This window comes from Emys orbicularis, chromosome 25, assembly GCF_028017835.1.
Source record: "Emys orbicularis isolate rEmyOrb1 chromosome 25, rEmyOrb1.hap1, whole genome shotgun sequence".
Classification (NCBI taxonomy): domain Eukaryota; kingdom Metazoa; phylum Chordata; order Testudines; family Emydidae; genus Emys; species Emys orbicularis.
This window is the reverse complement of record NC_088707.1, coordinates 3,835,253-3,896,200: the sequence shown is the minus strand read 5'-3', so window position 1 is coordinate 3,896,200 and position 60,948 is coordinate 3,835,253. Positions and strand designations below refer to the sequence as shown.

The 60,948-nt window shown below is 45.9% G+C and overlaps 1 protein-coding gene across 2 annotated transcripts; it reads left to right on the top strand.

Annotated features, from left to right (window-relative positions):
* The first annotated feature begins 3,610 nt into the window (after nucleotides 1–3,610).
* CDK12 (cyclin dependent kinase 12) lies at nucleotides 3,611–37,241 on the top strand. Of its 2 annotated transcripts, none has more exons than XM_065422445.1 (14): nucleotides 3,611–4,674; nucleotides 10,957–11,844; nucleotides 16,430–16,606; nucleotides 19,008–19,147; nucleotides 20,925–21,095; nucleotides 22,613–22,802; nucleotides 24,114–24,170; nucleotides 24,754–24,855; nucleotides 27,116–27,193; nucleotides 27,684–27,800; nucleotides 28,528–28,659; nucleotides 31,168–31,382; nucleotides 32,904–33,353; nucleotides 36,041–37,241. In XM_065422445.1, the coding sequence occupies exons 1-14, from the start codon at nucleotides 3,611–3,613 to the stop codon at nucleotides 36,688–36,690; spliced, it is 4,431 nt and encodes a 1,476-aa protein (XP_065278517.1). In that variant the 3' UTR covers nucleotides 36,691–37,241. The 2 variants fall into 2 exon arrangements, with proteins under 2 accessions (XP_065278517.1, XP_065278516.1); XM_065422444.1 differs by having other exon boundaries at nucleotides 36,014–37,241.
* The last annotated feature ends 23,707 nt before the right edge of the window (nucleotides 37,242–60,948 follow it).

Genomic DNA, 60,948 nt, shown 5'->3' with positions numbered 1-60,948 from the left:
AAAGAGACAATACTTTGCCCCCTCCCCTCCAAACACTTTTCAAGATCCATGGGTCCTATACATGCCTCTCACATCGTTCAATGTATTTCATCCAGTGCACTAAATGCTCCAATAACAATTATGTGGGTGAAATGAGAAATGCTCTCAAATGAGTTCACTCAGAAAAAGGATGAGAGAAGAACACTAGATCAGCTGTAAGTAAATACTTTTCACAAAATGATCACTCCCTGTCTGACCTCTTAGTCCTCATCCTCAAAGGAAACCCGCACACCACCTCCAAAATGTAAGCCTGGGTAGTGGGTCACTTCACCTTGAATGGTTTCTTGCAACATGTGTTAACTCCTTATATCTATTTGTTCTACCTTGTATTTTACTATGACACTCTTGAGTATGTGCCCCAGACCTAAAGAAGAGTTGTGTACATTCAAAAACTCCTCTCTCATCAACAGAAGCTGGTCCAGTAAAAGATATTACCTCACCTGCTATGTATGTAATGTGCAATTTATCTGATCCATAACTTCCAACTACAGGAACTGGTAGACAAAAGTTTAGGCCTGACATTAATGGTTACAGTTCTAAACACATCTAAGGTGAGCTTTTAAACATATTATAGGTTTTACATCTTTCTCCCCAAAGGTTTTTAGGAGGCTATTTTAAGCACCTTTACAATTAAAAAAAAAATGCATGTAAAATAACACAAGTCTTCAAAATATATTAAGTATTTTTACATTCTTTTTATCAAGTGGCTATTTTTTCTCCCTTTCATTGAGTCAGGTCTTCTGCAGCTGAACATTGCTTGGCTTTTGCAACAGATGGCTTTCATGAGAAGGCCTCAAAGTACTTTACAGGCATGAAAGCTCACAACACCCAAGAATGAAGGGTCACTAGCCCCCTAAAGGGGAAACAATACAAGAGTATGTGGAAGAAAAAATCCAAAGCACGTGTCCTTCTTCTTGGAGCAGGATGCAATCCTTCAAGTGTCTAGGGTTTAGTAAAAAGCAACAGAGGGTCCTGTGGCACCTTTAAGACTAACAGAAGTATTGGGAGCATAAGCTTTCGTGGGTAAGAACCTCACTTCTTCAGATGCATAGTTTTTTGTAGGTAGTCACACTCCCCATCAGGCCCAAATGCATAGTTCTGGCTCATTGTAGAGTAAACAGAAAGATGCCCTTTTGTAGAATCCAAGGAGTATACCTGCTTCACTCCTACAGTATGGCAAACAAAGATCTCTTCTTATGAGAGTTTGCCTAAGCAGTTGATTTTATCAGCTCCACATAGGCAGAAGCACATCCCCTCTACACTGAAGAAATCCAGCCTACTTTCATACCTTCCTCTTTATGGCCCTGACTTCCTGTTAATAAGCCACAGCTGAAGACCCTCTTCTCCAAGAGTGGCAGCTCAGGCAATCTTTATGAATGGGGTAGGATTCTCTTTCCCCAAGGAAGACATTTATCCCTGTTCAATAGCCTATCGTGCAGGGTACATATGACTTATCACATACCCATGTGAGGTAGTGAATACAAATAAATTAATATTTAACAAAAAAGTAATGGAAAATTGCCCCGATAAAACTAGTAGATTTGCTAATGCAATATAAATGGGGGGAAATGCTACCTAGGACTATAATGGTTGTCACTTTTTTTTTACAGAACAATTACTCTGAAATTCATGACGTGTGGAGGTAAAACTCATATCCTTCTGCTCTAGAAAGCACTGCATTCTACCATGTGAACTAAAGGAGAATCTCCTTCAGCTGTTAGCAGTATAGGGCCTCTGATGCACAGGTCTGATTCCATCCAGTAGAGAACTGTGTTAAACACTTATATATGCTAGCTCATTACAATATTTTAATAAATCACAGAGCTCCCTGTGGAACCCAACACCCGTTATAGCAGATCAGATTGAAGAATAAAATCAGGGTGCAAGGAGGTCTGTCTACCAGGATTTTACTGAAGCCCTGATCCTGTAATGAGCTCCATGTAGTAGGCGTCCCAAAAAGGAAGTTAGAAGGTGACTTGATTGTGGTGTTGAAGTACCTATATGTAAAGATTTCTGATAGATTAAAAAAAAACTTTACTACCAGACTAAAGCATAACAAGATCCAATGGCTAGAAATGTAAGCTAGACAAATTCAAACTGGAAATTAGCTGCAGATTTGCTAACAATATGTGGGGCGGGAAGGTGGGGAGTATTAATCATTGGAACAGCTTGCTGAGAGGAGTGGTGGATTCTCTATCTCTTGAAGTCTTTACAACAAGATTGGATGTCTTTCTAAAAGATATAGTCTACTTCAATCAGAAGTTATTGGGCTTGATACAGGAATTACTGGGTGTAATTCTGTGGCCTGTGTTAAAAAGCAGACAAGGAAAGCAGACAAGATGATCACAATAGTCCTTTCTGGCCTTAAAAACTATGAAGTTAGTGGCGCTGTATGTGGGCATAAGGGGCTTTCTATACTGAGCTCATTGCAAAAGTGGGGCCTGGGGCGGCAAAAGCAGCTATAAACCACAAACTATTTGTATTTCTTTTGCCATCCTTTAACTTAAAAACAAAGCATAGGATGCCTGGGTTCTCTTTCCATGAATCTGGGCCTAGAGAAGCACCGACACCCCCACCTCTGCCTTGGGGCACTGCTGGGATCATGCTTGGTATGCATTTCATGCCACCCATTGCAAGACACTCAGGCTCCCTCTGGAGCTGGAGAGGGGGAGGGCATTCCACGATGCTTCTGAACACAAGTGTGTTTGGGGCAGGGCCTTAGCGATTTGTCGACACTCTGCATCTCAATAAAGTTTTGTTGGGGGGGAAATGAAAGGGGGGGGCTGTCCGCACAGTGCGCCTCTATAAAGATTTGTTGAAAAGAGAGGCCGCCTTGTGCTCGCTTGTTTCTCTGACCGCGTTACCAGGTTGTTCAATAAAGTTTTGTTGAAGAGCTCTCGCGAGGCTTGAGCGGGCCCGGCCGGAGTTTCTCGCGGTGTTTGGCCGAGCGGGGGGCCGGGGAGGCTTCGATCATCACGCGAGAGCAGGAGGCTCGCGAGAGTTGGCGGCTGCCCCCTTGGAAGCGGTGCCGTTTCGCTTTGGGAAGTGAGAGGGGAGGCGGCCCCGAGAGCGGGGCGGACAAAGGGGGCCGCGAGCCGGGCACCCGCCGCACCGCGGCCGAGGGGGCGGGAGCCGGGGACCCTCCGCGTAGGGAGCCACTCAGGGAGCCGGGCCTAGGGACCTGCTCAGAGGCCCAGGGGGCCCCTGCCCAGAGGACCCTCTGCCCAGGCCAGGGGGCCCGCTCCAGGGCCCAGCCACCCTCCTCCCAAGGCCCCCCTCCTTGGGGCTTTCCAGTCCCTGTAGCTTCCTGCCCAGGGGCCCTGTGAGGTCAAGTCCCCTCCCCCCACCACCCACCCCGGGGCCTGATCCAAAGAGCTGCACCCCATGAAGGAGGGAAAGAGCTAGAACGAGGGAGGAAAGGCAAAGGGGGAAAGTGGCTGTGAATGGTGGGAGGAGAAAGGAGAGCCACGGAAAGAGGAGAGAGGCCTATAGAGGGGGGGTGACTGGGGTTTAAACTTTGGGGGTTTTGGAGGATTCCCCCCTCCCCTCTTCCAAGCACAGTGGAGAAGGAATGCCAAATCCAGAGAGACATGGGGGCAAGAAGGATGGAGGAGGAGGGGGGTCCTTGCAGCTGCAGACATCCAGCAGTGGCAGTTCAAACAGCAAGGAGAGGCACCGGCTGGTCTCCAGACACAAGAGGCACAGGTCCAAGCACTCCAAAGATTCGCCGCTGGTGGCTCAAGAGACGGCGGCACCACTGGGCGCAATGATCAAGCCACTGGTGGAGTATGATGACATCAGCTCCGACTCGGACACCTTCTCAGATGATGTGGCCCTCAAGCTGGAAAGAAGGGAGAATGACGAGAGGAAAGGGAGTTCAGACAGGAGCGACAGGTTGCACAAGCACCGGCACCACCAGCACAAACGTGTTCGGGAGCTGATCAGGAGTAAGCAGGTGGAAAAGGAGAAGAAGCTGGAAAAGAATCAGGAGGTGTCCAGCAAGTCAGGGTCCACCAAGGACCGGGTGTCAGGGACTTCCAAGAGACTCAACGAGGAGAATGAGGAACACTTTAAGTCACAGCCATCAAGAAGCAGCAACAAAGAGTCCAGGTCGTCCAAAGCACACAAGGAGAAGTCCAGAAAAGAGCGGGAGCTGAAGTCTGGGCACAAAGACCGCAGTAAAAGCCACCGGAAAAGGGACACCCTGAAAAGCTACAAAGCAACTGACAGTCCAAAACGGAAATCCAGGAGTCCCCATAGGAAATGGGCTGACAGCCCCAAACAGGATGACAGCCCCTCAGGAGCATCCTACACCCAAGAATACGATCTCAGCCCTCCACGGTCGCATACATCCAGCAACTATGACTCCTACAAGAAGAGCCCCGGTGGCTCATCGCGCAGGCAGTCGGTCAGCCCACCCTACAAGGAACCTGTAGCGTACCAGTCCAACACTCGGTCTCCTAGTCCTTACAGTAGGAGACAGAGGTCCGTCAGCCCGTACAACAGGAGGCGCTCATCCAGTTATGAGAGGGGAAGTGGGTCGTACAGTGGGAGATCACCCAGCCCATACAGCCGAAGGCGCTCGAGCAGTCCTTTTGTTGCCAAGCGGTCAGTGAGCCGAAGTCCAGTAGCCAGGTGTGTGATCTCTATGTTGTCTTTTGTGTGTCGGGGGGGGGGGGGGGGGGGGGGAGATTGAATGGCTCTGGGGATGTGAGTGATTGACCCTCTAGATCATCTATTCAGATCTAGCCCAGGTAATTAGTGTTCACTTATTACTGCCAAGGGCTCCTCACTGGTCTGTGTGAGTTTGCTGGGGCTCGTTACAGTTCCCTTTGGATAGATGTCCGCATCTTAAAAAGCACCACCATTGTTGGCACTAATCAGCCTCAATGTTGGCAGCCTCAGCAAAGAGGCCAAGACTGAATGAGCCATTAGGATTGAGTTACACTTGCCTCTAGAGGTGGCCCCTGCAGAACACGAGTGAAGCATTGTGGGGAAGTTTGCACTAGTGAGTGTTCTGTGGAAAGTATTTCAATTTCTAGTGCTGAAAATCCAGCACCTTTCACTAGCACTAAATGTACTTTAAAAAGCTCTCACGTTCTGGAAACCTTGGTCAAAATTCTAAGAAAAAGATTTATCACAGTTTTCAGAAAAATTGTTTAATTCTGGGCATATCTCACTCTGAACCGATTAATTGTTTTCTTTCCTTTCATCATAATTAGTTGACCATATTTAAGTTGCTTCTTTCTAGTTTAAACTTGCTTTTCTCAGTCTGTGTTCTGCTCAGTTATGGATCATTTGCTTCCATTTGTTTTAAATAGCTCCTTGGCATTCTAGAAGGGCAATTAGGTAACTTCTTTATTTTGGAACAGATGTATTTTTTTCTCTTTTTGCACCAGTAACTTTGACACACAAACAAAACCCATTTTTGTTTGAAATTAGTAATAGTGCTGCATTTTATTTCGGATGTATAGTAATCAAGAGTATTTTGAGTACAGATTGATAGGTAGCCTAACACAGATTATTTTTCAATCTAAAGCTTGTGTCTCAGTGAACTTCCAGTTCACAGCATGTGTGTTATGGAGCTATGGTTATAACTTTATCATAATTCCGAGCTGAACTTGTATGAAGTAAGTCCTTATGGTCAAAACAACATGTACAATATTCGTTGTGTTGCTTCCCTGGATTCCATTGGGGGCTGTGAGCAAGGAGATTGGTCCTGTGCATCTTTATCTATGTGACTGGTATTTCTCATGTGGGTAGTCCATTGAACTCGTTGCTTGTGGAATTGAGCCCTAAAACCACATCCACGGCTCTCAACATTTAGGGAGTCGGCTTTCCAATGAAAATCAGGGCTGGTATGGGCTAAGAACATAGCTATTTGCTGTGAAGACAAAGGCAATCTCCAGTGTAAAATCCTACTGGCGATAAGGTATTGGTAATTTTTGCCTTGATTTAGCTCATTGAGGTCAACCCTATTCTCCCCCCATTTGGAATTTATTTGACTAGCTGCATGGAAACAAAAGCTACCTGTCCCTTATCTCCACTAGGATTTTATATCGAGATGGCTATCTCCATGTAAAAAAACAAACCAAAAACAAATATTTTTGGGGGAATGAAGACATTGCTTTCACAGACTGTGCGCTTTTACACCCCTGGAAAAGTTGATGGGGTGGCAGATGCCTCGTGTATCCTTTCTGGCTGTGCTCGTAGGCTCTGTTAAGGGTGTGTGTCTACTCTTCCTTAACCAGCAAGAGGGTTGCTATTGGATTGGAGGGTAGTAGAGGAAGTAGTGGGATCCTAAAGCGCTGTGTTTTCCCTCCATTCCCCCTCTCCCCCAACACACCCCAAAATAGCCATAGCTGATTTGGTCTGTATAATGCTAGTTACTCCTGTGAAGTGAACATCACTTTTTCCGAGCCTGGTTTTATGGAAGCCGCTTTGAATGTGCTTCCGTGAACTTGCATAGCCATGTGGGAAAGTTTTTGAGCACACCTTTCTGGTATGGCACTTAGCTAGTTAGCCAAACCAAAAAAAATTCCAAAGGTTACTGCTTGTTTACACTCTGTTTATTTTGAATTCTTTGAATCTAGGGTTAAATTGATAACCCACCACGGTCCCGCCCCTTTCTCCTAAAGCTGGTCTGCAGTTTTTGTATAGCATGCTTTTTTTAATCAAAGCTCAGTTTCACTGAGCAACACAAAGCAAGAAATAAGGAGTCAACTGAGTGTGCAAGAAGCCTTCGGAAAATGGCTACCCCAAAGAACAATATTACACTTAAATGAGCAAAGGGGAAATTTTCAGACCTTATTTTCTTTCTAACTGTTAAGCAAACTGAAAATCAGAACTCCTGTGTGTATGTTGGTTGTTGCTTCACTGAACATGCATTCCATGCAGTGAGGAAAGTTTAGTGTAAATTCCTCAGAGGGGGATGAAAGAGTCTTTCCTGTGGCACTGATGTTTTTTCATTGGCTGAGAGTGAAAAGAATCACTAGGAAGGATTTATGTCCCCATTCCCAAAATGTAGTCTGAGAAGGAAGATGGTGAACTAAATACAGGTATGTCCCTGATGCAGAAAGCACACTGCAGGTCACATTCCAAGTGGCCCCTCCAAACAAACTGCTTTTGGTTAAGGAGGAAATGTAGAGTCTTTGGTCGGGAGGGAAGGTAACAGATGGAATCACTTGTTTTCTATAGCAGTTGTCGTAACCATACCATTGCAGCTATAGCCAAGAGAAAGAATTCAGGTAACACCCCACTTGATGGATGTGGGCTTGCACACTATTATGAGGTTTTAGTTTCTGGGTTTGTATGTGCGCCATAGTCACTGGTGTGCAGCACAAAATCACATATTGTCAAATGTCCGTGAACTGGATTTAGAGGGTTTAATTTGAGGTAGTTTCTCTAGTGCAAGGGTGGGCAAACTACGGCCCACAGGCCGCATCTGGCCCACCAGTTGTTTTAATCTGGCCCTCGAACTCCCGCTGAGGAGCGGGGTCTGGAGCTTGCGACGCTCCAGCTGGGGAGCAGGGTCGGGGGCTGCTCTTCGCGGCTCCTGGAAGCAGCGGCATGTCCCCGCTCCGGCTTCTACGCGTAGGGGTGGCCAGGGGGCTCCGCTCCGCAAGCTGCCACCACCCCAAGCGCCGCCCCCGCAGCTCCCATTGGCCGGGAATTGTGGCCAATGGGAGCTGCAGTGCTGGCGCCTGCGGACAGGGCAGCGTGCAGCAGAGCCGCCCGGACGTGTTTCCTTGTAGGGAGCCGGATGGGGGACATGCTGCTGCTTCTGGGAGCCGCTTGAGGTAAGTGTCACCTGGAGCCTGCACCCCTGAGCCCCCTGCGCCCCTGTCCCAGCCCTGATCCCCCTCCCAGCCTCCAAACCTCTTGGTCCCAGCCCGGAGCACCCTCCTGCACCCCAAACCCCTCATCCCCCCCCGATCCTGCACCCCCAGCCAGAGCCCTCACCCCCTCCCACACCCCAACCCCAATTTCGTGAGCATTCATGGCCCACCATACAATTTCCATACCCATATGTGGCCCTCGGGCCAAAAAGTTTGCCCACCCCTGCTCTAGTAGTTAAAACAAGAAACCAGGAGTCAAGATGCCTAGGTCCTAGTCCCACCTTTGCCACTAACTTTCATTTCACCACTATGCTTGTGATTTCTCCACTGTATAATGGGGGAATAATGCCGAATAATCTCACCTGTGAGGTATACGTAATATTTTTAGATCGCTCTTAGAGCCTCAGGTGACAGGCATTCTGGAAGTATCTGATTGTGCTCTCTCTATCATGTCTTGTTCTGCATTCATCACTGGTTGAGGGCAAACTATTGCTAACAACTCTTAGCAACGTCGTTTCATAGTATAGATAGGGCTAGAGATTTCTATTAGTTCTTCCTCCAAGATATCTTTCTTTGGTACAGCTCTGATTGTAGCAGAGAAATGAATCTGTTGCCAGTGTGCTTTGGTTTTCTGTAGTGAGCCATTCCCATTCTCTCCCGTTGATACCTTTATCTTAATTCACGGGCCTGATGGCTAGCATTTTACATGTCCAGTTTCCTGCATTAGAAATACAGGAATTTTTTTACCCTTCCACTGTAGCTGGAAAGAAAAGCTTGAACATCTCTAAAGCTGGGAGGTTTTCCTCCCTTTTTAAGTACTATAAACTAGGTAATCTGCACTGCAGTGTTGGTTTCAAAGGTGATGTTTGAGGGCAAATCACTAACCTCTTGGTCAGAGATAAAGTTACTCAGTGATTACTCTAGACAGGGGAAACACCTTACAAAACTTCCTGTATATATTTGCTTCTCTTAAAACATATTTCAATGCAGTCAGCAGTGACAAAAACTAATAATTGCCTGTTGAGGGGGAGGTTTCCAGATCCATGTTATGAATCACTTGTAGCTGGGATTTAGTGCAGGATTCAGTGCTGTTTAGGTTTCAGAATTAAGTTAGCTCTGTTTGCAGCTACCCATGTCATACAAGTTCAGTTAGGAATGTTGTCCTCAGCAAAGTCTGCAAGTGTGACCTCTGAGTGCAGTGAAAGCATGCTGCTAGCTATTTCAGCTCCTGACAGTTTTGCAGCGGGATGTGGAAAGTGAACTACTAGCCAAATGGCAAATTCTGCCTGTGTGTGTGAGACAGTTAAACTGATTATCCAGAGTCCCCTGAAGACGACATACCAGCTCGAGGCATATTGCCAGATTCTGTTTCACACAACTTCCATGAACATTGAAGACAGAATCTGAAATAAGTCTTGACTTCTTTTTTATATTCTTACTGCTATTTTTGTTCTTTAAGACTAAAAGTAAGATCCACTTAGTCACATTGATATTTGGCCTCTACAGTCACAAATGGCTAGTGAAATGCTTTATAATAAGCCATTTCTATCCTTCAGCTTATTTTTAAAGCATTTATGTTGTCAGAATATTTGTTTAAAATTGCGATTCTCTTATCCTATGCAAATTATATTAATCTCTTACACTGCATTTCAATTATAGTTTACATGCTTTCTGAACTGTGTGGAAAAGGGAATTTCTTTTAACCATGATCTAAAATCATGCTATATTTTCTACTGTGGTCAGAGAACTCTAGGTTTGAATAGGTCATAGAATAAAAATCAGTTGTGAGCATGATTTCAACTAAGCATGGGTAGAGTCTTACTTCAAGATTCTTTTTTATTTTTTAGTAACATGTGGCTTCCAAATCATTAAAGTCCATCGTTTACACATTACTTATAAAATGCACTGTCCCATGCCTTGCAAAATCCCAGTCTCCCTTGAAGAGGAGAAAATATTCACTGACCTGTGAATTGAAAATACCAGTTTTCTGGGAGGGGGTGAGGGGGGTTATTTTTCAGTCTTTCCAATGAATCTTCATCCCTAATCTCCACTAGATTGACAGATATTGCAGATCTGTGCCTAATCCAAGTCCATCCTCTGTTCACCTTGTGTCCTTTTAAAGGAAGGCATTTTTCTCCTTATTTGTGGCTCACACTAGAGTGCAGATTTCCAAATGCATTTCATATCTCTGCTTATGTAATAAAATGTAGTCCCCTTATTGTAAATTCAGACTTAAAGTATCTCTGAACATGTCTAAATCAGGATGAAAGCCTCAAATTGTCTTTCTGACTTGCAGTGTGCAAATGCATTTATGGTAGTAGTAAAACCTCTACTTGGAGTGAAGATGTTCTGTGGGAAAAAGTGGCATTCACTAGGAGAATGCCTTATTGCAGTGATACTCAGACTGAGGCTCTCGAGCCGGAAGTAGCACTTGAATGTGTCTCTCGCGGCTCTTTGCAGCACATGATATTAAAACACTGTGTGAGTGAATATATAGTACTCTAGTAAATGAAACAATGAATTCACACTATTGTGTCTATTTTGGGTAATGTTGATCGCTAATTTGACTCCTTAGCCACTGAGGTCTGAGTATCACTGCCTTACTGTAACACCACTGATCAACGCCACAAGGTTGTGCAAAACATTCCCACAAGCAATACTCATGTCTTATCATTGTGTTTTCCCTCCTGCTCTACTGCCCTGAAAGATTCCTAAACTGTCAGCTCATCCTCTCAACTAAAATCCTCCAGTCAAGCACTGTGCATCTGTTATCTCTTCTTTAACTTGGGGTTTGTCTAACCCTCATCTTGCGGTTCTGTTATTTTAATTGTTGATTTGTAAGCAGCAGCATCTTTGACCTTGGAAGCTCCCTAGATGTTGGATTATTTTCGAGTGTCATCAAACTGGTGCCATTAATTTAAGTCTCCTCAGACAAGCCTTGGGTATGGTCAGAAATGTAGTTGACAATTTATGAATGCTCTTGTCTTTAAAGAGAGCTTTCCCTATTTATTAATTTCAGTAACTAACATAGTATGTGTCAGACTGCATCTCAGTTTTCTGCTTCCTGCTCTTTCCATAGGAAGTCTGTGAAGTCCCGAAGTCGAAGTCCTGTATATTCAAGACACTCATCATCATCTCACAGTAAAAAGCAGAGGTCCGGTTCACGTAGTCGCCATTCCAGTATATCGCCTGCTAGGCTACCATTGAACTCCAGCCTGGGAGCAGAGCTTAGCAGGAAAAAGAAAGAGCGAGCTGCAGCAGCGGCAGCAGCAGCAAAGGTGGATGGGAAGGAGGCAAAGAACTCACCTGTTTTTCTGTCTATAAAAGAGAACAGCTCATCTGAGGTTAAGGAGACTGGGACAGAGTCTAAAAAAGTACCCAAAATCATTAAATCTGAAAAATCAGCTTCCGATACGGAACTGCTTAATTTAATACACATGAATGCAGAGACTAAAACATCTCTGGAGCCAATAAAAACCAAGATAGACGAGAACTCTGAGAAGAAGCATGCAGCTCCAGTTAAAGACTCAAAAACGATGGGAACAAAAGACTCGAAGTCTGTAGTAGTGAAAGAGGAGATTGCAACTCCAAAAGAGACAGAGACAACAGAGAAGGAGAACCCACCCCCACTGCCCTCAATAAAATCACCTCCTCCACCTCTACCAACAACTACACCGCCGCCTCAGACTCCCCCGTTGCCTCCTTTGCCTCCATCACCAGCTGTTCCACCTCTACCGCTTTCCCAGCTGACTTCTGTTCAGGTCCCTACTTCAGTCCCAGCCTCTTTGCCATCTTCTTCCCACTCAAGAACATCTGCTTTGTCCACTCAGGCAAATTCTCAGCCCTCTGTCCAGGTCTCTACAAAACCACAAGTGTCTGTGACGGCTGCTATCCCACACCTGAAGACTTCAACGCTGCCTCCACTCCCGCTCCCACCTATTCTGCTCGGGGAAGATGACTTGGATAGGTAAGGTCATGTGGAAAACTCAGTTCTGCTTGGGTTGGAATACACTGTACTAACATAGTAACAGAGAAGAGATTTTATTTTTAGCTTGCCGACTCCTTCTTTACCCTGCATATGTTTCCTAGAAGATACCTAGTTTTGTACTTGATTCTATTGAAGCCTGTGCCATTCTACCGAAAACACCACTCATAACCAAATGCCCTGTCACGTCGTCATTCACGATGTTATCATCTTGTCAGTCTCTCCATCCAGAATACCTATTTTGAGGGGCTTATGATTCAGTGCTGAAACTAACGCAAAATCTCAGCGAGGAAGAGAAGTTTAGAGGCTTTTTTAAAACCAGTTTTAAAAAAAAAACATAATCAAGTCAGTCTTTATTACAAATCCATTAGGTCCCTATTCTGAAAGCTGCTCTGCATGGAAGTACCGCTGTTAATTTTAATGGGGCTTCACATGGGAGAAGGGATCCTGTTGCATGCAGCAGCTTGCAAGATAAGGTCCTGACTTACTATCAAAAAATGGAATGATCCAAAAAGCTGGTTTAAAGTAACAGAAAAGACAACACAAAGCAGTGTCACACTAACAGCATGTTGTTGGGACATGCAGGCCTTGTCTATCTGAAACAAATTGTATTGCTTTAACTTGCATTGGATTTTTAAATCAATTACTAATTGACTTAAGCTAAACTAAAAGTACTATAGAAGAGCTAGGTAGTATTTTATTTATTCATAATAAACTGAAATAAACCCAGTTTAAACTGAAATAAGAGTGTCGACGCAGGGGTTTGCATCAGACTAACTAAGCTGCTTTAAAATCGCACCTGGTGCAACTTTGTCCTGTAAACAAGGCCATAGACAGAAAAGAAAAGAATCTCAGAAGTTAAGTAGCAGATCTGGGAGGAGGGTTGTTGGGGATAAGGAAACCATGCATAGTTCAGTAGTTTTAATGGTTACATCTATATCTAATTCGCCTTGTGGTTTTACATGCAACATGTTCTTTATCTGTGCCCCATGCTGCATATCTAATTACATTGTTATATAATTTTAATGTGGAAGAGGGTAACCCTTTACCTGTCTATCTCTTAGGGCTTTTGTTTACCTAGGGATGCTCAGGAAGTTAATCCAAGTTAACTTTTAAAGCCGATTACTTAAACTAAATTAAACCCAGGTGTGGATACTCTTATTCAGAATAAAAGTGACCTTAATTTTTTGATTGTGTCACAGAGGGGTTTAATGCACTTTAGAAATAATTTAAGGTGTGAAATTAAAGTGGATTGGTTAATTAATTCTCTTGAGAGTTCACTTATAGAGGAGCCCTAAGCAGAACATCAAGACTGAGTCCTTTCCCAAGTGAGTTGTTGTGTTAACTGCTACACGAATAATTTCTAGATCTGATAGATTACTTAACTAATCCCCTAGATGACTCCAGACACACACTTTTTAAGATAATTTCCATCATCTATATAAACCAGGGCAAAAGAAATAGAATCAATTGAAAAAAGATTAAAAACTTTTTTGTCGTGGCACAATACTTCATTGAAGTTTTGTAATTTGTGAATGATTCCACATTAGGTCCTCCCACTATTTTTTACTTTACTAAATTGCTCACCAAAACCCTTACTCACTCTCCACTTCTCAGTAAAGAGGTACTGGGATATCTTAATATAAGACTTAATTACTCTTGCATAATGTAAAACAAAACATCTACCAGTATACTTTGAAGTATTATTATCACTTCTTACATGAACAAAGTTCATTATATGTTCTTTATTCACTTACTGTTCTCAATGGATCTTTCAGACATTAGTATTAGCGAGGTACTGCTGTAATTGTGATCATTACAATACGTTATAAAAGTTTGGACCTGTACATCCTTATGTTGTCTTTCACAAACAGCACTTGGTTTAGTGTTGTTCAGTGTGTCTGTTCAGCTTTTTAAGTAGCAGTGAGAGTGGAAAGAGTAGCCTTAGTGTGGAACCTAGACCGGTACTTGTATTGGAAAAGTACACACTAAACATAATGTTGTGGTTGCTAACGTGGTATAATAACCTATTGAATCAGCTCTGGTGTAGTTAAGACTGCCTTGTAAAGCATCATAAACTTTCCCACAAACTCTCACACCTCTTAGTGTGGCAGTGATGAAAATACTAATATTGTACATGTCCCCAGATGAGTGGCTGAGTAGACTCTTTCAGGGTTGACTTGCAGCTTTGTCAGTTTCTTAATTTTACCTCCACTGCCATTGTGCATTTTGAGAGATTTATAACATAGTTTCAGAATATATTTCCACCCAGAGATTGGCAAACAAGTTCTCAGCCAGTTCATTGAAAAAAGAGGAAGCAAACAAACAAAGCCACTTCATTAGGGTTAGCAGGTGTTAGTTGCAAATGACACATTGACCATGCACAGTACATTGTTTTCAATCACTTATTTGTTGCTTGTGAACCAAATTTCTTTAAGTAGATTTCTTTATTCTGTTTCCAACATGTGGAAAAAACACACGCCCTTCTTGATTTCTAAGACTGTGGCAAGCATGAAGTTTAGAATCCCATTTGAGTTGCCTAAGTACAAAATGGGAGATAATGACGATCCGCAAAATAGCTAAGAGATGTGCTAATTACAGTTTTTTAAAGCAACTACAATTGTTTTACTGTTATGGGATTTTATTTCCCTTGTTTTTTGTATTGATGGACTTCTGGTTTTTTGAAGCTTTGCAGCTCATCTTTAAGGTTTTCCACTCCATCTGTATGCAGCACTCTCTGGTTTAGGTAATGCAGAGGTGATGTTTGTTTAGATTTAGTGTTAAAAAAAGAATGCCTATGCAAATAGTCTATGTGCCGTGACCATAACTAAATTTAAAATAGCCACCTAGCAGCATTAATTCTGAGGTACAAATAAACTAACTCCAGCTAGTCAGTAGCCTTAAATACTCAAATGAAGCTTACAATTTACATCAATCAGCAGATAACAATGAAAACACTCCAGAAAAGCCTCTCCTCTCCAGATGCTACCTAGCAACACATCTTCATCCTTCCCCAAAAACCCTGTCAAACAAATACTTTTGCAGCTTGCTGAGAAGAGTCTCAAATTCAGGCTTTTTTGGATGAAGGTGTGTGGAGCATGTTAAAACACTGCATAATGTTACGGATCTAGAACAGATTCACTGCTAGCAAAAGTGGGTAAAGCGCCATGGCAGTCGGTGGAACAGGAACTGCTTATCCTGGTGGTGAATGGCATACACAGGCTGAAATAACTAGGCACTGAATCCAAATGAATAACGTTTAAATATTCCTCTAATAGCTTATTTAGAACATACGAAGCTGGTGAAATAATTTGACCGAGTCTGTCAGGCTCTAACACAAGAACTGACTTTCAGCCGTGGCACTTGAGTTAGGTACCTTCGTCCTGCATTTAGGGTATGTCTACACTGCAGCTGGGAACGTGCTTGAGCTAGTGCGCCAAAAATAGCAGGGTAGCCAGTGGTAGCACAGGCAGCAGCTTGTGCTGGCTGCCCAAGTACAAACCTGCTCACACCCCCAGGAGCGTTTACCGAGCGGCCACCTGGGCCACCCCTGTTTAGACTGCTATTTTTAGCCTGCCAGCTCGAGCCCATGTTTGAATCCCATTTTGGGGCTCCTCTTGTCAGCCTTAACGCTGATGTTCTTTGCTTTGTTAAGAGTGACCAATACAGGGGCGAGCCTGCTCTTCTAAGTCAACTGCAGTACTTTGGGTGATTTTTAAATGGGGGCAAGAGCAGGCCCATGGATCTTTCTCTCGTGTCTATTGTTATTTTCATGGCTTATAACGGCCATAGTGATACATATCAGTGACAGTTTTCCTCCAGTACTCTGAGTATCAGGGCTTTTCTGATTAGTTCACTAAACCTATGTGATGACCTCAGTAGAAGTAAAAAGACAAATTTTTGGGGTCTGTTCCTTTAAAGAGTATCTGAACTCTGTCATTCCAAAGGGGAAAGTACTGTACTTCAATCAAAACCTCCTTCCATGTCTTGTTCTGTGTTCATTTGTGGAATACACTGTGTTTCACCACAGGTTTCAGCTAGGTTGGGAAGTGGCTCGCGAGTAAGGTAACTTTCCTAATTTTCTGTTCCCGTCAGTTCAGTTGCATTGGCTGCTTTGTGCTGACGAGCAGAATTTTAGACCTGCTGATGCTGAGAAGCATCAACCTCCCCTAGCAGGTTGCCCTAAGAATGATCCAAGAAAGGCTGCTTGTCTATTTCTCAATAGACAGCTTTTCCCTTTCCTGGGGAGGGTGGAGTCTTGTACAGGGTAAGTATTATGAATAATTTGACTGTCATGAGAGACTTGTAGTTGCAAAGAGTTACGTGGTCTTTTGAGGCTGGACTGTGTCTTTAATTTAGTATTTTTCTACATTGACTTTGGCTTTGAAACAAGAAAGATGCTTAATTTTAACCCTGAGTGTCTAGAGCTAGGCTCCTAAATCCATACTTGGCCCCCTAATTTCAGGCACTCAAGTCTGAAACTTTTGGCCTATGATCCTCTTTATTTGAAATGGCATCTTAAGTCTGACCACATTGTATTAACTTGCTGTAACTTTCTGGGATTTAGTCCAAAGGAGATTCTTCCTCCAAAACTTGTGAAGAAAGAGAGAGAGCAGAGACCACGACACTTGCTCATGGACCTCCCGCTTCCTCCAGAGCTTCCTGGAGGGGATCCATCTCCCCCGGAGTCTCCAGAACCAAAGGCAGCCACACCACCTCAGCAACCATTCAAAAAGAGACCAAAGTAAGTGTTTGCACAGACTGCATGCTAGCATCTCTAAACTGTGTCTTCTTATGGTGGTGATCTTGTGTTTATATAGCACCTTTCATCCAAAAGGATCCCAAAGTGTTTTAGAATGTAGCTATAAATTGGACATGGAAACTGCCTTCCCTATCATGAAAATGCACCTACCTCTGAGGTTAAATCTGCAACTGTTTTAGCAGTTCTCAGCAACCTAGCAAGTCACTTCAGGGTGAAAAGAAAATTCCAAATTAATTTGATGAATCTGAAGAGAGAAATGTAAGTAGGCACAATCCAATTGCCCAATTGGAGTCTAGTCAGGACATTGCTGTTAATGCTACCCGCCCTGCTAAAAGTCCTAGTGCATTTTTAATGACGACACATATTCAGGATCTCCGTTTTATGTTTCTTCAAGGGGCGTGTTCTGTTTTACAGCCCAACTTACCTCTGTCCTGGACAACCCATCATTTTTTCTGGAAAGCATTTGATTTCAGACAGGCTTGAATCATGCTACTGTGCTTATAAAAAACCAACAACATTGTTTGAAAGAAATGAAGCCCCTGTTGTGCTGGCTTCCTTTTATTCACTGCACCCAACTCCTTTGGGTTTCCGGGTCACATTTGACAGGTTTAAGGCTCTGTCTGTCTGTCAGTTAAACGCGGGTGTTTGTCAATGCAGGAGAATGGGTTCCTTTCTCCATCCATTTGAATATTAACAAACTAGAAGGGCTACAGATGGGGGGAAAAGAGCAGGTGAAATGTAGCATGTTTGCATCACCCACCAAATGGAGCCTGTAATTCAGGCTTTATTTCGTCAAGGTTCTGACAGGTCCCATTGTTCTATAATCTATTACATGATCCTTCCTATGGTGTGAATTACTGGAGTGTTTCATGTACACCTTGAAAATTCCTATCAACTTTCATTTAACAGTTGCCTCAAAAACAGTATTGTGGCTGAATTGGGAAAGGACCTCTCATTCTGAAGCCAAAGAAACCTGGCTGGCAAACAACCTGATGTAGAATCTTTAGTTTTTCTAGGAAGCAGTTGTTAGGAAAGGGGCCACATCCCTTCACCCATGACATTGGTGAAGTATTGGTGATCTATTCTCCACTCAGTGGGCATACTTGACTTTCTTTAATGCTAATGAGAACTATGCGTTCATCAAGAGAATAAACTCTTGTGTACAATTAGGAGTGTCTTCTATGTTTTCTTTCCTTTCCCAAGGCATATTTGCTACATTATGTCTTAAATAATGATCAAATGTCCTATGTTCGTGCAAAAGTTTTCCAAATACTTACCAAATCTAAAATTATCAAAGAATTATGTAACAGTAATACCGATTGGCTTCTGTCCAGACCCTGCTCACGTTAAGAGCAATGTATAGCAGACTCCTGTGTATCATTCTCCGTTCATAAGACAGGACAGATCCATTTGTTTGAGGTACAGGCTAACTGGAGAATGGTGAGACATACTGAGAACTTTTTAGTAGTGTGTTTTGATACATCATAACCCTTGATCCCTATTTTAGATCATTATATGTGGGGAAATAAGGGATAACATTGAATGGAGTTCAGATTATGCTCTTTGGCCTTGTACAATTGTTAGGTCTGTGCTTTTAAGTGTAGGGACCTGATCTAGGATAACACTGCAGGATGATGGGCATAGAAAAAAGTCCCATTTGGCTGCTCTGCCTGTAAGAGGTATAGGACTATGTAGTGTGATTCACTAAAGGCTATTGGAGTAAAAATTTACAAAATAGCATTTAATGAGAGTTAGTCATAAAAGCGACCATGGAAACTAGCCTGTTACTGGCTTCATTTTAGGGCAGGTTGAAATAATGAGTACAGTGGTTGCCATTTTATATTAAGGAAGGCATTTGTTGCTTGGATAGTTACATTTATTGTGTGTTTTCCTGTTCTTAGTATGATGTGTAAATATTGTTGTGTGGGATGGTATAAATGTTTGTCTAGTGACGCCTGCTGTATCGAGTAAAGAAAATTGATCTCCATCTAGCGCAATGTTTCTCAACGACCAGTCCGTGGACCGGCACCGGTCCCTGAAATCTCCCTGACACAGTAAGCCAGTTCCTGGTATCAAAAAGGTTGAGAAACACTGATCTAGTGCACCGTATAAAATTCCTAACTCTGCAATCAGTTAGATTAAAGACCAGTCTCCCCAAGGAAGTGATGGAATCCCTTTGCTTGTTGATAATTACTATCTAGATTTAAGGTACACTGGAGTGTGAGGAACAATCCTGTGTTACAAGTTGGATAGGTAAGATGACAAAATTGCTCTCCAGTCTATTAATTTTTAGAATTTAAATTTAAAAAATTAATTTCCATTTAAAGCAGTTATGATCAAGTCCTATTGTTTGGGATTTTTAAACTAATCTTCCCTTTTTCAGAATCTGTTGTCCTCGTTACGGCGAGAGGAGACAGACAGAAAGCGACTGGGGGAAGCGCTGCGTGGATAAGTTTGATATCATTGGGATTATTGGAGAGGGAACATATGGGCAAGTGTACAAAGCCAAGGACAAGGATACAGGTAAAGGTTAGATAGAGCCTTAGTCTGAACAAGGCAATATTGAAAGAATTTCCCTAAGTGATTCTTGGGTGTCTTTTTAATTATTTTTGGTGCTATCACAGTGAGCCTGCTTAAAAGCTCATTCCAGTTTTAGTGCTGTTACCACTCAATGGGGAATACCACCATGACCAGTAATGGACTTTGGGACATGGACTTTCAGAGGAGACTCGGGGAGCGAGGCTTCCCAAACCCCATTGACCTTCATTGGAAGTTGGCACCTAACTGTTCTTTTGTTCCTGTGAAAATCTCCCCATGTGCACCCACAGTGTTACTCCGCCCTGTAAATGCACAAATTTGTTTCATTCCTGCTGTCCGTCAAGCCACAGATGAGATCATTTGCACCACAAAGACTCTAACGTAAAGTGACCAAAGCAAAGAAGTTCAACAAAACTGTGATCCTGTTCTTAACTCACCTTTCTCTGTCTAGTATTGCAGCATCTATTGCTCTCAGTGTCTCTGGTTTTGTGGGTATACTATGGGAGAGTTTGCTAATCCTGCACTTTATAATTTGCACATAGATGGTGTTCTCTCCCTGCTTAGCAAAGTTTTAGTAGACGAGACAGCATTGTAGATAGTGAGGTTGCTTAATGCGAAGTGTTTCATCCAATGTCCTACAGTGCATTTTCCAGTGAATTACAAAGTATAAGAAATAATTAAAAATCAACTTCAGATTAAGTGAACAAACCACTTTCTGCGATAGTGGGATCCTTGCTCTTTAGTGTGCTGTCCACTTGCTAATTCGTGTTGCGTCTCCCAGTCAGTGCAAATTAGTGAGGCTCTATTGTCATGTATCTTGCATTTCTAGGACCTCTTTCATCTAAAGTTCTCAAAATGCTTTACAAACACTGAATCTCACAAGCCCTATGCCTGTCTGAAGAAAGTGGCGTCCTCATTTTTCAGATTGAGAAACCAAGCCACATGGTTTGAACTGACTTTGGGAAAGTAACATAGTTAGTCATTTGCAGAGCTGGGAATAGGAAAAAGGAGTCCTGATACCCTCTGTCTGGTTCTAACCACTAATTCACTGAGTAGCTCTTTTATGTTGAACTAGTGAAATAGTATTCCCAAGCAAAACAAACTTGGAGTTCAGATTGAGCAATGTAACCTTTTTGGAAAATGTCTTAGTGCAGGGATGGGCAGCAGCCGCCCAGAGCTGCATCCGGTCCATCAGTTCATCTTACTTGGCCCGCCACAGTCCAGCTCAGGGCAGGCATCTAGCAGCATGTGGGCCAGGAACAGGGTGGGGCAAGGCATTGCAGAGGGCTGGCAAGAACATATACACATCACGTGGTGAGAACCAGTGGGACGGATCAGGGAGCTGGGCGTAGCCTTCTGGGACAATAACCGTCACTGTCAGGTGGGCTCACTCTCCAACTCCCACCCTGGAGGCCAGGACCCGACACAAACACGCCACGTCACACCCTCTGGGGGCAGGACCCAACATACACACGCCCCAGCCCACAGGGTTTTAGTGGCTTTTGTGGCCGTCTACTACCTTAAACTTGCCCATCCCTGTCTGTCTTTAATTGGCAATGTTCTTCTGTTACCAATGTAACTGGAGCCTAGAAAAGTCTTTGCTAAGAACATAATTAAAGACTAAATGAGCAGTTTTCTTAATGAAAACTAATCATAAAAAGACCAAACTCAAAGGCCTGGGCAGGGCAGAGGCAGGACAGCATCAAGAGTGTATCATTTGGATTATTTGGAGTATCACTTTGACACTGACTTGTTTTGTCAGGTGAACTGGTGGCTTTAAAGAAAGTGCGATTGGACAATGAGAAGGAAGGCTTCCCCATAACAGCAATCCGCGAGATTAAAATCCTTCGGCAGTTGATCCATCGCAGCGTTGTTAACATGAAGGAAATTGTTACAGACAAACAAGATGCACTGGACTTCAAGAAGGACAAAGGTATTGCTAGCTGCATAGTGTGGTTTAACTAACAGAAATGTCTCCAGCACCTCGTTTACTATCCTGGTGTAAGGGTGGGTCTAGCAATCTGATACAGTTCTATTTATTATAGGTTTTTTTGCTAGAGAAAACTCTAGAATTGTCTGTTGCTACATGTCTGCATCTGGATGAAAAAATAATCTACATGTATTTTATGACTGCAGATCACAGCAACAAAATCTGCACAGCCTGCTGCTGATTTTGCTTTCAGTGTTAATCTGCACCAGATATTATCCTTTTTGTGGGTTGCCTGCAACAGACACGGTCTTTCTGGTCACTGGTATAGAATCATTGCTTGGAAGTGTTCGCAAGACACCAAGCATTCAATCTTGTCCAAGTACCCAGCTTTGCAGCAGTCTTATAGCAGCAGCATCTCATGAGCTGCTAGAGGCTGAGATCAATAATTACACCATTTGGAAAACGGTATCAACTTAATCAACTCCTCGGATGCACTAAAGAGAAGACTCCAGCTTCTTCTCCCTTGGCTGCATTGGCTCTGCAAGGTATCAGACCGTCTAAAATGTTGGGCGTGGGAAGTTTGTTCCCGCTTCTTATTGTTATTAGCCCTGCTGAGTAAACACCGCCAAGAGAGGGTGAGCTGAAGTCTGTCCCTTATGCATCAACAACTGAATTGTTGCTTAAATCTTAATCAGTTACATTTGAGCAACCCTGTTCCTACTGAAGACTGTGGATTTTCATAGGTGTAAAAATGGGCGACAGATCCTTTAATAATGGTGGTGATGCACAAGGGTCCAGGTCAACTTTGCAGAACTGGCTGTTAGAAGAAATATATTTGTTCTTGTAAACTAAGTATGCTTGATATGAATGTGATTGAGAGGCAATGAATGTGGAATGCCACAGTACCAATCTTAGAGTCTTGTCACTTTACAGAGCAGATGCACACTTAGTGCGTCCCAAGGGTAACGTATACTTGTTTCTATCCCTGGAGGTATGTGAGTGATCAGTCTTTACAACTGAGTTAGCCTTTGCTGGTTTAGCTGTGGCGTTTTTTCCCCAGCACTGGGCAGTCCCTTTATTATGCTGGATAACGTTGGCTGTCTCAAGAACCAGTGAATGGTATGGAAGGTTTTCCATCCTCTCTCACTTCTAAGTTTGACGGTGCTTTTACAAATACAGCCCTTTTAGGTTGCACTTGGAGAGTCCCTTCTTCCAGCAGATTCAAGTCCGTGATGCCATAGGTAGCTTATGCTAATGCTTCCACCCTGTCCTTTTGTTGCTTGCTATGAAAAGTGCTGTGAAAAGAAAAGTGCTGACCACCTGCCCTCTGGAGATCAGATCCCCCTCTCCTCCTCACTCCCCGCCTCAGAAGTATCCAGTTGAGCACATAAAATCACAAGTCACTTTTTTCTAAATCTTGGCCTTTATCTTGAAGCAATTCCACTACATAACCAAAAATGTTGAACCTTTTGACTCTGCTTTTCACCACCTGTCTTAAACTTTGTCTGTTTCTATGGCAGGTGCCTTTTACCTTGTGTTTGAATACATGGACCATGACCTCATGGGGCTGCTAGAATCCGGCTTGGTGCATTTCTCAGAGGACCATATCAAGTCTTTCATGAAACAGTTGATGGAGGGGCTGGATTATTGTCACAAAAAGAACTTCCTTCATCGAGACATTAAGTGTTCCAACATCTTATTAAACAACAGGTAACTTGGCACTGGGTAGGGTAGAAGATGGTTTCATCAAACCGGCTAATTTGAGCTGTGAGATGTTAGGCTGCTGATTCATTTAGATTATGGGAAAGAATACAAGGATCTGATCTGCTGTAGTGACCCTGTCTTCTGCGTGTTTCCATCCGAAGTGACAGTCTAATTAAGCAATAGGTCCCCTGGGTGCTGCATCTGTAATAGGAGTTGTCTTCAACCAAAGGTGAATGAGCCTAATAGCCTTCTGCTTAACTTGCTGTTGGTGGCAACCTCTCCAGAAGAGACCTTTTGCTGGCAAAATGTACTGCTCCTTATCCCGGTCTCTTAAGGATGGGACACCGTGTCTGGGTGCAGTTTCTGATTCTACAGCATTACAACAAAAGGGTTGCTTATTTAATAGTAGTATTTAGGGGACTGGGTTGGTTATGTTAAAGCAAACATATATGCCTTTTGAATAGGAAATGGCATCCTGGAATGGCTCATTCAGGTGCGTCACAAGGTTAAACCTTGCTACTGAAAACCATCTGCAACAAAACATTGTGGGGAGGCTGAGTTATACTAAATAAGGGGTTTGTTCAGTGATCGAGTCCAAAGGCGTATTCCTGCAGCTATTGCTGCTAGGTTCAAGTCTCAAAGCCCCTGGGGGACAATGTAATGGGTTTATTCCAGCACCATCTCCACTGAGTCCTTTGTTGGCATAAATGAATGTGGGAAAGGAGTCATCCTCTCTCTCAATGTCTCTGGGTTTTTCTGACTGTTCCCTCCCCCCACTTGCCATCACATGCAGACACCACCCATGCTCTGCACTGTCAGAGTTTAATTTCTTAGCTGTTTAGAGGCTGGGATTGTGGTGGTGGCACGTATTGGGTGTGGGCTCCGATGTCCCTCACTATTGACCACCTGGAAACCAGTTTTAGGAGTGGTATAGAAGTCTCAGAATGACTTCCCATGTAGTCTTCTGCTAGAGTTGCTGGATGCAGCGTAGTTCGTTGTGGGCTAGGTTACAAATTGGAGACAGTTTGCTAGGAGTCTTCAGGTCGCCATCTGAACGCCAGTTAGGGAAAATTAAAACTGATAGAATCTGATAGTAACACTGCAAGTCACTGCAGCCACATGCCCACTTGTGATGGTCGTGAAACTGAATGCTTGTACATCTTTATCCTTCCATAGAGCATAGGATCTGTTAAAAATCAGACTGGCATATCCAACATGGTCAGTTGCCAAACACTGGTTGTCCTTGGTCCTTTCTTACTGTTTCAGTAAGTGATCCCATCTGTAACTCATGCCAGTGGTTGTGCTTTTGTTTTTCAGTGGGCAGATCAAACTTGCAGATTTTGGACTTGCCCGACTGTACAGCTCTGAAGAGAGGTAAGTCACTCCAAGGGGGAATTGGCTAACATATGTGAATTGACCCACTGAGTCCTGATGCCCCAATACTCCGGCAGCCTGGGAAGCTAGCCGGCAGCCCCTTGTAGAGTGCATGTGTAATACTACGCCAGCTGTCTAATAGCCTTTCCTTAGACAAACCCAGCTGACTGTGCAGAAGTTTCCCTTCCTTGACTACCATGAGTCTGCTCTTCAAATTATTGTAGCATTATTTATCACTTCCTACCTTAACTGTTCAGCAGGGTTGCTGTTAAACCTCAGCTGCCTTCCAGTTTAGAGTTAGCTGCACTTCAGTGCTGGGTTAGGTGATTTGTGTATGTGGGTGTATCGGCGAGGATTTCTGAAGCTGTCCACACAAAGAAGTGGCCTGAGCTACACCTACAGCTCTCATTGACTTACAGAGGAACTGTGTGCCCCCCCGCACTTCTGAAAACCAGGCTGCTTTTGTTTAGATGCCTGATTCTAGGCCCCTGTATTTGAAAGCGAAGGCCATGGTTCTTAAAGCATTTTGGGATCCACTGACATAAGAACTGTACCAATGTAAGTCTGTCATCTTACCTTCCAGCCGTCCATACACAAATAAAGTCATTACATTATGGTATCGACCTCCAGAATTGCTGCTAGGCGAGGAGCGTTACACACCAGCCATTGACGTGTGGAGCTGTGGGTAAGCGCCTCGTTTTATTTGGTAGCGTTTTGTTTGAGCTGTGAGAATCCGAAAGAGTCCAAATATGGTTCTGACAGAATAGCCTCGTGTAATGTGCTGTATCTGTTGGTAGTGTAATAGCAACCATACAAGTAGATTCCACTTGATCTCATCTCTGCAACATTTGAGAAGTTCCAAAAATATATTGATGATGTAACCCTTGTGTCTTTACCAGAACTATCATTAAATAAACTTTAACACAAGGGCTCATCTCAATGGAAACTTGGGGATGGTCTGCTAAAAATTAGTAGCTGTATCTTTCCCTGTGAAAGGCTTAATTCCTGGTTATAATGACGTTCTATTTTTAACATTTAGAAGACCACCACCATTACTATACGTAGCCCACCTACTAAAGTAATACCGCTTTCTTTTCACTTCCTTCATTCCTGGTATAGTTTCAGCCATGCTTAGTTAGCAAACTTCGGATAAATTCCAAATCCAATGCAGTTAATATTCTGCAAAAAAGGACTTCGTAGAACTTGTAAAAGTCAATGAGAGAGAATATACATCAAACTAGCTCAGTTTAAAAAAAAAAAAAAAAAAAAATCTTCTGACTTGTAAACTGGCAAAATCTCCACGGGGTCAAAGAGATCTAGGTGGGATTTCATTCTTATACTACACCCGGTAATAAAGATGCTGCAATCAAAACCTAGATGACAGGTTTGGTGATGATTAGATCCTGTCCAAGGCTTTAGCATGGTTACAGAACATAGTTAAGTCCTATCTGTGCTACAAACTGTAACCATGTTGTGTCTGTGAATCCCCTGACTTAGTGGTAGTGGAGACAAAAGTAGAGAAAAGGCCTCGTTAGCAGAGTTTTCTGTCTAGCTATAACAGTTGAAGTTAACCGTGAAAGCATGGTTATTATTTTTGTATTCGCTTTGTAAATATTTTGATGAAAAAAGTTGAGGCAGAGTTTAAAATATTTTAAAACTCTGGATCCAAAGTAAGGGTGCCTTACCACCCAAGCAACTGAAACATTTACTCTTAAGAACCAGTGTGGAATATTTGAACACCTGTAGGAAGGCCAGTGTGCATTAGTATTGAAGAACAATAGCATAAAATTTACCTAGTTAGCTTTTTATAGCGACTGAGGCCGTGTTTAGTTCTAAACCACTTGCTTAGATGTCATTACTATTTAAATGTTAACAAGTAAGCCTTGAAGTTAATGCCCCGTTAAGGTGCACAGGGGAAGTTCATTTCTCAGGTGCTCTTTGTTCATTTTGTGCAGCTTGGTGACTCAGTGCATCAATGAATTGATGACATGATGGAGGTTCTTCGCAATCAAGGGGCTGGAAACTTTATTTAGACAGAGAAGCTAAAGGAAGCTTAGATTTCTCAGAAGAGAGCAGTATCCATAAAAGATCATAAATTGGAGAACTCAAGGCCTTCCAGTGGCCTTATATAGCCACCAGAATTTGATGCCTGTGAATTTAGCAACGTAGAGCCAGATTTTTAAAGCATCTCAGAACTTGAGTTTCAAGAATGCAGGCTCCACAGTTGGGGCCAGATTTTCCAAAGGGCTCCGCACCCAGCCGCTTTCATTGTGACGCTTTCGGACGAATTTTCAGCTGAGCTCAGCACACGGCAGGCCGAGCGCTTTTTTGTAAATTTTGCTTACTCGTGTTGGCCTTTTAATGGAAACTCAGCTCTCTTGACAATTTGGCCCCAATTTGAGAGTGCCGATCCCTTCTGAAAACTCTATGAAGTCAAGTTGTTGTTCAGTGTCCAATGTAGAAAGAGTTGATGTTAGCCTAGGTGCCCACCTCAGACCACTGCTGTATTTGGCACTAATTTGTACTCCTGTCGGAAGCTCACCATAGAGGCCAGGGATTGAATGGATAATGGAGACTGAACTCTTCCCTCCCCTATTTTTTCCCCCTAGCTGGAGGTATAATAGACTCAATTTATCTTTTTCAAGGCAAGTGATATACCGCTGGCCATTTCTTATAGACTGGCCCAGCTAAGCCTTCATTTCCCTTTGCCCGAGAAGAGTTAATATGTCGCAGGCTTGACATCTTAACAGGGCCATTGGCAAGTGTTCCCCCTAAATGCACGTGATGGCTAACTCTTCGCACGCAGGTTAGTTGCTCAGTTCCCAGTTTTGAGCTCTGATGCAAATGAACCCTCAGGCAAAGCTGCTTATAGCCAGAAATGCAACACTAGTCAAATGATCATCCCCAGTGTCTGCTGTCGTGACCTGTCGGTTTTCCTCTTCCAGTTGTATCCTCGGGGAACTGTTTACAAAGAAGCCTATTTTTCAAGCCAATCTGGAACTGGCTCAGCTTGAATTAATCAGGTAAAGCATTGTGCACGCATGTCTGTGAGAAGTAGTGCGGGGGAAACTGCTCGGGCACTTAGTCTCAGTATCACAGCAGTTCTCGAACCCTAATCAGTTGGCAAAGTGAGACCAGCAATGACAGTAACTACAAATACAAGCAGTTAGGCCTCTAGGTGTTTGTGCTTGCGATGCCTGACTATTAATATTTACACCAGTAGCGAAGTGAGGGTGTAGGTATTTGAGTGTAAAAATCACTCCTGCCAAAATAGAGATCAGCACTGAAAACTTTCTGTCAAATGGTTTTAAAACCAAGGTAAGCCTCTCTCTTTCTGATACTGCTTTTACCTGAGCTTTTGTGTAACCCTCCTCAGTGTGTCCTCAGACCTGGGCTGTCTGTATGCTAAGCTGATTCAGAGAGGAAATTGTTTCACTTGGGCAGCTCTTCTGCTTCTCCTGCTGGCTGTGCTGCGCGTGTTGATTGTGTTCTTGCTCTCCGGTTCTCTTGTAGCCGGCTCTGCGGGAGCCCCTGCCCAGCTGTGTGGCCGGACGTCATCAAGCTGCCCTACTTCAACACTATGAAACCGAAGAAGCAATACCGAAGGCGCCTGCGGGAGGAGTTCTCTTTGTGAGTTTGATAGGAGAGGAGAGGAGTGACTGTGTTTGTGGCTTCGTGACCTTCTATAACCACTTGCTAGTGATGTCACTATAACGTTGGCTGGCTGCCTTCACCTTCCTTTAGGTGGCTGGGCAGGTGGTGGTGGGATGAAGGGACAGTTCTCCCATTTCCCTGTGCCCTCCTGGGGGATTCTTTCCCATCCCAGGAAAGCTGCAGGTGGCCCATCGACACCTCTTTGAATTTCTACCCCGTGATTGTTGCTCAAGAATGAGCTGCCTTCTAACCCACCCACAGCTCTTTGCAGCACTCACTTTAAGTCCACTGGCTAGGAAACTTCCAGTACAGCCTCAGCCTGTCAAGACTCCCTTCATGAGAACCAGGCCCAAAGGAAAGCTGCAATTGTCTGCCTCCAAGGACAGTGGTGTGCACGGTCTCTGGAAGACCTTAATCATGTGATTTGCCTTGTGGCTTCAAAGAGGAATTTAAAGTCACTAATGGCTAAAGTGATACTGAAAATATTATGAATCCAGTGTCTGTTTTTCGTGCCACAGATACTTTGGAGTGTGTCCCTTGCTTGAGCTGGTACGACTCCAATATTAATGTGGACTGGGTGGGTCTTCCCCATGTCTCGGGGAGTGGTCAAGCCATTTTCTGAGCCGGTGGCACAGTTTCCACCTGCCCCCTCCTTTTAGAACAGCCTCTTAATTCTAGCCTTGTCCCCATAATCTTTACCCAGCATTCCTTCAGCTGCTCTTGATCTGCTGGACCACATGCTGACGCTGGACCCTGGCAAACGTTGCACAGCAGAACAGGCCTTGCAGAGTGATTTCCTTAAGGATGTGGACCTCGGCAAGATGGCTCCTCCAGAGTAAGTGTCAATCGGCCTCCCCCACTGCTGTTTGCCAAAAGTAGTGGCCTGAGCGAGGATTCCTAGGCTCCTTGCTCTGCTCTGCCACAGCCGTGTGGCTGTGGGCAAGTCACTTTACCTTGGTGTCTCTTTTGCCTCTCCCCTCTGTAAAATGGGGATACCACTTATCTCTCTCAGCGGCTGAAGCTCAGTTTATTAATGCTTGTAAAGTGCTCTGAGATCCTCTGATGGAGGATGATATAGAAGGGTAAAGTGTAATTAAAAACCCCCATCCTCTTTGCCAAAGAGGATTGGCTGGGCCTTTTGAGTTCGTTAATACTGCTTATTAATTGGCTAGAAGGATTGCTGTTGAGCAGCGTGTCACAGCTCCACCCCAAAGAGCACACTGATTGTGAAACCCTGCTCTGCTTCCTTTGTGTCTGCGCACGCAGGGATGACTGATGTGGAAATACCTGTGACCTCTTTAGAGCTGCCATGGGCAGCCCCTGTCCTGAGACCATCATTTTGTCTCGCAGTTTAGCACGTCACAGGCCCTGATGGGTTTGGGTTTTGAAAACTGCTGGAGCAGCTGGCTGTTGCCAAGCAAAACCCAAAACTGTAAACACGCTTGGATTGTTCGAGAGGTCTCAGCGAGGCAGAGTATTGCCATTGAATTCTCCTAGCACTCCAAATGAGGAATCCAGACATATGCAAGGCAGTGAAACGGGTGTCTGGGTTTTCCCTGGGCCTGTGAACTAGATTCAGAGGTTCTTTTTTTTAAGGCCAAAAGGGACTGTTACCCGCACAAAATTATCTGTCACTTGCACACTCTAGGGAACCCACCTCCTACCTCGTTCCTAGGGCTCAAGGCATAACCTGGTTAACTTAGGCACCTCCACCCTTTCCCAGTTCCTAGGGCTCCAGACAAAAGGCACCTAACTTTACCCCTCCGTGGGCTCCGGGCTCTACTCCTCCGGGCTCAGAGCAAACACCCATTCCCTATGGGCTCAGAGCAAACACCCATTCTCCAGGGGTTCAGGGCTTAATCTTTTGTGAGTTTATGGGGTCTTTTACCAGTGAAAGAGCCTTACACAGTAATATCCTACTTAACCTCTGTTTATTAACAATCACCAAAACAGACTGCACACGCCGCACATACAATGCTCACACTCCCAATAAGACACATGAACTTTTCTTGATGGCCAGTCAGGATCAGGTCATCTGGGGGACTCCAGTTTCTGCACGGTGTGGTTGGCAGAGTGTTGAGGTCTGGCAGCTCTGATCTTTGGGGCTGTGTCCTGGAGTTGGTTCCCAAAGAACTTCCTTTTTGACCCCAGTTTATATAGTGAAACTTGAGTTCTGCTTAGCTGTGCCTTAGCCAATCATTTTACTAAAATTTTACTAACCAAATCTAACATATTGTAACAAAATTCTCTAACCTAATCATCCCACCACCTTAATTAATTTACACCTAGTAAAATTAATTATGTAACAGACAGAAACAATCAAAGAACCAGACAGACCATACAGACAAACAATAGGGAAGTGGGGACCATAATGACAAAACAATAAAGAAATGAGGATTTCACAACCACAACTATTGATAAGTGGTTTCTTGACCCACAGGATGCTATCAAACTAAGTTTTCTTTAACCATCTTAAGATCTGTTTCTTTATCTGGTGATAGTGGGTGCTGTTAGGACAGGATCTCCTTCCTAACAGCCTGATATTACATTGTTTTAATGTAATTTAGATGGAATGTGAGGATGTGATTTCCTGCTTCTTAGCTAATGGCTGCTGCTCTTAATATGGCTGCAGACAAAGACCTTAGGCCTTACAATATGGCTACAGGAAAAGGCCTTATCCTTACAGGACCATTCGATCAGCGGTTCTCAAACTCTGGGTCGTGAACCCCTTTTTAATGGGGTTGCCAGGGCTGGCGTTAGACTTGCTGGGGCCCAGGGCCAAAGCCCGAACCCCGCCGTCCAGGGCCAAAGTCCGACCCCCACTGCCCGGGGCTGAAGCCGAAGCCCCACCGCCCAGGCTTTGGCTTTGGCCCCCCACACTTGGGGCAGCGGGACTTGAGTGGGCTCAGGCTTCAGTCCCCCTTCCTGGGGTCACATACTAATTTTTATTGTCAGAAAGGGGTCATGGTGCAATAAAGTTTGAGAACCCCTGCACTAGATCATCTAATCTGTGTCTTCTGTCTGTCCCAGGCTATAGAATTTCACCAGTTACCCTTTTATTGAGCCCTGACTAGGAGCTACATGCATCAAAGCTAATCTAGTCCTGACTTAATTAAGATCCCTGTACAGTTTAAGCGGTGTGAGCGCACGAATGTCTTCCTCACGGTAGGGCGCAAACCCCTCCTTGTTTAGTAATGTTGCTACCATCAGAGCAATGTTTCAGTGATCCTTTTGGGTTACTGAGAACTTCCCCAGCCATGCGAGTGTAACTCAGGACTTCCCAGAAGGAGTTCTCGTCGCTTTCCCTATGTTTCTCCTCTCACCAAGTCTTGTCCTCTTCCAGCCTCCCTCACTGGCAGGATTGCCACGAGCTATGGAGCAAGAAACGCCGACGACAACGGCAAAGTGGGATCACAGTGGAGGAACCTCCGTCGTCAAAAGTTTCTCGGAAAGAAACTACCTCTGTAACGAGCACAGACGCTGTGAAGAACAGCAGCAGCCCGGCACACCCACCGCCTGCCCAGCTCAAGATAGAGCCTGGTGCTGGAGATGCAATAGGTCAGTTTGATGTTGTCACAACGGGTTTCCTGTGTCCATTCCAGTGGGAACTTTGTCAATTGCAAATGTTTCCAGCTGGTCTCTGAAGGCTCCTGGTCGAATTTATAGTCAGCTGGAGTATACATTACATAGAGAGGAAATGAGCTCCTAGTACATACCATTATACACCCTCTGCTCCTTTGCATGAATTCCCGTATGACAACAAACACTAAATAGAATCTTGTGAGACATTTAAGACCAGCAGAATATCTGAGAATATACTGAAGGAAACAGTCGTGCACTGGCAGGCAGATGGACTGGATGACCTAGGAATTCTGTTCTGTAATTGTTTTTGACCTAATTGTGTGTTGCATTATAATGACTAACCCTCAGAATAGGAGGAGGTGGGAGTATCTTGTAGGCAAAGTCCAAATTCTCTGCTGGGATCAATGGATTTTTGCCCATTAATGATTGTAGTAAAGATTATGCCTGGTAGTAAATGTGAGCAGGATCAGGACCTTGCACTGTCTATTCATGCTGGTGCCTAAATATTAAGTAAATGCCAGGGAGCCATATTGACCCCTCGAAATAGACGCATCCAACATTTTTTAAACAAATCTGTTGTCTGTGTATTATGGAAGCACTGAGGAACCCCAGTCGGGTCAGGACCCCGTCGTGCCCCAGTGATTGTGAGTTGGGATGCAACATGTGGCTAAAAGAAGGAATGGGGTTGGGTGAATGAGGGAACAATAAAACATGCAGAGTGGAGTGGAAAATCAGAAGCCACAGCTTGCTATTTGTCTAACAAGTAACGGAAGCTTGTTTTCAAGCTTCTGACAGTTTTGCAAAAAAGAACGGAGTATAAAATAAAATACCCACACTAATTTCTTACCAGTAGTTTGATACTGGTGTACTGGCAACTTGGTGATTCAGCAACAAATGGCGCTCTTTTCTGAGTCAGCAACTGGTGCTGTGCTCCAGCTTGGTGCAAAGGGAGGTTGTGCCATTGGCGGTGTCATATTTCAGATGAGACTTTGACACATGCTTATCAGGACCCAGTCCCACATGCTCGCTGACCAGATTCCAGCATGAGAAATTATATTTTGCCCAACACAATTTCCTCTCCTGTTTTGATTGGATCCCTACTCTGCTGCACTTTCTGCCCAAAATTGTCATGTGTGCTGTTAAACAGCTGCTGCATTCCAACCCAGAAGGACCTGCTTTTCAGTGCTGGAAGAAGCACTTCTGATCTGCAAAGCACTCTCTGGGGAATTCTTCTGGTTAGAAAGTGCTAGGTGAATGTAAAATATTAACAACACAAAGGGGAATGAAAATAAGCCAAACGCTGAGTGCCCAAACCGAGATCATCAGGAGGTATTTGAGCAAACTTTGACATGGAATTCCTTTCCTAAAACTCCCTCCTTGCTTTTGAAAGGTTGGGGGGTGGTTTTTCTGCTCTGCTTTTCCAAAGTAACGGTTATGAACTTATGTGCTATGCCTCTCCTGAGCCGCTTTCTCTGACGCTTCTTGTATTCTCTGCAGGCCTCGGAGACATCACGCAGCAGCTGAATCAAAGCGAACTGGCTGTTTTACTGAACTTGCTGCAGAGCCAGACGGATCTCAGTGTCCCACAGATGGCCCAGCTGTTGAACGTACACTCTAACCCAGAGATGCAGCAGCAGCTGGAAGCTCTCAACCAGTCCATCAGCGCTCTGACAGAAGTCACAACTCAGCAGCAGGACTCTCAGAAAGTGGCCCTGGAGGAAGCCATCGAAGAAGAGCCACCCACAGAGGTCCAGCCACCAGAGGAGCAGACAACCCCGGAAGCGGCTAGCACTCAGGGAGATATGCAGAACATGCTGGCTGTTCTGCTGAGTCAGCTGATGAAGACCCAGGAACCTGCTGTAAACCTGGAGGAAAGCAACGGGGAAAAGAGCAGTGAGCAACGTGGGCCAAGGAAAACCCCTACCACGCAGCAGGAGGAAAGCACAGGTAAATAATCGTGACTGTTGCTTGTGGACCTTGGGTGCCATTCACCCTTCTGAGGAATCTTAAGCATTCCATAAAAGTGCATCTAGTTCATAACTGTGACCGTGGGGAGCCAGGCCTCTTGCGCATTGTAAAGAGGGTGCTTTACAAAGGGGTGGAAAGAAGCATGGTGCCAAGCTTACACCAGCTTTGGGGGGGGGGGTGTCAAACTTCAGGACTTTCTGGGGGAGGTGACTGGCCACGCACTCAAGTCGCTTTATCTGAGAGACTGGGTGCAGCAGAATCTCATAAATAGGCTTGAGCAGCTAGGGCAGCTGGTTAAAACTTCCTGAGTAGCCAAGCACACCGCAGATATTTCAAAAATCGGTCAGGCAACCTCACTTCTCCAGAGCACTTAAAATCTTTCAACAGGGTGGTGAATGGGCAGTGAAATTTGAAAAGATTCCTCTTGTAAAAGACAAACCCGATGAGTTCTTTTTTGGTATGATCCGATGCCCAGTGACTGATTAACATTGGCCAGTGATACTGTGCTAATAAATTCATGTTGCATTTACACACATGCAGGCAGGTTTTGCACGGGACATCAGAGCCGCACAGTGACTAATCCCTCTTAGCGTCCTAGTGGTCTTTCTCACACATGCAAAAATATGTCTAGAAAAGACTGGAGTGTGTTGCACGGGATTGGCAGGGAATGCAGCAGCAGTTCTGGAAGGAAAAAGCCGGTACGCCTGGCTTCACTACGCCTGGTTTTAGACCATTCTAATGGTCTCTCTCTATTCCATGAGTTCTAAAATTCGACAGACTTAAACAAAATTGAGCTGAGTGCCCATTCCTAAGATAGTGAGAGAGAGGTTTGTTCATAAAAGATTTGGCTTGTGCCAGTGGAATTTTGGATTTCCTTCCCAGAGGTGAGTTTAAATGTATGTCCATATTTTCCATTACTGCCAACAGAGCACCACAGGATGATAGGAGCAGCAGATTATAGAAGCTCCTGCTGCAAATGAATTACAACTTATTTCTCCGGAGAACCTCTTTCAACCTTATTCACAGCACCTCTCTGCAATACAGTTGAAGATCTTGCTTTTCAGTAATAGCAATCACTCCATCCAAATGCACACACCCATCAGAATTTTGTCATGATCATACTTTTGCCCCAGTACTGAAATATCATTAGGTTATTGTAAAACAGGGTCAAGTCAGGTGCAACATCTTGCATTATTATTATTAACTGTTTGAAAAATGGGCACTGGCCCAAAATACTTTAACTTGTCCTCTGGATTCTAGCACAACCTAGTTTTAAAGTGCAATTAATAGTCAGAAAAGTTAACTTAAAAATATTACAGGGAAGTGTGTGCTTTATGTTCTGACCAAATCTGATCTGCTTTAAGTCAAAAGATGATTTTCTTAATTACCATTGTTGCAAACTCCACCAAGGCTCTGACTCTCAGGCTATGTCCTTGGTGCCTCTTATAGCATCACCGGTAATAACAAGAATCACCATTCAGCTGATCGTGTTGTTGACAATGAGTTCACGTTGAATCACACTCTCACGGCTGGGCTGCGTTGGCTCTGTAAGCCGAACAAGAGTGAGAACTGTTTTTTTCAGTAAAGCCATCACACTGACACCCAGACACCCAGGGAAGCAGATCTGTCCAATAGGAAATGGCCTTCTTTCTGTGTTTTTTTGGGTTTTTTTTTAAATGCAGTCACTTTTCTGACTGTGACTGCAGTTTAACTGGGAATGGGATGGAACCCTTCACTGTTGTGATGTAAGAAAGCAGAACGCTTTGTTCTTACCACTGACTCAATAGCAGCAGTAAATAGGCACCAGTGATAGAGTTGTGACCATAACAATGTGCAAAAAATATTTTGTTCTCATAAGGGGAGATCCTTTTGAAACAAACATCCTCATTAGTTCAAATCTGGGCAAAACAGAGCACGAAATAAACTGATTGTCCTTTTGTAACTGGCAATCTGTAAATCATGTGAAAACATTTTTATACTTCTGAGTGTTTTATATATATATATATTTTAAAAGACTGTCCTTGTGCAAATTTATTTCTTAAGCTGCTATAAAACAAACCAAGTAAAAAATATAATTCTTGTCACAAGCTTCCTAAGTAGTGAAGAAGGGAAATTCCGTTTTACTCTAAGGCTCGGATCTTGGTCAAAACTTGTTCTTGTTTTTTACACAGTGGGTCCACGCTTCATCAGTAAAATTGCATACAGTTAGCCCCGAGATACAGCTGCCAGTAAGTGTATTAATAGAGCATTGAGGTCTTATGTCCTTTTGCAGCAGCAGGAGGTACTGCTTTCAAGGCACACGCTCTGTCATGTGATTTCGCATCTGTCTTTCTCTCCCTCTCTGCGTTAGCCTTTGATCTAAAAGTAGGAATTGTGTTCACAGGTACCCATGTGTTAGGGCAGCTGTTCTTGATGAGCCAAGAATGTGGGCAGGTGGGGGAGTAAGAGCAGGGAAAAATGTTAATGAACGTGTACACTTATCTTTCAAGGATTACCAGCTATAAAAACTCCGCCTCTTTCTCTGTCCATCCCAGAGAGCAGGCTGTCTCCCGTGGTGGGCTGTTTGTTTTCTGTAAATGTGTTGATATCTGTTAACATGTGATTTAAGATGTTGTTTAAAAGAAGTAACCCTTCCACAGCATGTCCTCCTCGCATTCTCCCACCAGAGAAGAGACCCCCCGAGCCCCCTGGACCACCACCACCACCGCCACCTCCTCTGTCTGAAGGAGATCTCTCCAGTGCAGCACAGGACTTGAACCCCGCCGTGACGGCTGCTCTGCTGCAGCTTTTTTCTCAGCAAGAGGCGGCGCCGCTAAGCCACTCGACGTCCGATCACCAAGCCTTGAGATCTGCGGATTACGTCAGATCGCAGCCGTCCAGGACTTACGGCACGGAGGGGTCGGAGGGGGGATTCAGTGCTGACGAGCGGAGTGCTGGCCAAACTTTAACAGAACCCTCTGCCCAGACTCTGGGGAAAAGCAGGACCTTTTTGGGCTCTGTGAGCCACCATGGGGAGGCGAGCAATTACCAGGGCACAGGATCTGTCCAGTTTCCAGGGGACCAGGACCTCCGTTTCACCAGAGTCCCCTTAGCGTTACATTCGGTTATTGGGCAGTCCTTTGTAAAAGCTGAGGGGAGCAACAACACACTGGTACACCCAGAGGCCAAAATTCAAAACTACAGCGAGCTGGGGCCAGGGACTGCTGGCTCCAGCGGAACAGGAACGGGTCACAACTGGGGCGTTTATGGAAAGGCCTATCATGGGCCTACTAGAGTGCCTCCAAGAGGGGGAAGGGGGAGAGGGGTTCCTTATTAAGAGACTTGAGTTTTGTGATGATCTCCTTCCCTCCCTTGCCTCTCAACCTTTAGTGAAATGATTTTTTTTTTTTTAATTTTATTTTTTTGCCAGAGCGAGGTATTGTCTGCGTTTCGGCTACTGCAAAGCTCAATGTTGTATTCCTTGCTCGCTAGGCCGCTAGCTGGTGCCCTCCAAAATACTGTAAGAGTCCTGACTGGGCATTTTGCTAGCCAAACTTCTCACTTGGTTAGTGACAATAACGGTGAGTTTTCTGCCTTAGGCTGCAGATGGTGGGGAATCGTTTAAAAAAGGAGGAAAAAATGGAAAAAGGAAATAAAAATGTTTTACTTGCCTGGCACTCGGGCTTCTCAGAAAGAGAACCACCTCGGTGTTCAGGTAGGACTCAGAGAGGGTCCGTTTCCCAAGGCAAATCTTTTTTTTCAGTCTTTTTATTTAAAGTATTCATGGAATGGTGCCTAGATCACCTCGACTGAATTTGGAGAACCAGGATATGGCACTGGTTTGTATTACAAATTTTTATTTAGCATCCCTCCTTTCCACTAAGCTGCTGGACACCCCGTCACTCCCCTCTTTCTTTTCAGGTCAGTTCGTCTCTCAAAGTTTTACACTTGGGGATCACAAGCTCAGTCTCCCTCCCTCCCAGATCCTAGATTGTGTGTTTTGATGGCAGCCTTAGTGCACTGGCTTTTGAAAGGGCTCTTTGGGTTTTTTTTTAATTATTATTATTATTATTATTATTATTATTCCTCCATAAATTTGCAGTGGAAATGGTCTTTTTAGAAGCTCAAGAGCCTAAGAGAACTCCTAACTTTAAAACAACAGCAAGAAAAAACCTTTGTAATACTTAAATTCTAAAACATTTTAAGATTTAAAGCAGAAATTTTCTGGTGGGGAAACTTTGCCAGCTGGGAGTGTCTTTTGTAAATGTCAGTCATGCTCTCAGGGCTGGTGGTGTGCGTGTCTGCTGTTTTTAAACCAGGCTGGCAGCGTTTGAGTACTTTGAGGGTTAATGTATCATTTCTATATACATATATATTTTTGGTGTGGTCAAGAAAGTATTTACAATGGATTTTCTTCTCCTGCAGAACATTGCAATGTTGTCCATTTCAGTAAGGCTTCAAAACAACACAACAACAAAACAAATTAATAAAACAAGAATACAAATTTTTGGGCTTTTTCTTCCAAGTGGGCTTTTCCGAAGGAAAACATACATCTGGTCTTTTAATTTTTAAAATGACAGTGTTGATGTGTAAAATGGATCAGAATCTGTATGGCCGTGAGACCTTCTGATCATTGCAAAAGGATTTCTTTTCTTGTTTTTAAAAATAAAAACCACACCCTCCCCCCAGCAGGTGGTGCATCGTGACCTGCAGGGAGAAAATCTGCCTTATAAACACAGACAAGTGACTGTAGGGAAAAGCTTTCAAGAGGCAGGTGGAAAGAGGAGAGAGAATATACATTATCCTGTAATATAGACGAGTCCATTTGTATGACTAAAAAAGCAAATCCTTATATTGTCGATTCAGCAAAGACTAGTAACACAGTTTGCAAAATTCCAAGTATAAATTTGTGGATTTTTTTTTTCAATTGCCAGTTCATGCCTAATGTGCAAAAATAGTACTGTAAAAATGCAGAGTGCACTAAATAAAACAGAATAGCCTCTCCAGACATTTTATTTAAATATATATATATATTTTTTCTTTTCAACATGCAGCTGCCAGACATGCTGGCACATTTTTAGTTGTCCTGGCTCTTCCTCCCAAGCCTGTTTGAATTTTGGAAGGAGAATTGTGTTACAGTCCTGAGTCTGTGCAGGAAGCAGATGCATCCTTTTCTTTTTTATTTCCTTTCCACTTTTGTTACCAGTTTTCATCCACGGATTTGTCCGCCTCACCAGAAACTAGTGTTCTTTGGGGGGGGGGATCGACTTGAATTCCTCTGACATGGCCCCATCTATGTGCTATTCGCTTTCTAACAGAACTGAATTCCAGGAGTTCTAGTCCAGAACCTCGGTCTTGTGAGCTGCTCTATGTGACCAGACCTGTATTGACTTTATTTGAGCTGCTCGGTCTGTCTGGGTGGGGCAACTCTCAAGATACGAGGACATTATCTGTCTTGGCTTTTGTAGTGAAACTTGGCTCCAGAGGCTCTGAAAAGAAGCAATGCTGTGAACCCCAACGTGTCCTGCCAGCTTCCCCATAAGTGCGAATAAAGAGAACAGCCATTCATGCTGTTTCTATACACGTATTTGTGTTACATACTATCAAATGCTATTACATCAATTTTGTTTCTTTGATTGCATCAGTCAATAATAAATTATACTGGATGCCCTAAAAACATGCTGGGGATCCCAAAGGCAGTGGTAATGTGAAAGTGGATTTTCCTTCCCCTTTCAAGTCTGAATCTAAAAACTAGACAAAAATCAGAATTTTTTTGTTTTTAAGTTTAAACACCCTCCCGCCCCCCATATGCACCTGATATTCAACCTGATCCAGCACCCATCTATTTCAGTGAGCTTTGGGTCATGCCTTTGAATACCAGGGAATCTTGGTGGGAGGGGAAATGGTATTTACTGTTCATCTGTTATCCTTTTAAACACATTGAGCAAAGTTGAGCAGAATTAAATCTCTCATAGTTAGAATGAGTGTGGGGGAAAGTCACTGAGCTCCATCCAAAATGTGTTTACTTAATTGCACCACAAAGACATTAATTCCATTGCACAGGTGACTAGAACAGATGAGAGAAAGTGGCTCCATTTCTGATGAAGGGAGCATGTAGGTGGAAGGGGCATGAGCCTCTACTTTGTATTTATGATCCTGGGGAAGGAGGGTGGTGGAAGCTGTTTATTTTCTCCCTTTCGTTAGCCATAGCTGAATTTATCCTGAGGGGCTCTGTATGTAGAAGACTAAAGGATTTACAAAGAAAAAACAAATTGTATGTGATTATAAGCTGGTGGTACAGGTTACAGGCAACTCATTAGATTATTCACCCCTCCTTTTTTTTTTTCTTAATGTTAGATCATCTTTGGGTTTAACACCAATGTCTAAAAGCTGTAGCCACCGTGTTCCCCAGCAGAGAAGTGTCTGATACCAACACCTTATTGTACCTCTCCTGAGTTTCGTTTTGAGACTGAGCGCGCCTTTTTTTGGTTGTACCTTTGTCTCTGTACAGATATTTTGTAATATATTAATTTTTTTTCTTTTCAGTTTATAAAAATGGAAAGTGGAGATTGGAAAATTAAATATTTCCTGTTACTGTATTATCTTTTGCTCCAGTGCATTGAGTTATTACGCTCCTCGTTGTAGTCTTTAAAGCACATATGGTAACTTTTGCCTTTAAAGGATTCTCTTTTCCTACTTCCCCCATTCCCAACTGTAGCTTGATGCCGAATGGCCAGATATACCGGTAAGTGGGTCTTATCTTAATGCTGGTTGGTGTGGGTGAATGGGATTTGCCATAATGCACCAACACATAGTCCCAGTCTCTTAGACGCATTGTTGAAATACCATAGTCCATTCATAAATCCCAGGTTGTGTAGAGAATCCTTTTCAATTGAGACAAGACCAGAACCCCAGGAGTCTGTCAGTCTCCATCCTTCCCTGAATCTCCTTGTCTGTCACTCAGAACTGTGGCTTTGAAGTGTTTAAGTTACCTGTGCTCTTCTAATGCTCACTCTGGTTAGGTCTGTGGAGGACAGGCTCTGGACACTGGGGCTTTTCGCTTATTTGGGCAACCCTTAAATCTTAGGTTTGTACAGGTGAAGGGAAAAATAAGGGGAGGACAAATCAGGAAAACAGAGTGAATGGAAGGAGGGGAAGCAGTGGTGAAATAGAGGCCAAGCTAGGTCTGAGATGGAGGAGGAAAGAACATTGGGTGTATTGAGAGAAAATCATTTTAATACCACTGGGTGTGTATTGTGCACACCCAACTAGTGAACATGCCAAATCAGGGCGGACTTCCTGGGCCAAGGGGTTTAGGAACAAAGGGAAAAGTCCCTTCCGAAAGAGCTGCAGGAGAGCAGACAGGTGTGCGGTCTGAGTTCCTGGCATGTCTTCCAGAACAGGTCTGCCTCCTGAAGCATCTGAGGAGGAGGGGATGGGATTTGTGACATGTGGCTGGGAAAAACCTTTTCCAAGGTTTAAAAAAAAAAGGGGGAGGGTGGGGGGAGCATGAAGACACAGTGAAGGAGACAGCCCAGGAAGCTGCCAGAAGCCAGGTTGGGTGTGACTAGGCAGGAGGTGATACGTAAAGAGGAGCTGAAGCCAGTGCAAGAATTTCAGAAGGTGTGGAGACATGGTTGGGCCATGAAGAAAGGATGGTGGCATCAGCAAGCCGGAGGGAGAAGGAGAGAACAAGAGCATGGGCTAATATTTCGGTGCAGGGATCATGGTCTGGAGACCTAGAGGAGAAAGCAGCACCAAGACTTGAAAAGGGCCTAAAAAGGGAGAACGAGGAAGGAGAGATGAAGGTGGGCTAGCTGGCTGGTGGTAGGGCTGAGAGGGGAAGAACAGGGCGCAGAGGGTGGAAGGAAACGCAGGGGTCTGAAACTTAGAGCCTGGCAAAGAGTTGCTGAGAATCAGCAACACGTGAAAGGGGTGGGAGTTACTGCAACGAGGGGAGAAAGGACATGGAAAGGGGATGGAGGGAGAGGAGGCAAACCTAGCTCCTATCCCGCCCCTTCTGTGGGCGTGGCCTGAGCAACCCTCTCACCTCCCTGGGAGTGCCAGACTCTCAGTGTGTGTCTACACTGCATGTGTTCTTAACACAGGTTAGCTAACTCGGGTTAAAATAACGGAGGACATGGCAACTCAGCTTTTAACGTGGGTGAGCAGCTATAGGCTTTAGCTTGAGCTGCTAACCTGAGTGACGAGCCAAATTATGTCCTCACTGCTATTGTAATCTGAGTTAAGAACACACTTTTTGCATTGAAGATGCAGCCTTAGTCAGATTTCCCAAAGATCTCAGCTGCCATCTCAGCCCTTGACTAAAGGGCTGATTTTCCTGGCAACAGCACAGTGCCAAGCTCTTAGGGGTGAGCGTGGCCCTCGCCTAGTAGGGAGACTTGTACCATTTGTTGCTAGTGTATGCGTGGGGCTGCCGCCCTTACTGCTATCCACCTGTCCCATCCCTTCTGATGTTCAAAATTGTCCTTTCCACATGGCATGCTTCGGAAGGCAGCTTTTGCTCTGCACCCAACACCAGAACTGTGAGCCAAAGCATGCTGGGTATTGACTCATGCAAATCAAGCCATAGCATATCCATCTCCCGCCCTGCTCCAAGCAGCTGCTAAAACCAGAGGATTCCCTTAGCCCTCAGCGATTTGCGTGCTCCACCCCTATGGAAAACCAAGGCACAGCTGTACAAGCCTGGCCTCTAAAGCTGGCTGGGTAGTCAACCCCATACTCTAAAGCTGAGGAAAGCCACCAGAACCGTGTCAGAATTTTAACACTTGGCTCATTCCTCCAGGGTGAATTAAACTCATCCTTCCTGAGCGACCTTTGTCCTTGATGGGTGTGTCTAGCCTGAGAGTCTCTCAACTGGGCCAGGTGATTGCCCTATTAGCATGTACTGTAGGGCTAAATCCTGCCCTGGCAGAGGTGGGGTAGAATCCGAGAGGGGAAGCTGGGTTGCTGTGTGCTCAGATCTGCCTGTGTCCAGTTCCTGTCTATCCAGGTGCTTAGATGGTCCCCATCCCACTGATGTCTGAGCGCCTTCCTGAGCTAGAGGTCTGCTCACCCATCTTGCTAGACTGGCATCTCTCAGGCATTCTCTGTCCTGCTGGCAGGGTGATGGATCATCAGGGCATTTCCGTTGGGAGCGTGCAGATAATCTAGCTCTCGTTGGACTCAAGTCCCTAATCCTAGATCCGGCCTGTTTTCTCCTGGCAGATGCCCCTGCGAGATCAGTCTGCAGCGGGTGGATGCAGGGGAAAGAGGCAGCAGTCGGGATTCATGCTTTGCTGTCCACTTGGAAGCAGTGGCAAAGCGTAGGGATCTGCCCCTGTTGTGGTGACTTATTAGCAGGGCAGCTGGCCTGCGGCGTTGACTCCTCTGCCCTTCTGAGCCGTCCCCAGGGCCATGCAGGGGCCGTGTCTGCAGGGTGTTGCCAAATTGTGGCAGTTGGGAGACTTTACAGATTAAAAAGGGGCCCTTTGCCCATCATGGAGAGGGGGCCCCTCCTCACGAAGTGGGCTGGTCTTCCACCACTGTGCCCCTTAGAAGATCCTTCTCTCGGGTTTAGGCTGCGCCGTTGGATTTGAGCGCAAGCACTGCCAGCTTGGTTTGCAGACGAGCATAGGGAATGGAAGGATTAGTTCTGCCTGAGCTCCTGAGTTTAGTCACTGCATCTTCAGGGCAGGCGGAGCAGGTTCTCCTCGGAAACCAGATTAAATATAAAGATTTGAGCGGGGAGGGTTAGAAACAAAATAATCTTATTTAACACCCCTGCCCCCAAGAGAAGCATGGGTCTCACAGCACGGCTTGGTGTGTCTCCACTGTAGGCTGTTGGAAAGTGTGTAGGCAGAGATGGGTCCAGCAGGGTGAGTTAAGGTCTCCAGGACAAACTTAGCTTTGATTCTCTCTTGCCTGGCCTGTAGACTGAGATGATGTGATACCAGTTTGATACCCTGGCTCCCCTCCCTTGGGCCTGGGTCAGATGAGATGATCTCAATGGGTCTCATCTACCCATTGTGATGCTAGCTTCCTTCTTCTAGAGAAAGGGGGAGTTGGTAGAGCCCTGTAAGAGGATTACTCTGCATGTGTTGTGAATCTAATTGTTACAGCAGCTACCATGACGGTGAATGGGCCCAGGGGAAGGGAAAAAGTGATGAACTAGATCAAACTGGATTTAGCACATTTTTATCTTCAAATCGAAGTGACAGTCTGCAGACATGAATACATTGAATGGTTTTGCCCAGAACCCTATGGCAATTGCCATGTTATCTTTGGCTGGATGCCCTTGCCAGCCTGGGCGCGGAGAGCAGTGGGCTAAGAGTTAACTCTCTAGCTGTTTCCCATTCCCCTACATCTGCTCAGATATAAATGGAGGGAGTAATAAAGCAGGAGCCCTCATTAAGGATAATCGGGATTTAAGTGCTTCCACCAGAGAGCCTTAAAAATCTAGCTTACTGGGATGCAGTGTAAAGGTTAGCCAGCAGATCGGTCAGCCTAGACCCTTAGAGACTGGTGTCTCTCATTGCCTGATTGAGGACTCCTTTGCTTCCCTGTGCCTGCAAAACTCTTGGTAGCTGTAAAAAACCAGCTGAATTATAAGCCTGTGCGAGGGAAGTTCTATCTGCAAGACGTTTATTGTTGGACAGCCTTGGCAGGTTCCCAGCAGCATGCATTCACTTAGCACAAATTGCTTGTTACCTGGCCATGGGACATCACGGAAAGGATCTGCATGGCCATCCATCATCCCCGATGTGACTGCCTCAGCTTGATTTATGTCCCTGCTGAATGAGTCTGTCAGAGAGGTGCTAAATTGCGAAGAGTTAAAAGGCGTTTTGATACCATGTTTTAAAGGTTGGGATCAGGAAGATGCAGTTGGGCATCTTCTGTTCAGCCTTGCTTTGTTTGCTGTTGGAAGTTGAAAAGGTTTTTGTATGTAACCAAAACCCTAATCCTACCTGTGGCCCAGCTATTCTGCCTTGCACATAAAGAGTAAAATTACCAACACAAGGCCTGAGGCTGTACTCCTTACTCAAGCAGAATTCCCACCAATTTTCAGTGCAAAACTTGTGTGAGGAAAAATGGCGGGATCCATGGCTGAGAATTGGGTTCTTCGTAGTTGATGATGGTCCTGATGGGTGAAGTAGAGAGATCCGAGGCTGATTTTTCCCGGTGCCCCATTGCTTTGAGAATCTGATGTTTGTACTACAGAGGAAGATGGCTTAGTCAGTGGAATGGGGCAGGGAACCGGAAGGTTTGAAATGTCTGTTAACACCCTGATTGCAGGTTCCAATCCAGACAAGGTCCACTCCGGCCAGAAAGAGTTCTGTGCGGTGTGTTTGGTCTGGGTATTTCAGATAATTCATGGAGAGGCTTTATCTGTTCCACATGGTGGGACATCAAAGATTGTGGCACTTCTTGGGAGGGTAAGATTGAGACACATCTTAGATCATAATTTCTAGGGAGCGTTTATGGGAAAGGACGGGTTGATGGTTCCATCAGAAGGGAAGCTCTAAGGTAGATGAAATTTGAGCACTGAGCTACTTTGTCCTGTTTTAGTTGTCCTCCCCCCCCCCGCCCCCCCGCAATGTTTTGCATTTACCAACAAAAGAAGCTTTCTTCATTGTGTGTTTTGTACTAGTGTAAACTGCTGGATTGAGAGCTCCTGGTTGCAGAACAGGCAGCCGCAGTGCAAGCTATCCCGCCGTTGTGCCTACTACTGACCTGGCTCTCCTCTAAGGTTAGGGGAGTTGTTTCTTGGGCTCCATCAATCCTAGCCTACTTGGCCAATGAAAAGGCCCAGAGCTGCTGGTTCATCCCGGTTGGGGCGTGTGGACCTTCTTTAAATCATGAGCTTGATGGAGCAGGAATGGCCACTTCTTTGGGAAGTGCCTGGCGTGTTGTGTACACTGCTGCACATGCATACAATTGGAGAACCCAGTTTCACAAAGGGGTGGGCCCTAAACCGCAGCGAATTGGGACTTAATCCTCATTTACCTGGGCCAGTTCTGCGCTAGTGCCCTGGGGGGAAGGCTCTGGAACCATTTACCAATACCCCCAGAAGAAAGTACTCTCTGTATTTGGGGTCTAAGCTGCGTTCACCTCAAGACTGCTCCCCCGCTTAAGAACTCTCAGTAGATTTGAACAATTAAAGGTGACTTGGGAATGATTATGTTTAAAGGGCCTGTACACTTGTTTGCTGCTTTATGATGTGTGAGGAAGACTGCAGGCCTTGGCTTGTTTGTTAACCCGTCAGAAGTCAACCTACTACCTAGCACTTGTATTGCTTCTGAAATACAACCCTGGTCCCCTTAGTCCCAACCTAGTACCTTATCCACTACCTTAGGACTGTCAAATCGTATCATCATCCCTTTTGCTGGAGGACTTTTAGGATGACTCATGTTTCAGGAGTCATCTTAACCCTTACCGGCGGGGGTGAGGAGTGCTTACCAAAGAGATTTCCTCCCACGGGTTTGGACTAAGCCAGTGTTCACCAAAACTGAGCCGTTAGCCAACCAAAGATCAGCCCACTGCTCTGCCAGTCCTGGCCTAACGGAATACATTTGAAATGCTTTTTAAGGTACTTTATTTGGCCACTTCTGTTGCCCTTCCCTTTCCTCCCCTCCCATCCCACACAACAGCGGTCCCGCTTCCCACAGGTTGTCTCATGTTAGGGAAAAATCAGATCTGTAACTCTCCCCTGGAAATAGCAAGGATAGAACTTGTAGTATAGCCAAGGCTCAGATGGATTGCCTACCATCTCATCTAAGCCTGCTAAATCCCCTGACTGCTCTCTCGGCTGACTCTTCCCGCTGTAGATTGCACTGGGGAGAACTGGAGTCTGATTTTCTCCCTAGTGTAGACAATACTCTGTTCATTCACCCCTATACAGATGCCTTCCTCAGCACTTAGCCTAAATGTAGGTCACAGGCTGAGAGCCATGGTTTGTCCCTTGTCAAATACTCCTGCTCTCATTCAAACAGGCTTCACCAGGACTTCAAGAGATGCAATTAACTAGCGAGGCAGTCCATCTAAAAGGGGCCGGGGGAAGTGGCAGTTGCTGTATTTGCCCCAAGTCTCCCTGCCAATTATGGTTTTACAATCACATTTTCCTAGCTGGTTTTTTCATCACTTCTATGAAAGACCCATGCAAACACCTTGGGAAACTGACTACATGGGAGCCCTGGAAACTGACTAGACTCAAAGCACTGTCAAGTGTGCAAAGTAAATAAACTGGAAAAGTAAATGTCCTTTTTCCTGGTTCTTTGTTACAGGAATGGAAGGGAGGAGGAGGGTTACAAGTAACAATAGGTTTAAAAAAAAAAAATCCAGACAGACGTATGGCTGACTGTCCCTTTATCTTGAGAATGTAGGTTCATAACTGGGGCTGCTTTTGCAGTTTTTGTATGGGACCAATGACCTGCTGGGCCCAAATTTGACATAATGGTTCTAAAAGAGCGTGGAAGGCAAAATCTGGGGTCTTTGTAACAAAAAGAAGTAACCCCCCCTGGACAGTCAGACCCATCACTGAAGGCTTATTTTAAATATCCCATTACCTCTCTAGTTTGCAGTCAAGGGTGTTTTCTGCCTCTTGCTTGTGCAATATGTTATAATGCAAAAGTTCTGGATGCCTTGAACATCTCATTTATTTGTATTATGGTAGCACCTAGAGATCCCAGTTGCACTGGGTGCTGTACAGACAGCAGAGAGACACATTCCCTGCCCCACAGAGCTTACAGTCAAACTGATTAGAGTCCTATGTATTTTATTGGCCCCAAAAATTTAAAGGTCCCGTGTTTCCTACCCTTTCTGCTTTTTCCTAAGGGCCGATCCAACGGCAAACCCTTCTGCTGTGTCGTAGATGCCCTAGTTTGATTTATTCTCATCCCGTTCCCCAAGCAATAAAGCATCTCCAACTTCTTATTAATTAGATCGGGTTTAAGGAGGGGGAAGGAGGTTAAATCTTCAATGCTTTGGGTCACCTTCCTGAAGGATCCCATTAGCAGATTCCTATGAACAATGGTAATTGGCTTCATGCTCAGTTCTTCCCCTTTCAAACTTCTCCTTTCCTCGCCTTAAGCAGATCTGAGCAAGGCCTGCGGGAGCCTTTAGCGGCCCATTACAGCTGTGAGGACGTTGTGATTTGCTGCAAGCCAAAAGGCTCTTCTCTCTGTCCTTGGCAACCCCGGGCTTCATTCCCATCAGTCTTGTCACACTGCCAGTATCGATAGTGCACAGCGCTGCTTCGTGTATCTCCCCAGTGCGGTGTCAAAGTGGTTTTTAAAGCCGGCTGCTTGCGTAGTATCTGTGGGACTGTGCTGTTAATGCCAGAGTGAAAACCCAAACGCTGACCTTAACTCCCCCTTTCCCCACCATCTATGTCCACTGCTCCCCTTTCACCGGTGGGCCTATTGGTACCTTTCCCCTCCCAGCTGAGATCCCCATATCCTCCTGCCCATTCTTCCCAAACCCATTGTCCATTGGCAGTAGAGATGCCAAAGCTGGGTTGAATGTTTCTCGTGGACATCTTAGAATTCCCATACCAGCTCAACTCAATGGCCCCTCCAGCCCAGTGTCTTGTGCGCCATCCCAGAAGGTGCAAGAAATCTTGCAGTAGGCGGTTATGGATTAACCTGCTGGTTGGAGAGATTTCTTCCTAATTTCAGGCACTTAGAGATTGGCTCTGCCCTAATACAGGAACATTCCAAAACTCTTGGTTACTTTTAAAATCTTTGCTCTGGCTACTCTTGTTCTCCAGAAAGATGGCTGATCCCTTCTGGAATTCTGCTAAACTCTTGGCTGCAATGACATCAGGGGGCAATGGGTTCCACAGGCTAGCTATGCCCTCGCTGCTCCCAAGATGAGGCAGAGTGAGCGTACAGATCCCGCTCTCTTGGTCTGACTAGTATGGTGCAAACACAGCTGGAAGCTGGTTATTGTACATGTCGGCAGGCTCCTATTTTCCCTCCTTGTCTAGTGAAGATCATGTTTCCGTTTGGTTAAAACAGTACTGTGCAATACTGCTGGTTTAAGATCCAAAGCAGAGGGTAATGGCATTAAATGCTTTAGCTCTGCTCCAAGAAAAGCCTCTTGCCTACGTTTTGGTAACAGAGCTGCCCTGCTTCTGGCTAGATGATTTCTCTTCTATCTGATGATTGCACTCTGTGTTCTTGGCACTGTGTGTACATAGAAGGAGCGAATGGTCCCTTCTACTCTGAATCCGATCTGATACGTAAGTTGAAGGTCCAGAATTCAAGTGGTTCAGCCACAGGTGATTGTTGCAGACTAATGGTGTGTGTGTACATGTACAATTTGCGGTCCTAATATTTTCATGAATCAAATTCAGAAATCCCATCTTTTATGTATTTTTAAGACGTTGCTACAGATCAGGTTCAGTGCGGTGCAGTGAAACTTTAGATTCCCGGACATGAAATCAAGAAGGCACTGTTATGATCCTCCATCCTGCTTTGCAGCATCATGCAGGCCATAGATTAGTAACCAATGGCACCTTTCAGGGTGCATCTACTGCAGGTGCCCTGCTTCTCAGAGACTGGATGATGATCCAATTCTTTATAGCAAAAAGGTCTGGCCCATTTTGATTAGCTCATGTTGCAGGGTGGGACATTGGTAGTGGAACTTAGCCCCTGGGCCAAGCCATGGTGACCACTGGCCCAGGATGGCTCTCTGGTTAGGAGACAGCTTAAGGTTCAATACATTTATAGCCTGTTGGCTGATAAAGGCTATTCCTGCCTCTGTCCTCACTGGTCCCTGCCATTCTCAGTAATTACAGCTGTCTGATCACTGCTTTCTTATGCACGCTCTGTGATCCCAATCTTGCAGTCCATGGCCTAGTCTTTAATAGAGCTGGTTGAATTTTTTTTCCCCCCTCCTGGAAAATGGTAACTTTTTTGTTCAGCAAAAATTTGGAAACCAAAAAATTTCAGTTGACACTAAATATTTTGATTTGGATCTGGTTCTAGGGTGCCTCATGGGAGTTGTAGTTCAAATGCCCCATGCTCCCATTCTCCTCTAGAGGCCAGGCTGCCTGGTTGGACTACATCTCCCATGAGCTCTCCCCTTGGAGAGGCAGAAACAGTGCGTCATGGAAATCCCTGGCCATGGTGCATTATGGGAGATGTCCACTTGGGAACCCTACCCCAGATAGGAGAATGGGGACCTTTAGGCAACTGCCCTATAACTCCCATGAGGCCCAGCAGCGGCATATCCAAATAGAAATACTTCCATTTGGGGGGAAATGGTTTTTGATGAAAAACAGATGTTTCTGCAGAAAGTGGGTACTTGTTAACTGCTAGCATCCCATCCTTTCCAGCCAGGGGACAGGACGTCCCCAAGTGACAGTGAATCAGGTGGGATCGCTGAGGCACGGTTCAGCTGCCTGAATGTGTGCTGGCAAGGGGAGGCAGGGTCCACTACAGCGGGTTATGTTTGATGGGTTTACACCTCAAGGGTTCTTGCGCCCAATGTACTTTGAGGTGCCATTGCAGCCGGTTAGCTGGACATTTTAGTAGCCAAATTAGAGACCTGCAAAGGATTCGGTTTTAACTGGGTTTGTGCCCTTTATTTTGCTGCTTAATGGTGTAAACTTGACAGCCTGAAACTGTTTAAAATAAATAAATCTTTTTTTAACCTTAAAACTATTAGAAATGTCACCTCTGGTCTCCTGACTTCATTGGCGAACTCATGAGAGGGTCCCTGAGGAGGTTTTGTTGACTTTAATAGAATAATGGGCGTTCTTTAGTGAAGGCTTCTTTTCTCCAAAATGTTAACAGGCCCTATGAATCAATCGCTATTGACAAATACAAACCAACCACCCAATAGTCTGACTGCAAATGTCTTCCCCGGCCAATGGCTCAGCTTTCACTGGCTTGGTTCTCATGATGTCATCGTGGCGCTAAGTCTTCAGTCCGGAGAGAGACACCCAGTTCAGACAAGCCTTGAATTTCTACTGGGGGGGGGGGGGGGGGGAGGGAAGCAGGGAGAAAACCCTTAACAATAAAAAGATAAAGAACCCTTCAATGCTTCTCTTCCTGGCCTAAAGAGGCAAAAAAAAAAAAGAGGGCACTGGCTTACTTTTCATCCCACCTCCTCTTCAGGTCACCACTACAGTACTTGGTAACATTTTCAAAAGCACTTAAGTATCATTTGCGAAGTGACTGAGGCTTTCAATGAGACTTAAGCGCCAATGGGATTTAGGCTCCTAAATCTGACCCATTGTCTACACTGTGATTCTACCCCAGGTACAATAGAGTTAAAAGCTGTAGCGTGGACAACACGTCACCACTGTCTCGACACCAGGCTGAGAAGCCTTGGACAGAGGAGGAATTCTACTCCAAAAACCACCATGTGGTTGTGGCATGTTTCTTTTACCGTGTCTGGGTGGGGGAAAATGTGTGGGCCAAATGGTAACCCCATGTTGTAAGATCCCTGGGTTAGAACATGCGTTTCTAACATGATTATAGCCACATGGGCAAGTAAAAATAGCTGTGGTGGCCACGCTTTTCAAAGGTGTCGGGGGGGCCTGACTTGAGACCTCTTCGAAACTCTCTGATTTTCCAGAGGGGGGGTGCTGAGCACCTTGTGAGAATCAGGCCCCTTTAAAGAAGTCTCGAGTGGGGCCCCTGAAATCACTAGCCACTTTTGAAAATCTTGCCTATTTTCGCGTGGCGGATGGAGGTGGGTGGAGCCTAAGTGGACACAGCTAGTTCCCATCCACGTTGCACATGTGGAACAAGAATGGGGAGGGGTATGGAACAGTTTTCATACAAGGAAAAAAGACGGGACTGTTCAGCTTAGAAGAGAGCCGACCAAGGGGTGGGGGGAGGGATGTAATGGGGGTTTATAAAATCAGGAATGGGGTGGAGAAAGTGAATAGGAAAGTGTTATTTCTCTCTTCACATAACACAAGAGCCAGGGTCACCCAATGAAATTAATAGGAAGCAGGGTTACAACCGACAAAGGGAAGTACTACTTCACACAACGCACAGTCAACCGGTGGAACTCCCTGCCAGGGGATGTTGCAAAGGCCAAAAGTATAACTGGGTACAAAAATGAATTGGCTAAGTTCATGGAGGATAGATTCATCAGTAGCCATTGGCCAAGATGCTCAGGGACACGATCCCATGCTCTGGGTGTCCCTAAACCTCTGACTGCTGGAAGCTGGGAATGGGCGACAGGGGGTGGATCACTTGATGGTTACCTGTTCTGTTCATTCCCTCTGGGGCACCTGGCATTGGCCACTGTTGGAAGACAGGGGCACTGGGCTAGATGGACCATTGGTCTGACCCAGTATGGCTGTTCTCATGTTAACAGTGATGAAACCGGGTCCCTAGCTTGCTGATAGTCATGGGGTCTGTTTAGCAGGGGAGGAAGAGCTGGTTAATGGGGGTCTCATCTCAGATTTCTAGTTGTGAGGCTTTGAAGGAGTCAATGGCACATCCTTTGCAGCTGCTGTTTGGCTGCAGATTAGCCCTTTGCAGTAATTCTGGCACACAGGCCCCGATTCTGCAAACCGCATATGCATGTGCTCAACTTGGACCCTTGGGCAGCTCCATGGACATTACAGTTAAGCAAGTGGGTGCCTTTGGGCTGTTGTAGCTATGGCGAAGTTGAACATTTCCTGAATGAGGAGCTAGAGATGTCCTAATGTGTGGTTCTAAAAAGTCAGCTTTTTAAAGCCTCAGTGGATGTAGCGGTGTGGTACAGTGGATCGAGTGCTGGGCTGGGATTCAGGAGACCTGGGTTCTATTCCTAGCTCAGCTGTTGGCCTGCTGGGTGACCTCTTGGGCAAGTCACTTCCCCAATCCTTGCCTCAGTTTCTTCATCTGTAAAATGGGGATAATGAAATGGCTACCCTTTGTAGAGTGCTTTGAGATCTACTGATGACAAATGCTATATAAAAGTGAGGGGTTGTTGTTATTAAATGTCAGACACGGTCTATACGAAAATAAATCCCGTCACCCATGCACGTGAATCGATGCTTGAGAAGAAAAAGCAAGTGGGGGGAAAAAGGAAACAGAGCATAACATTGATATCAAAGTGGACAGGGCCTGTGTCTCTTGACTGTGTTGTGTACAGCGTGCAGCCCAACAGGGCCTTGCTTCTGAAAAGTGGCTGTTGGATGCTGCTGTAATACAAATAATAATACCCAAGTGGTGGCTGGAAATCAGGGCGAGCTGCCTCATTGGTCTTGCGGTTTCCAGCAAGGTTATTTTTAAACACCTGTTGCTCTTTCACTAAGTGCCATGACTCTGAGTGCTGCTGCTTTATGTACTGATGGGAAAGGAGTAGGGGTTAGTGGCTAGAGCAGGAAAATGGGCAGCAGGATTCCTAGGTTCTGTTCCCGGCTCTGCTAGTGACTCACTCAGTGACTTTGAGTGAGTCCCTGTGCCTCAGTTTCCCTACCTGTGAAATATTTCATGAGACTGACCCGCCATTTGTAAAGTTCTTTGAGATCCTCTGTGAAAGCTGCTAGAGAAGGGCTAATGCTCATTACGCCTGTCCCTCTTCTCTGCTGCCTTAACATGGAGAGACCACACTTCTTGTTATAAAATGTCGACAAGGCAGCTGGACTGTTTAAATCTCTGCTAGGGTTTTTCTTGACGTGGGCTACAGTAAAAGCAATGGTAGCCAGCCAGGGGCTGTTCCTTGGGACTTTCTCTGCACCCTGCTGTGTTGCACTAACTTGTGCAGTGCCTCTCAGAGCAGAAGGGAAGGGGTTTTTCCACAGACTGTCCCCTTTTTGTTTGACGTTCAGTACATGCGAACAAATATCATAACCAGCGAACGCGTTGGAGAAAGGTAGTCTGTGCTAAATGACGGTTATTTACTATGTTTTACTGTAGTAGCTCCAGGGAGCCTCACTGCTGGGCCAGGACTCTTGTGCTAGGAACAGATTCAACGCCCTCTGTCTTTTAACAGAGGTTTGAATAACCTCCCTTTGGGGATGGCCAGGCTCACTCTGCAGCCCCTTTCTTCAATACACCCTCATGTATAGTTTTCTTCTTTGTTTTAGGTCGAGTGCTGGCACGTCTCTTAGCAGCTGATGCCTGACTGGAGTCTGCGTTTAGCCAACGCCCATCTGAGAGTCCCTGCTCATTGTGGAGGGTGATGGCCCATGGCACCTTGGCATCTTTAAGCCTTCTTCCTTCGTAAGTAACCAATGGTCGAGGTCGGAGCTGCACCAACCCCAGCTGCAAGGGCTGGCTGCAAACTGTCCTGTTGTGATGGGGTTTTGTGTATCTGCTAACTGGGGGCGGGGGTTGTGCTAGGAAGAGGGAAAGCTCAAGGCAGGCGAGGAATGGTTTAGAACCGTCTCTAAAGGCAGAAAGGAAATGAGATGCCACTAAACCAGCCTGCACTGGATAAAGTCTAGCATGCTTATAAAGTGTCCTCCCGCTGGTAGCTGGCTCCCAGTGGATAACAGCCTCCTACTGCTACCAGCTAATGTTGTTGTTTGTTTTGTGGCAGCACCGGGGAGCACTGGTTGTGGCTCCCATTGTAGGTTGTGGGGCTGCTAGTTGTGTAATTAGAAAACCAGCGCAATTCAGAGACCGATACGTACTGAGCTCTAAAGACAGCATGAGAGAGCATGTTTTGTAAACGGTCGGAATGTAAAACTTAGAGCGGGAGATGGAATGGAACGCTAAATGGTATTATCCTGTTCAGCCAGGAGAAGGTACCATGTGTAACATACCTGAGCTGCTAATAGCAAGAGCTAGCGGAGAACTGAAGACACATTTCTAGTCTCTTTCTCTGGGATAGAAGCTCTGTAGCCAGTCCCTGTGTGGAGGTGTGGCAAAGCTGAAGGTCTCTGGGGCACCGAAAGTGGCATGTTCATGAGAGTGATCCTGCAGCCTTTGTTGCTGCTTTCCTTCTGTTTCTGCTCTCCTCTGGGTGCCTTTACTTCTGACACCATGTCCTGTCCCTCTTGCACACGGTTGGCTGCAGGGCTGCTACTCGCAGGTCAGACTCTTGTACTAGTTGTGGACTGGCTACAGAGTCTGGCTCCAGATCAGGACGCTGTGGCTCAGGGCTCACCATAACAGGAAGCCATTGGGCAGTCTGTGGCCATAGGAAGCTGTTTGCAGCTACTCCCTAATCCGCTCCCCACAGCAGGTGTTCTATTTATTCTGAAGAGTGGGCTGGGGTATTGGCTGCAAACCAAACATGGACAAAACATCCAGGATCCAAGTTCATGGCTGCAGGTGGTCAGCCATGAAGGCCGCACCTGTCCTTTGTGGATCCATCCTCGCTTAATTTATTGATCCATTTCCAGACACTGAAGGTACGTCTACACTCACGCTAAGCCCGGGCTTTGACTCGGGTTTGAGCCCAAGCCCAAGCCCCCTTCTGTCCACACACACGTCAGTCGGACGTGGGACAGCTGCGAGATCTGGGTCCTGCAATTATAAACCCAGGCTTTACAATGCAGGGTAGATGCTCAAGCCATGGGCATGGAAACACCATGTCCCCAAGCCCGGGCCCCTACAATGCAGTGTAGACGCACCCTGGGAATGGAGGTGTTGGAAGGGCTTGGAATTACACAGTAATGCCTGCCATATGTGGAAGCATGAAATAGCCACCAGATGTCGCTTTCAGCACAGTGACCGTGTAGCACTGTGGTCAGGATTTCCTAACGAGCGTGTTTAAAGTTAATGAAAGTTAGCCTGTCACTTTAAATTTTCGCAGCCACGTTTCTCCATCCAGATACTATTTATATCTGCGTTACAGGTTTCCACTGTAATGACCTGTTTCCTTCCAAATCTGCTACCACCTTTGCTTAAGTGTTTGAAAAAGAACTTTCCTCTCAAATGGATGATTGCTGCTGCATTCGATGCAAAAAGCCATGGAATTCTCCATTAATAATAATACATAACTCCTGTCTAGTGTTTTTCATCCCCAGCGCTTCAAATTTTTTGCCACAGAAGATCAGTGTTGTTATTCCTCCATTTTACAGAGGGGGAAACTGAGGCACGGGTAGGGTAGTGACTTGCCCAAGGTCGCACAGGAAGTCAGCGGCAGAGCTATAAATAAAACCCAGGCATCCTGACTCCCAGTCCAGTGCTCTAGCCAGTGGGCTGCAACGCTTGGTGGCATGTTCTAGGCCTGAAACCTGTTTATTAAAACTGATATCGTGTGGCGGGCAGAGTCTTTATTTTTCCCTGTTTGTTTTTTTTAAGAATCGTTTGGGTGACACTGGACTAGAGCTGATCTTGTGAATAAGTCACTGGACTGGGATTCTAGACCTCAACATTCAAACCCCAGCTCTGTCATGCTCCCTTGTGGGACACTGGGCAAGTCACGCCGTCCCTTTGTGCCTCAGTTTCCCCCACCTGCAAAATGGGGAGAATGACAGTTCCCTGCCTCACTATGGGGGCGGGAGGGGAGGGGGATTTGCAAAAATAAAGCTTTCCTGTGTGCCGGCTGGTGAGCTCCTGCAGCGGCAGGGGCTGGGTGAACACCCAGAGGATTTCAAAGCCACTGGAATGCAGCTGGTTTCAAAGTGCTGCTCAGATGCTGACGTGAGTAGGTTGAGTTGTTTGGCTCAGGAGAGCAGGTTGAAAAATGGAGCAGGAAAGGGAATAATCCAAGCGCGCAGGATCTATATCAACCTATTTAATGTACAATATGCGCCCTCCGTATCCTGTGGGGTGTGTTCTGTGTATGCTACGTGACCTATCTCTGATACAGAGCCCATCAGCTAGAAGTGTGTGTGTGTGTGTGTGTGTGTGTGAGAATCAAACGGGTTGGGGGGGGAAGAAAATTGGTCTTAAACACTGTTGCCAATGCTCGTGCTCTTCTTGTAATCTTTGCAGTTTTTCTCAACGCCCCAGAGTTCCTGGTTTAGGTGCGAATCTCGACTTTCAAATACAAAGCAAGTTTCTAGTCTTCATGGTTGAGAGAAATCTCAAAAACGTGAATTCTTGGCTCAGACACCAGAAGGCCAAGAAAGAATCCCAAATGTGTGATTTGTTTAAAAAAAAAACCTCCCAATTTTTAAGTCGGTCTGGTGCTAGTTTGGGGCCTGACTCATGCTTTTTGAATGCTGCTTTAACGGCGCAGGGCTTGTGATTTCAAATACCTTTGCCCAGACGCTAGTTTGCAACCCCTCTAGCTCTCTATGGGTCACCCGTCACCCTCTCCAGCCCTGCTAGCTTCCAGCAGTTTGCAAGTTATTTTCTACTTGGACCAGAACTCAAGAATGGAAGATACTGTTTCTCCAACGACGTTCAGGACTCTGGTGCATGTGTCTGTCCTGCTGTGTTCCTCTGTGGAGGATCCAGTCTCTTTTCTGGCCACACGAGGGCACTGCAAACCAGTAAACCCCCTAACCCCCCTTCCCACACACATGCCGGTTGGGTTGGAATCTCTTAGGCAGCTGTGCATCCTAACAAGAGACCCCCTTTCCCAGCCCTCTCCCACGTGCTGTGCCTTGGGGAGAGCGACCTGCTGTCAAAGCTTCCATCCGTTTGGGACCTGGGTTTCCGTTCCCCGCTGCCCGCTTGTCCTGGCGTTTCACGCTCAGCCTCCGGGCGAGATGGGCTTGGCTTGCGCACGATGAATTTTGGCCCCATGGCTCTCGTGAGCCACGTGGGACTAGGGAGGCCGCTAGGGTGGTGGCCGCCTGGGGAATGTGGCTGGTGAACGGGGAGGAGAGGGAAGTGCCCAAAGAGGCTTCTGTGCAGGATCTAGCGCATGGCAGTTCCAGGGAAAAGCCCTTGCCGACTGCATGAGCCAGGCTGCCAATGGCGATCGGGAAGGCACTTGGCCTTAGCGTAGGGACGAGCCAGTAGGAACGAGAGCTGGCCTTGTGCTTAAGGCCCTGGATCAGGACTCCGGAGAGCTGAGTTTAATTTCATGCTCTGCCACAGACTCCCTGTGTAACCATGAGCGTGTCACTTAGCACCTCTGGGATACTACAGTGCTGGGGCCCAGATGAGCCCTGAAGATAGGCAGTGAATGGCCATAGTCTGGTGGTCTTCTGGGCTCTCTCTCCTCATGGGACCATTCTGCGCGGAGAAGATATGTGTTACCCATGCTCCTCTCTGCAGGAGTTAACTGGCTTTGTGCTCGTGCAGCCGAGTGGCAGGATTTGAACTCGCAACCTTCAGCATGACCGTTACCGAAATCTCCTAGGTGGGAGCTGTAGCAGACGCGTGAGCGGCCCAGCCTCTAGAGGGAGATGTGGAGCATGCACAGGACAATGTGTCGCACGGACATCTTCCTCGACAGGGCTGAACTCATCTGCCTCCTCCTGAGCTTTGCTCACAAGAGGGACCCAGGATCCCTGCTTCTCCCAGGGCCTGCGAACTGGCCTGCTTCCCCACAGCGTCTCTCTGACTTGATCACAACTTCCCCCCCCTTCCTTACCCCTCCACTCGGGCTACAGAGTGGCCGACCCATCGCACCGGAAACGAGGTGGAGACAGCAACGATGGGAACTTGTTTGCGTGAAACCTTGGCTGGGTGATTTCGAGCGACAAACGGAAACGCATCAGCGCCGAACGCTTCGGGCATGTTGAATTGTACCTACCACCTGCCAACACGAACTCCCAGACCTTGTGTGTGCAAATCCTGCAGGATTCCCGCTCAACTGTCAAGACCCTCTTCCCGTGTTGCTCCTGGCCAGTCGTTGATCCATAGATCCAGAGCAACCTCATCCTACTTCACTCAAATAGCTTGCTGAGAAAACAGCCATCCTCAGAGACAGCTGGCGCAGTGGTTAGGACACTAGCCTGGGGCTCGAGAACTGGGTTTAATTCCCGGCTCTGCCACAGCCCTCCCGTGACCATGGGAAAGTCACTTAGCTTCCCTGTGCCTCAGTTTCTCCATCTGTGCAATGGGGATGACAGCCCTGCTCTGCCTCCCAGGGGTGTTGTGAGGATAAATACAAGATTGTGGAGATGCTCAGATACTAAGGTACTGCGGGGGGGGGGGGGGGGTGTCCTAAAAGTGCTTAAGAATGGCAGATAAAAAGCCACCAGGCCCGCTCATTTAATGACCAGTTCAGGGTGTTCGGGCCAGAGCAGTGGTTCTCAACCAGGGGTACGCAGAGGTTCTCTGGGGGTCCATCGGCTCATCTAGGTATTTGCCTAGTTTTACAACTGGCTACATGAAAAGCACTAGCGAAGGCAGTGCCAACTAAAACTTCATCCACACCGTGACTTGTTTATACTGCTCTATATACTAGATCCGTATTTCTCAACCTGGGGAGTTGCAATTTATTTTGTGATTACGTGATCTAAAGGAGAAGGTCAGCAATTTTCAGTACTAGTGGGCTGAGACACTTTTGTGTTTTTATGTCTGATTCTGTAAGCAAGTGAGATGAAACTTGGGGTACGCAAGACAAATCCACCTCTCGAAGGGGTACAGTAGTCTGGAAAGGTTGAGAACTACTGGGTGAGAGGTCACAGAGCCCAAATTTCCCTCCACCACGTGCGGAAAATGTCAATGAAACATGCTTCTGTATCAGTGGTTGCTCAGGGGCTCCTAGAAATGCCTCAACATTTGGAATTTCTAAGAGCCAAGTTTTTGAAAAAAAATTAATTCAATTTTCTGCCCTTATTTTCTGACCAGCTCTGGTTCTGTCTGTTCAACCCGGACGTTAAAACAGGAACCCGATGGAGGTTCCCATGGCCGGGGCTTGGTTCAACACCACGCAGGGTTGGGAGCCTGCTGCCCTGGGCTGTGGTGTGAAAGGCCCCGGAGAGCTCTCCAGATTCCTGCTTTGGTCATCGAAGTCGGCGAGGGAGCTAAATTTGTGGATGCCACCCAGAGGGGAGTCGGTGCTGGAGGAGCCTGCGTGAGGAGCTTCAGCAGGACCAAGCTGAGCGCCCGTCCGGCAGGGCCAATCAAGGGTTAATCGCAAAGAACGATTTGAACAGCTCAGATGTGGCGCTTGATCCTCCGTTTCCACTCAGAGAAAAAGAAACCTCTCTTCTCTCTGTGCTACTTATGTGGCCCCATCACCGTAGTGGCTGGGCATCACACACTCTCTTAAGGTATCTATCCTCGCAGCACCCCTTGAAGGCAGGGCATTGCTATTATTCCTACTATACAGGTGGGGAAACTGAGGCACAGAGCAACTAAGTGACTTGCCTAAGATCATACAGTATGTTTGTGGCAGAGCAGAGAATTGAACCTGGGTTTCCTAAGTCCCAGGTTAGCACCTAGCCACGGGGCCATCCTTCCTGAAAGATCAAGGTGGCCTTGGGGACAGCTGCCTGCAAACCTCTGTTCAGTACCGATCCCTGCGTTTGACCATCACCCTTCCACAAGCTGAAAAGTGTCACATCCCTGAGCCAGAATGGGAGGGACGTGGGGTAGAGCGAGGGAGACTGAGAGGAGAACTGGGTGGCAAATCCCATCGGTGTCGGCGTCAATTTCAGCCTAAATCTCGCCATCTTGCAAGACTCTGCCAGCAGGTGCTGTAGAAAACCCACGTACGAGCCAGGCCGAATTGCCACCTCCACCGGATTGTTCTATTCCCTCGCCGCCTTTTGCGTGATTTGCACTTACGAAGCTTGATCGGTTTAGCTTAGCGGGAGATTAAGAGGCGATTTGATCTGTAACTAGCTAGACAGGGAGAAGATTCCCGCTAGCAGGAGGCTCCAATCTGGCAGAGCAAGAGCCAATGGCTGGCAGCGGGAGCAGAGAGAGATTCAGGCTAGAAATAAGGTGCAGAATTTGAAGGGAGGGGAATTAACCAATAGGACCGTGGTGGATTGTCCATCACTTGAAGTCTTCCACTCAGGACTGGATGTCTCTCTAGAAGCTCCGCTCTGGCTCAGCTGTGAGATCAGGGCTGGAGGCAGGGACCCCTGGGGGAGGGTCACTGGCCCATGCTACGCGGGAGATCAGACTCTAGGAATCTGCCAAGGGAGCTTCGCTTATTGAACTTGCAATGTCAGATTCCCCTGGCTCCATGGTCCCTTCAGTCCTTGTGCGGTTTGCTACAGTGGGGTGGAGCGTGGTGCAGGCCGGATGCCTGTCCCCAGGGACCTGGAATGAGACCTGCCCTGCCCAGCCCAGCCGCCCTTTGAGCTCCCAGGCTTGGCCCTGGCCTGACATCTCCAAGCTCAGATCTTGGGCATTTGCCCCCCAGTGTGGTGGGGGCAGCAGGCGCGCTGGCTTCCCTTGCTGGGGCCAGCAGGCCGCCTGGCCTCAGCGACCCTGCTCCGCGTCCTCCCTTCCCCCAGCCCTTCGCGGCGAAGGCGGCTTGATTAAAAAGCCGGCGCGAGTGGAATTGCAGCACAGCTGGCGCGCCTGCCGGCACCCCGAGCAGAAAGTCACTGAAGATTAAAATCTCCAATTAGCGTTAAAGTGAAGCCGGCGAAGCTCAGCGGGTTCTCGAGCCCCAAATGCTCCGGCCCCCTTGAACCGCCTCCTGGCCCAGGACCTCAGCCCCCTTTCGGATCACTCCTTTGTCTCCCGTCCCTTCCCACCCAGGCCTGTCTCTTGTATTTACTCTGCCTGCTCCTGGCCCGGAGCTAAATGGAGCAGGGGCCTTCTTCCCTCCCCCCCACCCCAATCTACCGGCCCCCTCCTGCCTGCTTCCACTGTTACTG

Excerpts from the sequence above, each read along its gene's own strand:
- CDK12 (XM_065422444.1), top strand. The coding sequence starts at position 3,611 with ATGCCAAATCCAGAGAGACATGGGGGCAAGAAGGATGGAGGAGGAGGG. Across the intron at positions 11,845-16,429 it reads GGGGAAGATGACTTGGATAG|TCCAAAGGAGATTCTTCCTC; the intron begins GTAAGGTCATGT and ends TCTGGGATTTAG. Across the intron at positions 31,383-32,903 it reads TGGTGCTGGAGATGCAATAG|GCCTCGGAGACATCACGCAG; the intron begins GTCAGTTTGATG and ends TATTCTCTGCAG.